Source organism: Quercus lobata, chromosome 9 (genome assembly GCF_001633185.2).
Source record: "Quercus lobata isolate SW786 chromosome 9, ValleyOak3.0 Primary Assembly, whole genome shotgun sequence".
In the NCBI taxonomy this organism is placed as follows: domain Eukaryota; kingdom Viridiplantae; phylum Streptophyta; class Magnoliopsida; order Fagales; family Fagaceae; genus Quercus; species Quercus lobata.
In genome coordinates, this window is record NC_044912.1 from 29,634,555 (window position 1) to 29,706,643 (window position 72,089).

Consider the following 72,089-nt stretch of genomic DNA (forward strand, 5'->3'; position numbering starts at 1 on the left):
AAAATATAAATTGAGTATCAAAAAAAAAAAAAGTTGAACTATCAAAGAAGGAGTTCTAAAATTGTACTAATCCTTTTTCTTTTTGTTGGCAATAATCTAACACCAAATTAATGTCAAGATTATATATATATATATATATATATATATATATATATAATGTGTATGTAAAAGAACTTTAATGATAATAATTAATAAATTATAACAAATATTTGCTTAATAATAATCCAAAAAAGAAGATTGTCTCTGAAATCAAAATTGAGAGGATGGAAACAACATATCATCATTGGAACCATTGTCATAAACGTGTAATCATATATGATATACAAAATAATAGATCTTCCAAAAAGAATAAGAGATTTGTAAAAATTAATATATCAATTCTCTTGGAAAATACACCACCATGAAAGCATGTCTAACAATATTTAATAATTGATTCTCAAACCATGAGCATAAAAGATATATCAAAATTAAGTTAATTAGCAAAAACAAAAGCAACAATATCTCAAACCTATTCAATTTGATTATGCTAATAAAAATTAGAGTAAACAAATATATACTTGTAAGGTTGTAGGTGCAGTAGATAGGAGAAGGAAAGACTAAATAAAAAAATAAAAAAAACAAAAAAAAACTGTACAATTGGTAGGAAAATGAAAAAATACACCAAATTAATTACTGTGTGTGAGTATATATATACTCCACCTAAAAAGAGTCCACTTCCAAATCAAATACCCTAAACTTCTTGGAGAAGATATGAAAAAAAAAAAAAATGGTCCATGAGATGTATATAAAGTAAAAAAGGAGACGTTCTCAAGAAGGTTTTTTTTTTTTTTTTCTAGAAGGACGTTTTCAGGAAGTTGATATAAATAAAAAATAAAAATAAAATAAAAAGAGATCCATGAGGTGTATGTAAAATAAAAAAGGAGACTTTCTCAATAAAGAGTTTTATTTTGTTTTGTTTTAAGACGTTTTGAAGAAGTTGTTATGTCAAAAAAAAAAAAAAAGTTACATGGTCGTCGGATTATATAGTATATGTTATTGATTATAGATTGATTGATTTGGGCTAAGGCTAATTATATTAGCATGGTCGTCGGATTATATTGTTGGGAAAAATTCTATATTATTGTGAATAAATTTTAGTAAGCATAGCGGAAGCACAACCACACAAAAAACACAAAGATTTACGTGGAAACCCTTTCTCCTTGAAGAGAAAAACCACGGGACAAACTCCAAATAATTTCACTATATAAAATAGAGATTACAACACTTAGAGATACAACTTGAGTAAAAAAAACTCTCTTTTTCTTTTCACTCACTGCTCTCTTCCTCACTGTGTATTTTCTCTTACTCTCTCTATTTTTCTCTTCTCTCTTGCTTGCTCTCACTCACGCAGTTCTTCAAGACTGCACTAGTCCTCACCACACTCTTGGGACTTCACTTCTTCAACCCCTCTTCACTGGCCAAATGGCCTCTCTATTTATTTCTTCATCTTTTCCTTCTTTTCTTCCTTTCACACTCTTCACATCAAGTCACAATAAATGGAAGCCAACTTATCTTGACTTTGCTTCAACCAGTTTCTTTTCTTCAGCTCTTCCTTAGCCGAATCAGCCTTGTCTTTTGCTTCTTTCTTTTCTTTCTTCCTTCCAACGTGTCTCACAAGTTTAATATCACATAATCATTTATGTGGCTTGACTTTTGTACATCCCTTCATAAATATTGATAGACTTTTGTACATAATTATAGAGGAAAAGATGAACCCAGTTTCTTCTCTTTCGGACAAGCTCCTCCAGCAAGTTCAATTTGCTTTGTTGACTTCTTGCCAATTTTTCTACAAGCTCATTTAATGAGATAAGACAAAGTGTGGGCTGGAACATGGTGCAGTGCACCCAACATATATAATTGAACAATCATGGATGCTACACAAAAATGAAAGTGAAAAAAAAAAATTATGAAAAAATTGTGATCGGAAAAGCCTGAGGTTATCATAATTGGTGATAGCAACCTATCACAGTATCACCCTGAAGGACTTACGATCTCTACTACATTCCAAAATTGAAATAGTAAGATTAAGTTGTCATAATTGGTGATAGCAACCTATCACCCTGAAGGACTTATGATCTCTACTGCATTCCAAAATCGAAATACTAAGATTTACACGAATATTAGGAAATATTAAACAAATGCTCTGCAAAAGTATACACATAACACAAATCTAAATACTAAGATTTACATGAATATTAAGAAATATTAAACAAACGCTCTGCAAAAGTATACACATAACACATGGCACCACCCCCATTTCGCACCGCCATGGATCTTGATAGACTTTTTAAATAATTCTCTAATATATGTGTAGCATTGTTTTATGTGAGCGGAGTTCCACCTTGAATAAATATGAGAAAAATTAATAGTTTATATAACATAATTGAATAAATATTCACTGAGTTTAGGTCTTTTGGGTTAAAATGTACACCTGCAAAAGGCCTAAGCCTTTTTTTGGGCTTAATTATCTAAAAGTTCCTTCTTCTTCCTTTTTTTTACACATTAAATTCTAATATCCTGATTGTATCTTTCTTGGCGCCGCTTTCTCATCTACTATGTTGTATTCTTTCCTTATCACATACACGGGGATGGGCCATGTTTCTCATGTAGATAGTTATTCATTTATTAATAATAATTAAAACCTTGTGGAGAACCTGGTTTTCTTTTTATCTATTTTAGCTGTTGTTTGGACATTTCATTACCCTAATACATATTTTTCATTGCAGTTGTAAGAAGGGCAACGAATTCGTGTAAATAAGGCGTAAAGTAGGCGGCAGCAACATGGGATTTTGGAGCATGTTCAACTTTGTATCCATTGTACTAAAAATTAGGGCAGTTTTTATTTATTTATTTTATATGAAATACATTTTAATGAATTAGTACTGGGTCACTTTCATGGTTCTGATCCTTTTTTTGATAAGGTTATGCAATTTGTCCTACGAGAGCTTCCTGGTGCATCTACTAGTATACGTATATAGTACGAGTATTATATGTCAAGCATGGCAAATTGGTGCCTCTAATTATGATTGTTTCTTCAAGCTGGTGATAAATGAGCACCTCATCATTTGTTGTGAGATTTCTTGTATTCAAGAATGATTTAGGGCCTACTATGAAATTTTAATCCTTTTGCATTAGCAACCATTCTATCCATATTTTCAGTTAAGTGTCTCATAAATTTGTCACGCATGGATAGTTTGTTCAATAAAATGATACCACATCATTTTTGTAGTATAAAAAAATAGAAATAATTAAAATGACATTGCATAATAAAAATGACATGCCATTATTTTATTGGATTAATTAAACACACACGGCAAGCTTATATGGCACTGAATGAAAAATATAAATGGAGGAGCTATTGATGCAAATGGAACTTTAGAGGATAAAATTTAAATTTTGAAATTTCAAGATTTAAAATTCAAAAAGCTTCAAACTTTAATTAGGAGAGTGTTGAGGTCCAAAAAGTCACAGCACTCAAGCCCAAAGAAATAAGAACAAGGGGCCACAAAAAAAAAAAAAAAAAAAAAAAAAAAAAAAAAAAAAAAGAGAGAAGAAATGGTAAGCCCAAAAGGCTTGAAGCCCAAAAAATATCAAGAAGAAAAAAGGAAAGCCTAGAAGTTTATGGGAAAAGAAGAAAGAAAAAGAAAAGAAGCCCAGGTCAGAAGATTGAAGAAGAAAGCTGAGCCGGGATCCTCAAAGACTGCCAAAAGGCTCGGGATCCTCGAGGCATGTAAATACAGTCAAGAAAGGATTAAGACAGCTCAAAAGAAAAAGTCAAAAAGGAACACAAGAAACAGAGGATGGGCATGTCCTTCTCAAGTATCCAGTGACCCAACAAGAATAGGAAGAAAAACTTGGAGCGACTTCTCATAGCGCAAGTGGGTGGCACCTCGGGGAATCAGAATGGAGAAGTATAAAAAAGGGGAGTAGCAGTAAAAGACTTTCAAACTGGTAGAGTGGGATTTCGCCCATTTGAGAAAAAAGATAAAGAAGAAGGATGGCCAAAAGCTGGACTGTGAAGAATGTGACTTCAGCATACTCCAAAATAGGTAGTCAGCCATGGATTTTCAAAGAAACAACACCAAAAGGAAGGAAAGAATGAAGAATAGGGAAATTGAACCTTCTGGGCGATGGGCACAACACAAGCTCTGGTACCCAGGGGTCAAAACAGGGGAATCAATAGTCCCCCTGGGACTCCAGAATAACACTATAAAAATGGGGGAAGGATTGCGAAAGATGCAGAGAAAAATTGGTAATAGAATCATTGAGAAAGTTCTGTTGAGAAGAAAACTCAGAGAAACTAGTAAAATTACTTCTCGGTATCCTAGAAAAAGCCACTATAGCACATAATCGGATTAAAAAAGAATCAAACTTTGCAAGTCTTAGAGGTTCGAATAAGCATCTAAGACTGTAATTTTTGAGCTTGCTTAAACCTTGTATCACGTCTTAGTGAGCACACTGTAATCATAATAAAGAAAATCCAATGAAATATTCTCTACTGATTTGAGGATCCCTAACCATTGCTTTGTGCTTTTACTGTTTGTTTTTTGCATTACTTTACTGTTTTGATTGTTGTTCAATACAAATATCCTTGTTTGTTAGTTTATGTGTATTGTAGGAAGTATGCCCTGTGCACCATTTGATTCTTAAACAGCCATTTAGCTGCGGTGAATAAAAGAACTACTTGGCCCAAGATCCTTGGGCCTGAGTGCTACAGAAAAAGCACTCTCACAGAGACTAATTTGCAGTTAAAAAATTGATAACTTGAATTAATACTCTATGAGCTGGAAGTGTGAGGTGATGCTTTGTTTAATTTGATTTTTGTTTTCATTTCAATCCCATTACCTCGCCAGCAAGCTCTATTTAAGTCCATTGTTACAGAACAAGAAAAATGCACACATACACACAATCAAACAATTAGAATAAGCAACCCATTATGGCAACATTGAGCATTGAAGTAATCTCTAAAGAGATAATTAAGCCTTCTTCTCCAACACTTGACCACCTTAACCATTACAAACTCTCCTTTAATGATCAACTATCTCCTCCAGTCTATAATCCTATGGTCCTCTTCTATGCTCCAGATCATTCTGACATTGAATTCAACATCGATGACATATCCAACCGCCTTTAGAGCTCTCTCTCGAAGGTCTTAACCAAATAGTACTACCCACTAGCTGGGCACTTGAAAGAGAACCGTTCATACATTGCAACGATGAAGGGATCCCTTACGTGAAAACACAAGTTAAGTGCAAACTTTCTGATGTTATCAACAATCCAATTCCTGGTGAATTCAACAAGTTAATCCCTTTTCAACTCGATGCTCTCACTGATGTAACTCAATGTGTTTGAGTGTGATGCAATTGGTATTGGAGCTTGCATGTCGCATAAGATTGCAGACACGTTATCATTCTTCTGTTCCTCAAGATTTGGAGATGATAACATTGAGTCTTTGCAGTTTGAAGCGGCTACACTCATCCCACCAAAGGACTTATCTAGATATGTTCCTAGTTTCGGTATCACAATGGAGAACATAATAACACTCATGTATATTCTTTGAACAATGAAATACAATACTATCATTCAGTATTTCTAACATGGTATCAAAGTCACTGCTCTAACATTTTCTTAGCAGTCTTGTCTTTATTGGTGTTACTCCATTCTCAATATTCCTTCCACCCTCATAGTAGTAGTTGCAATTTCTCGCCGTTGAACCTCCGACATCTCCTAGCCATCGTCCTTGGATTCCGGACCTACAGTCGTCGCTGTTGAGGAGTCCCACACCATAAAGACCACTACGCTTCTCATCACCGCCTCAAGCATTGCTTCGATCAATTTTCTGCAGGTACCATAGAGATCGTCTTCCGCCGATCTACTCATCCGTGGAAGTCCTACAGCCAACAGAGTCTGTATGCGCCCGCACACACCGTCAAAGTAATCTGCGTCGAAAGCCACACGCCTCACGCGCCTCCACGCGCCACCTCTGCAAGTCACGTGCTTTCATGCACGCACACGTGCCAGAACAGTCTGCTGACGTCATCCTGCCACGTCAGCCCTTATTGCTGACATCATTCGCTTATGTCATCCGACAGTTGACTTACTGACATCATCCTGCCACGTCCGCCCTTATTGCTGACATCATTCGCTTGCATCATCCGGCAGTTGACTTCTTCTCTCAGCTTTGACCGTTAACCTTTGAGAATGTTTGACCGTTGACTGTTTCCAAGGGTTGACTTTTTGCAATCCAGGTGCTCCTTACCTAGTTTTTTCGCTTAGATTTCATTTTTGCAGTCCATTTTTGCATATTTTACTTCTAAATGAAGAATAAGGACAAGTCTTCTTCCTTTTGCAACAATCGTCGCGACAATCCAGCAAACGTTTTTACAATTTTTGTAAACGTTTTGACCACAGTATTGAGACTTGCTATCGTCGCAACAAATTAGCTGTTCCAATTTCTGCTACTACTATTGCTAACACGGAGGGTGTCCAATCAATGGCTCCTGTCTCTGCACAGTCTCAGTCTTCTAGATCCACTTTCACCATTTCCAGGGATGACCTTATAAACATCATCGCTAATGTCATTCGTATGGTTGGTAATGCATCTTATTCCTCTTCTCTCTCAGTCTTATCTGGTATGTCTCCTTCCTCTTGGCTTATGGATTCCGTTTGTTGCAATCACATGACGCCTCACTCGTCCTTATTTTCTGAACTCAAACCTACACGACACCCTCTTAATATTCGCACAGCAAATGGTTCCACAATGTCTGGTCATAATATAGGTTCTGCTTCAACCTCCAACTTTTCGGTTCCTGGGGTCTTTAATGTTCCTGACCTTTCTTACAATTTATTTTCTGTGGGACAATTAGTTGAGTTGGGTTATCGCATTGTATTTGATTATTCTAGGTGTATTGTGCAGGATCCAAGGACGGGACAGGAGCTTGGGATCGTTCCCAGAGTCAGACGTATGTTTCTTGTGGACAACCTTCGTCTTCCACTTGTTGCTCCTGTTTCCGTTGCTGCAGTTGCTGCAATTTCTTCTTCTGTTCCTTCCTTTGCACTTTGGCATGCTCAACTTGGTCACGCATCTTCCTTTCGAGTGCAACAATTAGCTTCTAAAGGTTTGTTAGGTTCAATGTCTACAGAAAATTTTGATTGTGTCTCATGTTAGTTAGGAAAACAACCAGCTTTGCCCTTCAATACTAGTGAATCAATATCCACTAATATCTTTAACCTTATTCATTCTGATGTTTGGGGGCCTTCCTCTGTCTCTAGTATTGGTGGGTCTCGATATTTTGTTGTCTTTATTGATGATTACTCTCGCTATAACTAGATTTTTAATATGAAACATCGTTTTGAATTATTGCAAGTATATTCTAATTTTGCAAAAATGGTTGAAACTTAGTTTTCCAAACGCATCAAAATTTTTCGATCTGATAATGCTCTTGAATACACTCAATATGCTTTCCAAGCTGTTTTGCATTCCTATGGCATTGTTCATCAACTAACTTGTCCAGGTACCTCTCAGTAAAATGATAGAGCCGAACGAAAACTTCGTCATATTCTTGATACTGTTCGTGCTTTCCTTCTCTCTGCCAAAGTTCCTACTCCTTTTTGGGGCGAAGCTGCTCTTCATGTTGTTCATACTATTAATCGCATTCCAAGTCCTATTATCCAAAATCAAACTCCATATGAGCGCCTTTTTGGGTCACCTCCAGACTATCACCACCTTCACTCCTTCGATACTACTTTTTTCGTTCTTCTTCAGCCACATGAGCATAACAAACTTGAGCCTTAGGCAAGGCTTTGTTGTTTTCTTGGCTATGGCGAAACTCAAAAAGGGTATCGGTGTTATGATCCTATCTCTCATCATCTTTGTATTTCCCGCAATGTTGTCTTTTGGGAACATTGTCTCTTTGTTGAGCTCTCTCACTTCCATGCCTCCCTATCTTCCTCCTCTGTCTTAGATCTTTTTCCAGATGAGGCACATATTCCTTTTGAAGCTGCTCTTGATCCTCCTATAGTTGCTCCTGATTCTCCTGTTGACTTCTCTGTCCAACCACCAGATATCACTGGTTCCTTTCCTAGTTCACCTTTTAATGAACAGGTGGAAGATGAATAGGTTGAAGACGAGCTACCTAACCCCAACCCTAAGCTTGGGTCCCCTGCTTTCGCTTCACCTGAAGATCTTGCACAAGACATTCCACCTTGTCACTCAACTTGGATGAGATCCATTCCTGCACATTTACTTGACTATCATTATTACATTGCCCTTACTTGACTATCATTATTACATTGCCCTTACTACACTACATGAGCCTCACACCTATCGTAAGATTTCCACTGACCCTTTATGGCAGATTGCAATGAAAGAGGAACTTGATGCATTATCTAAAAACCATACTTGGGATTTGGTGACACTCCCCCCCGGGAAATCTGTAGTTGGTTGTAAGTGGATCTATAAGATTAAGACTTGCTCTAATGGGTCCATTGAGCGCTACAAAACTTGTCTTGTTGCAAAAGGGTTTACACGGGAGTATGGGATTGATTATGAAGAGATCTTTGCTCCGGTTACTCGTATCTCATCTGTTCATGCCCTCTTAGCTGTTGCTGCTGCCAGTAAATGAGACCTTTTTTAGATGGATGTCAAAAATGCATTCCTTAATAGGGATTTAAGTGAAGAAATTTATATGCAACCTCCTCCTGGTCTCTCTGTTGATTCAAACAAGGTGTGTCACCTTCGACGTGCACTTTATGGCCTTAAACAAGCTCCACGAGTTTGGTTTGTCAAATTCAGTTCTACCATCTCTCGCTTGGGTTACATGGCTAGTCATTATGATTCTGCCTTATTTCTTCATCGCACTGACAAAGACACTATTTTACTTCTCCTGTATGTGGATGATATGATCATAACTGGTGATGACCTCAGTGGCATTCAAGAACTCAAGGATTTTCTCAGTCAGCAGTTTGAGATGAAAGATCTTAAACATCTCAGCTACTTCTTAGGTCTTGAAATTACTCATTCTACAAATGGACTTTATATTACTTAAGCAAAGTATGCTTCTGAACTCTTGTCTCGAGCTGGACTCACTGATAGCAAGACTGTTGACACTCTAGTTGACCTTAATGCACATCTGACTCCCTCAGGAGGGAAACCGTTGGCTAATTCCTCTTTTTACAAACGCTTGGTTGGCAACCTAGTTTATCTCACTGTCACTTGTCCAGATATTTACTATGCTGTTCACCAGGTGAGCCAGTATCTATCTGCTCCATGATCGATTCACTATGCTGCTGTTCTGCGCATTCTTCGATACTTAAAGGGCACTCTATTCTATGGTCTTTTCTACTCTGCTCAGTCTCCTCTTAGTCTCCATGCATTTTTTGATGCTGATTGGGCAGGAGATCCCACTGATCGCAGGTCCACCACTGGTTATTACTTTCTTCTTGGTTTTTCTCTGATTTCTTGGTGAAGTAAGAAACAAACTCATGTAGCTCGTTCTAGTACTGAAGCAGAATATCATGCCCTTGCTGATACCACATCTGAGCTCCTTTGGCTACGATGGCTTCTCAAAGACTTAGGTGTATCTACATCCTCTGCTACTCCTCTTTATTGTGACAACCAGAGTGCTATTTATATTGCTCACAATGATGTCTTCCATGAACGGATTAAACACATCGAGATCGATTGTCATTTTATCCATTATCATCTTGTCCATGGTGCTCTCAAGCTGATCTTAGTCTCCTCTAAAGATCAACTTACAGATATCTTCACCAAGTCACATCTTAAGGGACGCCTTTGTACTTTGGTTGACAACCTCAAGTTGGTCTCACATCCACCTTGAGTTTGAGGGGGGCTGTTAACGTGTATTATGTTATGGGCTTTAGATCTAACTAGTTTACTTGTATAGCACACTTGTACTTGTACTACACTTTACTTGTACCACATATATATGTCTTCTATATAAAGGCACTCATGTATATTCTTTGAACAATGAAATACAATACTACCATTCAGTATTTCTAACAATTACAAAGAGGTATGTGTTTGATGCTTCTATGATAGAAACTCTTAGAGCAAAATATGCTGACAATGAAGGCCTTGAGAATCAGAAACAACTTTAAGCGTTGAAACCTTATCAACCTTCATATGGACACGTTTTGTTGCTGTAACTAAGGATGAATCGGGACTAGAGAAGCTATAAACAGTGAATCTACGTCCAAGAATCGACCCTCCACAACCACAATCATCTTTCGGAAATCTTTTTTCCATTGCCATAACAATACCGATTTTGAAAAATGTGGACCAGGGTCAAGGTTTTGTGCACTTGGTTCGAAAGGGAATAAGTAAAATCGACAAAGATTATGTGAAGAAACTCGGTGAAAGAAGCCAACACTTGAGTAACCCAACAGAGCAATACTACACTTGACTTCTTCACATATGAAAAAGAAGTCCCACATTAAATAATAATGAAAAAAATTAGTAGTTTATATAACATAATTGAACACATATTAATTGAGCTTGGACCTTTTAGGTATTGGGTCACCCAAAAGGTCTAGTCCTTTTTGGACTTAGGCTTTTAATTATTTAGAACCTTTTTTTTTTTTGCCTTCTTTATTTGAAATGCTTTGCTAGCATAGAGCTGATATATATATAATTTTTTTTTTTTTTTTTTTTGGAGAAAAGCATAGAGCTGAATTAACATATTTGGTTTAACTGTTAAATAACATAAATAGTTATTTATGTCCATTGTGAAGAAGTCAAGCCATTTAGAACCCACCTCTTAATTTAAGAGAATACTAAAACGTTTCAAGTTTAAAATTTTAATATTTCCTTTGTTCAAAAAACTTAATGCATATATAATAAGATTTCAAAATCTAGAAGTAAACTACTTCACAGATTAAAATGCAAACAAAATGAAATAGTAATAATAAATCCACCAACACTCATCCCAATTAGGGTTTCGTAATGCCAAAAATCATCCTAGTTGTAGTGAGTGCTTTAGGATAATCAAATTTAAAACTTTGATCATGCAGTTACTACTTGAAGCATTATTTGATAGAGTAAGTTAAACTTAGATGGATCAAATAATCCAATTATCTAACTTAATCATTACGTTAAAATTGCCTTCTCTACATGATATACAAGGCCTTTCAATACTCACATTCTAGGTATTATCATATCAAAAACTCTTCTTTTTTTTTCTTTTTTTTTTTTCCTTTTTTTATAAGTAATAAAAATATATTATTAAAAGAAGAAAAGAGTCACTGACGTTTACAGGAAGTATACATCAGGGAAAAAGTACAAATCAAGAGCATAAAAAGAAAAAGTCCAAAAACCCATGAGTAGAAAATAAATCATGAACAGAAGTGAAAGAATGACATCCTAACACTGCAGCCAAATCTAGAAGAGTCTTGAAGAAGAAAAGTTTGAAATCTGAAACTGTTTTCTCCAAGTCCTCAAAATGCCAGTTATTTCACTCCTACCAAATGCACCACATCAAACAATGAGGGACAAAAACTCTAATTTATGATACTAGATCATTTGTACAAAGAATATTTGTGAGATTGAATATCATATTATGTCATTTGCTAAAATTTAGAATATCAGATAATCTTATTGGTAATGCTGACAAAAACTTTTATGGCAAGACCCAAATGGGAGAGATTATGAAAAAATGAAAGCTTAAAAATCTGTAACAACAAATGACAAGTATAATACAGGAAAATTTGGCGATAGCTAATGAAGCACAAACCTATATTGTTTGTTCCATTTTTTTGGGGGTAAGACAATCTGCAACATGAAAGACAAAGCTACAAATTCCATAGACAACTTATCATGACCGGAGTTTAACAGATTTATAAGGAACCGAATCTTCACATCAATAGCAATTACTAGAATGGTTCATACCCACCAGACTAATAACAAAATCTGTGGTAAATTGGTTTTACATGTTTATTGTTTGAAGTAGAACACTTGATATTTTCCTTGAGAATACTCTTATCATGCATAGCATAAATGAATTAGGGGCTTCAGTAGAAAGTATCCATCAACCTGAAGCTGTCATCTGATAGAACAAGAAAATTAAATGGAAGATACCATATGCAGTAAATTCAAATGTAAGTACCTCATTTGTTGTGAGATTTCTTGTATTCAAGAATGATTTATGGCGTACTATGAAGGCCAGAATCAGCTGGATCCATACAAAAAGTATCAAATCATTTAAAGACAAGGAGCCCAGAACTTGGAACATTTTATGGATCTTCGGTTAATAATCCACAAGAAGGGATTTCAATGATGTTTAGAAGATTGACCTAGGCATCGGTCCGAAAATTTAGTGCCCCACCTTGAAGTGAATTGACTCTTTCAAGTTTGAACAATAAATCCATCCGTCTCTTCATTCCTTTTCTGACTACTGTTGTTACTATTCATTCAAGGCATAGACTCGCTCGCAACTTCTTTGTATCCTGAGAAAAATAAGAATTTAAGATAGGTCTAGACCAGAGTCATGCCTCCTTTAGAATTTTTTCATTTCAGGTGGGTACTTTCCAACTATAGCTTGATTTCAAGCATTTTAGAAATCAATTATCAGAAGTTCAAGGCATGATGCCAAAAATGACTAAAAAAAATTGTTTTTCTTATAAGATGTTAATGTATTAGGATATACAGAAACAGAAGCAATTTCAACTGCAAACTGAACCTTTGGTTAGTTTATTTTATGATGCCAGAAAAACAATTCCACAATGATAGCTGTACACATTAATCTTCTAAAACTTAGCATTCAACATTTACGGCAACATTAAGGTAAAATGAACTCAAACAGGATTATATCAATAACTATATCAGTTAATGTATGCATGAAGATCAGAATAATCTTTATCCTCCATCTGCCCAATCAATACTCTCAACACCAAATAGATGTCTTCACCTCCATGATGCACTACTTGGTCTGCCTTAAACATATATATGTGGTTTTTTATCCCAATCCAACTGCAGCCAGTGACCTTCTTGACAAGTTTATGTTCCATGGAATTTCTTACTCGAACTATACTCTCCCATCTGCCCCTCATCTCATATGCCAGAGACAATACCAAGTAAGGTAGAGATGACTGTGGTTCCAACTCCATCATCCTCTCTGCAACTCTTTCAGTGAGTTTCAAGTCTCCATGAATCACGCTAGTGTGAAGAATTGATCTCCATATGACAAAACTAGGTTCATAAGGCATTGCATCTATAACATCTATTGCTTCTTTAATTTTACCAGCTTGACTCAATAACTCCACTATGCAAGCATAATGCTCATCCCCAGGTACAACTCCATATTCCTTCTCCATTGAAGAAAAAATAATCATTCCTTCATCAACAAAACTCCCATAATTGCAAGCCATAAGCACTCCAGCCAGAGTTGTTCGATCTGGTTTAGGACCTCTCTGAACTAGTTCCTTGAAAATGTCTAGTGCCTTGTACACTCTACCATTGTTAGTCAAACCCAAAATCATAGTGTTCCAAGATATCAGGTCTCGTACGCCCATATTGGTAAAAATTTTCATAGCATAATCAATCAAGCCAACCTTAGAATAGTTTTCGACAAGTGAATTAGCAACAACTGCATCTGGCTCGAAACCCAATTTAACAACCAAAGCATGAATTTGACACCCCTGCTCTGTTGGGAACAAAGTGGAAACAGTACTTAGAACACTGCTTAGTGTGAACTCAGTTGGCCTGAGGTTCTCCCTCATTGTCAGCACAAAGAGTTGCATGGCATCCTCCACAAAACCATGTGCTGCATAACTTGAAATTATGGAATTGCTAAGGGCTGAATCCCATTGATCTAGTTCTTTAAAGGGCTGGATTAAATCCTGCAATCTGTTGCATTTAGAAAACAGATCAATAACAGCACTTAATACAATGCTATTAGAAATAAATCCCATCTTGACGCAGAGAGCGAAAATTTGCTTACCCTTTTCCAAATTTTGCAACTTCGAACAGACACTAATGACTGTCGACATAGTAAACTGATCAGGCAAATGCCCTGTGGTTCTCATCAAACAGAACTGGTCTAGTGCCAATTCTCTGTACCCAGACCTATGACAACTCAAAATCAAAGTGTTCCAAGAGATTAAATCCAACTCCTCCATGGTAAAAAACACACCAAAAGCATAATCAAGAAGTCCAAGCTTCCCATACATATCAATTAATGAATTCCCAAGCACCACATTCGATAAATTCAGACCACTACGAACTATGCAACCATGGATCTGCTTACCATGATGAGCACACGACACAAGCAACATTAAAATCGACAACGTGAACCCACTTGGCCTTACACCAGCATTTTGCATCTCCATAAAAATTCCCACCGCATTATCAACAAACCCACGCGAAACATAACCCGAAATCATGGTGTTCCAGCTAACAACGTCTCTCACAGGCATTTCATCAAACAAACAACCTGCCCTTTCAACGTGACCATATCTAAACAAACCCTTCAGACAAATATTCCAAGATATACAATTCTTTTCAGCAATACCATCAAACACTTTCAAAGCATCATTGACTGTGCCATACTGAGAGTATAAGTCAAGACAGCGATTACCCAGAAAAGTATGGCTATCAAACCCGACTTTTATCAACTGGGCATGAATGGTTTTGGCAAAAGTTAAAGACTTTAGTGACAAACAGTGGTCTATGAGGTTAGAGTAATAGGAGAGCGAAGTTCTGTGAGGACCTTGAACTTGCTTTAGAAATGGGTACATGCAAATGCTGTTTGTTGGTACTAAAAACCATTGAATGAAAAGAATAAACCATACCCATGAACTAAGCGTATAAACGTACACATAATATAAGATTTTGGCTTTGGTTCTTCTTCTTCTTCTTCTAGTTCCATATGGCACAGAAACAAATTATAACTGTCAATATATATAAACAGTGGTATTATGTGAACTCCTTCTTCAACGGTAATTCCCCCCACCGCAAGCAAATGGATTGTTACCTCCAGTTGCATATTATCAGTATGGTCAGGTGACCAATACATAGTCACCACGTCAGCACAAACATGGTTTTTCTTTTCTTTTCTTTTTGCCTTTTTGCTTTTAATTTTTCTTTTATATAATATATATATATATATATATATATAAAAGATTGGGTACAAGTTACATTTGGTGTAACTCTAAATAATATTACATAAATCGATATTTTTTAATTGGATGTGAATTTTGACAAATCAACCATTGGATGTTTCATACCAATAGAATGTTATTTACCATTCGATCTATAAACTTATTTTTTATGCATTTTTTGTATATTCTTCATGCTTGCAAAATTTCAAGGTGATCAAAGATCAAAAGTCATGTCATCTATCAATTGTATAAATTCATGTTTTTGTAGTTTAAAATAATGCATAAAAAATGAGTTTATGGATTGAATAGTAAATAACATCCAATTGACATGAAAATTAGCAAAATTGTTAGGAACATATAGAACATGTAATTTAATAGTAGGATTTTCAAAATATAAATTCTAGAACAAGTTATTGGGTAATGTAATATTACTTAGAGTTATACTAGGTATAATTTGAATTCAAACCCATATATATATATATATATATATATATATATCTTTTCTTTTTCTTTTTTCTTCCCCAAACCATCCATGTCAATCTCTTCTCTATATAATTGAAATAGAATATTTTTGTTTCAAATTTTCACTTTTTTGTCTTAAAATGCTTGTTTTAGATGTTTGATCGTTTTCTTGAAAATGTTATAGAATACAATTTGGAAATTTTGGTTAAGATGGAAAACTTTAATGACAATAGATTATTTGGTTTCCAATTTTCCTATGTATTGTAAGTTAGCTAATATATTATGGTCATTTTTGTTAAATAATACTGTAAAAAAACGTTTGGAAAAATAGTAATGTTCTGAAAATTATTTTGAGAAATCACCTTTTTTAAATCTCTTTTGTTGGTGAGACAAATTCCTGCATTTAACTCATCTTTTGAAGAGACGAGTTTCATGTCTCAAAAGATGAGTCTCATGCTAAATAAATATATATATATTTATATATATATATATATATATTTATTTATTTCCAAATACTTTTAAAAAATTCATCATAATTAAAATAAAAAAATTGAAATTGTATTATTTAATAGAAATAGCCGATATGTTATTATACCATTTTTGCATGACAAAAATTACGTCAGATTATCATTTTATTTGACAAATCTTTTTAGTGATTTATAAGATTCATTTATAAAATCTCATGCGATGAACTTCTCAAACAAAAGAATTAAGAGATCTTTAGGCTTGCGTTGAAGAAGTGAAAATGTCTCTTAAGGCTTGCCTTGTTGAAGTGAAGATGAAACTCCAATCCGCTCCAGTGCCTACCTAAAATGCTATTTGATTATACCCCTTGAAAGTGTTATTTACATTCTAAGGACAAGGTTGGACTACACTTCCAACATTTCAATTCATACCATTGTCCAATCTCCAATGTATGAGCATGAAACCTTTGGAAAGTGGCATGGTCTTTTTGTGCACATGTATGGATAAAGTAGTGTTTTCTATACATTATATTGCGGCCTCAATTGGAGTCTCTCTGATATCTGTTATCTCCCTAACACTCTTCTCTTAAAGCAGAACAAATGCTTATCTTTGTGATGAATTACCTTCCATGGTCAACAATAAAAATTATGCTTCTTGATTATGATCTAAAAATTTGATGTGGCCTATTAGCACCCCCTCTCTTTGTAAGGACAAAGCGGAGTTATTGGAGAATCATGTTTGACAAAAGCTTTTGGAGCGTAGGCATTCCCGTGAAATGGCTAATTGGTTTGAGAGTAAGGATGGAACCTGACTCTCCGCTTAATAATGCATCTAGCTGAGTAATGCATATAATGAAGTGCCTAAAATACATGGAAGAGCACTTTGTCGAAGTTTACATTAACAAATTTATTCAACCCGATAATTCCATTTTTGGGTATGTTCTTCTCAAGACATGATTTCTCATAAAGTTTGTGGGTCTGGTCAGAATGATTTCTATGAAAGTCAAGTTTCTAACAAAGTTTTTGTTCTTTTCTTGAATTTGGTTAGTCAGTGTCGCCATCTATTTTGTGTCTTAACAGTTTCCTCGCCTTTCTAATTGCCTCCACTTAATATATCTCTGCCTTCATAGGATAAGACAAATGAATTCTGTACCAAATCCTTGGATTCTAACCTGGACAACGCAAACATAAAATGCCTTCAGACATTCAAGTTCTACTATATCAGAATTATAGAAAAACTTCCTTCACAAAAGTATATTAAAAGGTGTAAAATCATCTAAACTGTACATGTTAGCAAAGGGAGGTATGAACAATAAAATGTACATAAACAGAAAATTATCAATTACACCTTTTAACCTTCAAACAGCAGTCACTTTCCTACTTTTCTTTAAGATGCGAGTTTATCACCATCTATAATTACAGTAAAGAAATATTAGAAGGGCACTTCCTAACCACATCCAAGAAACATCATGTTCTCTAATCCAATTGCTTACACTGCAGGGATATTCTCCATGGTTATACAATCATGGTCACTGGACATAGAGGAAAACTGCTTGGGTAATTTAAGAACTAAAATAAGCCATGCACACATCCACTTTGTAACAGGTTCAATGCATCCAGTGCATATACCAAACAAAAACCAGTGTAATAAGGATTTATATATTTCTACAATGGTTGCTGTGAACACCAGTAATGTACAGACAATGGCAATGACAATATTCATCTATTATGTGGCAGCTAAAATTAGTAAAACCACATGGTAGTTAATTATTTTATTGAGACTTTGAACAAACTTGTTATATATATATATATATAACAATAACAACTACAACAACAACAGAGTTTTAGTCTCAAATGTTTTGGGGTCGGCTGCATGTATTATTTCCTCCATTCTACTCTATTCTATTCTATCTGGAGCCATATTCTCTATTACTTTCCTAATTGACATGCCTTTTTTATAAAGGAAAAAAAAGGATAATTGGATGAAACTTACAACATTTTATCAAACTCCACCTCAAAAAGAATATTACCAATTTATCAAACGCAAGAGATATAGTTTGTAAAAGGCAATTGCTCAAACCATTGTACACACTAAAATACATAGCCAAGTATCTAGTGTTTTGATATAAGCTCAAATTCCCACTTCCAAAACAACTAAATATTAACCCAAACTAAATCAAGCTGAAGTCATCAAAGAGAGAGAGGACCTGTTATGGGAATTAAAACACCAAAACACATAAGCCAGAATGGATAAGTCAAAAACAACAAAATGCATCAGCCTAAAACAGAGTTCCAACTTGCAAGAAAGAATCAGAAATCCACCGTAGACATTGCAAAAAGAATTATTTTTGCCCCAACAATAATAACTAGTAACAACTTGCCACTTAGGATTTGTTGTAAAAATGTTGCAGACATATCATTTCTCCATAAGAGAGATGCTACGTCTACAACATTTTTACAATATTTTTACAACAAATCACAGGTGGTTAGTTGTTATTGGTTCAAATTTCAAACTAACGCTAAGATTATTTCAAACTAACGCTAAGATTAAATCCAAGAGCAAGAAGAAAATTTAAGAAATAGAAAGAGTAATCACCTTTTTGAACGGGAAGGAGAGGTGCAGAGGGAGTAATAGCCTTATGAAAAAGAAGATGGAAGAGGAGGGGTTAGAGCAAGAGTAATGGTAGGGTGAGCAATGATGAGGAAGGGGAAGAGTCAAAAAAGGGAGAGGAAAGGTTGCAATGGTAAGCTGGGGAATGGAATAACCACAAATTGAGGAAGGCAAAATTTTATTTGCTAGTGATTTGAGGCTTGGGATGAACTGTAGACCAAGACATCCTGAGTTTGACCCCCACTAGGAGTTCCCCTAGAGTGATACACAGTTCTAGTAGGTGGAGTTGTGTATCTATGGTTTACTCCCCAAGGATGGGTCCAAAGGGCCCTGCCTTGGTGAGGTTCCACGTCATCAAAAACAAATATTATTAGTAGTGACGTGGCACCACAAGAGCTTAGCAAATCAATTGCTAATCCTCCATAATATATTGTATAGATGTCACAATCAACTTATGCCTATATTAGAAAGAAATCACCTCTTCGAGCCTACTGGTGACCAAGTTGCTTAAAGCAAGATTAAAGCAAGACACACTCCAAGAGTAGCACATTTTCTCTCCTATGAAACCATGTGTCCCTTGATTCGAGGGTTATGCTGCCATTAAAGTTTCTTGTTCAACAATCAGCCCAACTGCAACCAGGATTCTTTTGTATTTGCTTGTCTCTCATCAAATTTCTAATTTGTGCTGATCTTTCCCAGTCTCCAGAGTTGGCAAATACGCTCGATAACTGAACATAAGCACCTGAGTTCTCAGGATCAAGCTTAATAATTCTCTCTGCCACCTTCTTCCCAAGAGTCTTATCCACATGAGCCACACAGCCTCTCAACACTGATGACCACATGCTTGCATCAGCCTCAAAAGGCATATGTTCTATAAGATTCATTGCTTCCTCAAGGCAACCAGCACGAGCAAAAAGATCAACCATGCAAGAGTAATGTTCAATCCCTGGATCAATATGATAGTATGATTTCATTGCATAAAACCATTTATGTCCCTCCTCAACTAGTCCACAATGATCACAAGCAGATAGAACTGCTGTAAATGTAATATCAGTAGGTCTAACACCAACTTGCCTCATTTCAGCGAACAGATTCAATGCTTCAATTCCATAACCATTTGTAGCATAACCCATCAACATTGCATTCCAAGAAATTTCATCAAATTTTATCATTCCATCAAAAAGTTTTCGCCCATCGTCAATAAAACCACACTTGCAGTAAAGATCAACAAGAGAGGTACAAATGATCTGATCAGACTCAAGCCCGATGACAGTAGCTCTAGCAAAAAGCTGTTCGCCAAGTTCAAGTGAAGAGATGCTGGCACACGCACTGATTGCACTGGCCAAGCTAAACTTGTCCATTCTCAATTTCAACCTACTCATCTCACACAGTAGATCTAATGCTTCAATTGCACACCCATTTTGACTAAGAGCTACTATCATTGAATTCCATGATATCAGGCTTTTGTTTGGCATCATTTTGAAAATGCATTTTGCATCTTCAATTTTTCCACAATTAGAATACACTGTTATCATAGAATTAAGCAAGATTGTGTCCCAGTATTTGAGCTCACTAAATAATTTGCATGCATCATAAGGGCTTCCACACTTGGAGTATGCATCAACTAGAGCACTAGCAACTATGACATCATCCATTAACCCAACTTTATAGCCATAAGTATGCATTTGTTTACCATGTCCAGGGGTACCTAAGTTACTGCTGGCACTCAAAACACTTGCAAGTGTGGAGGAGTCTTCCTGGACTCCATTTCTCCGCATCTGATTGAAGAAAATCAATGCTTCAATTTCCTCATTATTATAAACATATCCAGAAATTATTGAATTCCATAACACAACACACGGATCACTTTTGCTATCAAATATTCTTCTTGCATCATTCATTCTACCACAATTTGCATACCCTGAAATCAATGCTGATAGAGAGAAGTCATCCGGTTCCTTCAACATATTCAGAGCATGATTTGCACTATCTGGATCACCACACTTCCCATACATATGAATTAGAGAACTACTCAAGACCGAATCACATTCCACCTCATCAATCAAAATGCGAGCATGTATTTGCTTGCCGCAATCAAGAGCTTCCAAATCACTACAAGCGCCAATAACCGTTGCCAAAACAAACGTATCGCGATACAATACTTCAGAAGGGTCTGAACTCAAATCCTTAAAGAGCTTCATGGCTTCTCTTGCATACCCATTTTGAGCATAACAATGAATCATTGAATTCCATGCAACCGCATTCCTCTTTGGCATATCATTAAACAAACTCTGAGCAATCTGTAGCTCACCAGCTTTTGCAAACCCTGAAACCACGACATTCCATGAGTATTCATTCTTGTGGGGCATGGAATCAAACAACTGCAGTGACCTCTCCTTGTTCCCTGATTTCATGTACCCCTCTATTATAGTATTCCAAGAGAAACAATTTCTCTCAGGCATATCCTTGAACACTTTCCATGCGTCACTCAAGCTGCCGCAGCGCACGTACATCTGTATAAGGCGGTTTCCGAATGTGAGAGCAGAGTTTATGAGACCCTTTTTGAGAAAGAGGAGGTGGACCTGTCTACCCTGATGAATCCAATGGTGGGTGTTACAGGAATGGAGTAGGCTGGCCAGGGAATGCAAATCAAGATCCATTTTGTAATGAAGACTGGTTCACATACAATGGACAGTATCCGGAACAGGCTCACATCACATTCACCCTGGGATATCCATTTCCACATCTGCAACATAGGAAATTAAAAAATCAACAAGGCAACCAAGTAAGCTTTGCAAATCCAAACACTCCACTCAGGCCACCATCAAATCAAATAGAGCAATCAACGATTCTTTCAGAAAATCACCCCAATCCAAACATAGAACTTCTCCTTTGACCATCATTCCATGATCTTTTAATCCATCACTTATATATACCACCCAATTCCTTTTTTTCCCCCATATTTTAAGGGTTTCAAGAATTAAGAGAGTTTCTGACCCAACCTTCATATTTTCAAAATTCTCTTTTCCCAATGGTCACATATCTGAAGCAGTCATTTTCCAACGGACTTATATTGTACAATTTGTGCAAAGCACTTAAAGCTCCCAAATAACCATAATGCGATATAACAATTATTCATCAAATGCAGATGCTTAAAAAGTTCAGCAATAGGAAGAAGAAACATATTATGAGCTTATTATACATACTTTCATTTCTCTAATTAATTTTCAAATTAAGTACTGAAATATTAGTTCAAGAGGACTTGACCCACTCAAGCTATTCTTCATGTTCATAACACCCACTGTGAGAAAGAGTAGGCAAACTGTTATTCAAAATTCATTAGAACTTCAAGATACCACAATGCTCATTATCAAGGAGCACATATACAAACAAGTAATCCACATGACACAAGCTCGTTATAGTATATAAACCAATGGACAAGTTTTCTTTTTCTTTTTTTTGGCACTTGCGCATGTACTTATAACTCAAATTAGTTTGTATGAAAATTATAATGCTCTTACAAAACAAAGTAAGAACCTCATTAGATAAGATAATGCATAATATCAATCAGAGCATTTTACCAACTATAGTAGCAGAGCAGTATGATAGTTGCAACCTTTGAAATAGAAAGCACAGGGTTCTTATAAGCAACTGAATAAATAGAATTTATATGGTGAAAGTCAAACATAAGGAAAATTATGAGTCATATATATCACATATATGCATGCATACATCAACACAAACAAGCACACACTCAAGAGTAAGACATGGTTATATAAGCTTGGATCAATGATTGCCCTATAGTTACAATGAGGTTCCACCGCCTTTCTAACTTCAATATAAGAGTCCCAAAAGTTGACTATAAAATGATTATAGATTGCATTAGCACTTAAATCTTATAAAACCTGCCATTTCACGAAGGAGAGGAGGGCAAGTGGACATCTTATCACGAAAATAGCACTTCAGAATGGAAGCTACTAGCTTGCTATTGGACTTTCATGAACATTCATATATCAAAACTATGTCCAAAGAACAACAAATCAAAATCCAACTCATTTTCGTGTAATTTCACTATGTACGCATCGTCAATGCTATAGCACTTACCCTAGACCCAATTCAAGCAAAACTGATATCACCATGACAAACTGGCTCCAGATTCTTATTATATAATTCATCCAAGATATAAATTTTCATAACCCCCCAAGGCCCCAACTAACCCAATACCAAAATCAAGCAAAATTAGCATCACCAATCAAAAAATCCAATGCCAAAGTCCATCAGAATTAACATTTTCACAACAAAAGGCACAAAACATTAAGCCAAATTCTCAAAAATAAGCTTAGCATACATTATTACAGCAAAAAGCTCAAAATTCCAATTATTGCAAGCACCAAAAGGAGCAAAAATTAACATCACAAGAACAAAAAGGAAAAGTTGCTAATTCCCAAAACACCAATTAGACACATTAACCAGAGTCAAGCAGAATAAACATTAGTACAAAAAAACACTCAGAAATCTGGATAGTCCCAATCAACACTATACCAAAATACAAAAAGAATTAATTTAAACCAAAACTATAAGAATCTAATTTCAATGAATCAAACCAAAACCCAGTACAAAATTACATTTTTTAATAAGAAAATGGAACAAATTTATGGTAAACAGAAAGGCAAAAAAAAAAAAAAAAAAAGTTTCTACCTTCCAATCGGCAGCAAAGAACTTTGTGGAGAGCAGTTGTTGAACATAACTCAACACCGTTGCACCACGCAATACGTTGGGAGCTGAGAGTGGAAGAAGAGTGTAAAAACTGAGATGGAATTGTGGAGCAGAGAGGGACCAAAAAAGATTGCACCAGCCGGGAATCGAACCCGGGTCTGTACCGTGGCAGGGTACTATTCTACCACTAGACCACTGGTGCTTTACACTATGGTTTTGATGATTCTGCCAATATCTAAGAAATTATAACTTACTAGTCGCTATCCCATGCTATGCACGTAAAACTTTTAGTCAAATGTTAACACGTTTATGTTAAAAGTTTTCAACTGTTTAGAAGTTGAAAATTATAGTTTGAATATTTCTTCCTATATTATGAACCAATTTATTATGGTAATCATATCTCAAAAGTTTAGGCTACATGAATGCAATTCATATTTAGTTAAATCCATTACTATAAAACTGCTTTTACATTTATTTTGATAAGTACTAATAATTTTAGAAGACAGAAAAACTCCCATTCTTAATCTCCTCTTTCAAAGGCTTGTTCTAGCTACTTTATTCTTTTGGTAATGTAGCAAAATTGATGTGCTCTCCTAACGAAGGGAACAATGTGGATCTCTTGTAAAATTAATAATAATGATAATAAACTAATTTTTTGATAGGTAATAATGATAATAAATTAATGATAATTATTATTATAATAAGTAGATGGGGTGCCCCATGGATGTGTTAGATTACAGATTGTCCCAAAAGCTTAAGCTATTGGGATATGATAAATTTAATCATTTAATTAATACAATTCTAACCACATGTCATTGAGACCAACTACCTGTCTTCCAAACAATATGAATTTTTCCTAAGCCTATGATATCTACCAAACCAATTGTGACTCCAAAAGTTCTTACATGTTGGCACTTTACATGATTAGTGAAAAAGGTCAACCCATCATCATTATGTTCAAGAATACAGTGGTAATGATACAGAAGACATTAAGTCCTCATACTGCAATAAGCATACTAACTACTAAGAGTATGATAATTGGTGAATGGCAAATGAATGTGGTGGCACTCGGAAAACTAATTTATAGGTTGAAAGTTTCAGGTCTCAGATTTTCAAATAGAAGGCCATATTAAAGTTGAAAATTGCATAAGAAATTTTAAAGCAAACCTTATTTTAGGTACTTGCATCTATTGGAACCGGTTCTCAAAACTTTTATTTACTACACAACACTGTTATTTTGATTCCAGAGAAGAAGACCTGTACCCCATTTAAGATAGAAAATTGTTAGCTTAAAAAAGGTAAAAGGGAAAAAAAAAAAAAAAAAAGTGAATATAAATAATCTTCTTAGCTAATGGCACAACAATGAGGGAGATTATAGTATCATACTAATGAAAAACAAAAGAGAGACACACCCCATTAATTAATATTTCATTATTCTTTTAAGTTCAGAGAAAAAATAACAGCAAAGCTATTCATTGCTTTGTTAAATCTCTCTAAAAGCAATTATCTACCAAAACCTACAAAGTAATCCACAATTGCAAACTGAATTATACTAAGAAAGAAGCTGAAAACTTAAACTAAGTATTGTAATGTTTTCTAAATTTACACAATCTTGTTGTACTCTATAAAAATCAGTAATTTTGATCAAAGTTCTCCACAAAATGAACACACAATAAAAGTCCTAATTGCACATGTTAAAGTTCAAAATATGGATAAAAGTAACAGATGCCAAAACCCCATAACTAATGAAACACTCAAAGCTCCAGACTTTTCAATTTTCCCAATGCCACACTCTACACCCATGAACACCAACAACCTCAAAACCTTCCAAATCCACAATTTCGCATTAAGGAAATAAAAAATAAAAATAAAAAATAAAAAGCGAGGAAAAGATGGGAAAAACATGATCAGAGCACCTCACCTGTGTGAGCTGCGAATGAAGTTCGATGACTGGAGCGGAGCTGCAGAGCCGCTAATAGTGTGGCCTGGACATGGGTAGGAGAGAGAGAGAGGACGAAGTTCTATTTTCTGTGTTTTGGTTTTGGCCCTTTTGGCGAAGGGTTTAGCGTGTCACGTATGGCCTTAGGTTTAAATAAAACAATTAAATACAAATAAATAAATATGGCTAAAGTTTCGAATTTGAATTTTATTTTTTGAAGTCGTTTTATGTTTGCATCAATAATAATATTTCCTTCATTCATATTTTTTGTTAAGTGAATTTGTCAAGCGTATTTAATTCATTAAACAAAATAATAAATTTTTTTTTATTATGTCATGTTATTTTTAATTGTTTAATTATTTGATTTTTTTTAGATTACAAGAATGATGTGGTATTATTTTATTGGATAAACTAAATACATGTAACAAATTTATGTGACACTTAAAGGAAAATAAGGATGAAATGGGCTACTAATGCAAATGGAATAAAACTTCAAGGTAAAATCTAAATTATGAAATTTTAGGATGTAAAATTTAAATACCCCAAACTTCAAGGGTATAGTTTGCAATTTAGCAAATACGTAAAATTGTGGAAGTTTCAAAGTTTATGTGGCACAATATAAGAAAGTCAACTATTGGTCAATCGTCTTCAATTTTATATATAAGTTTGTGTGTGTGTGTGTGTGTGTGTGTGTGTTTATATACAAGAAGTGGAATAGTTATACAAAGTTCCAACCAAGTCTAGACTAATTAACAAAGCAACATTAGCAGGGGGTTCAAGAAAGACTACAAAATCTTGTGAAAGAAGAGCTCCCCTTCTAGCAAGTGCATCAGTATACCTGTTTGCCTTCCTGTAGCAATGCTGGATTTTAGCCAGCGGAATTTTCTTTAAACCTTCCCTACAATCAACTACAATAACATCATTCCCATTTGGATTTCCACCTTCCTTCTTTAGCAAGTCTACAACCAGTTTAGCATCCAACTCTATCTCCATAGCACAAAGATTCAAAGACAAATACAAATTTATACTATCTCTTAACGCCCACAATTCAACCACCACGCTAGTTGTGTTCCCTATCACTCTAGCATATCTGCTCACCTATCTGCATTTCTAATAATTCTGCCTCCCTAGCACGCCCAAGATTTCCTAAAGAGGATCCATCAAAGTTCAGTTTGTACTAGCTTGCTAAGGGCTGATTCCATTTCACTTGGATGATGTGCTTTGTAGCCCCCTGCTTTCCTTCAAAGCCAAGGAATGTAAATTCTGCAGCTTTAGACATAACTTTAGGCATTAGATTTCTCTTTGGATTTTCATCTCTAAACACCACTCTATTATGATGTAACCAGAGGCTCCACACCCCAAAGGAAAAAAAAATTAGTATTTATATATAAGTATAGTTTTAAGAGAGGTACTCTTGAATCATGGTGACGTAATGTTTCTTTTTCTTATATTCATAATGGGTCTTGTTAATTGAATTTATGGTAGGGGTCTACCATAGATTTGAGAGAATGGAACACCAAATCACCATACTTCGGAAGTATCTAATTATTTTCTATTTTAAGAGCATTCGCGTTTGATTATGCATGAAAATTCCATTTTAAACCACCAATAAGACATTTTATTTTTTTCTCCAAATAAAAAAGAAAAAAAAAATCATTTTACCTATTTTATATAACCACTTTAACCATACTTCCCATATCCCATTCTCTATATGGGTGGAATAAAAAAAAATATATATATATATATATATATATTTACATTTTTTTATAGTGATTATTAATGCATAATTGAATGTGGATGTGTTTTTTTTTTAATTTATTTATTATTTTTTTTATAAAGTATAAATGCATTTTGCATCCCTAAATGCAAATGCTCTAAAATTTTCATTTATATAAATATATATATATATATATATATTAAAATGAATATATTATATTGTCTTTATTTCAAGTGAAATGGAAAGTGACCATTTGAAAGCCATAATCTAAAGTGCAATAAATTTAGAGTCTAAATTGTGCCAAGAACATTATGTAATCTTAGTAAAAGGGGAAAGGGTTAAGAATTACTTGGTGTGAGATATCATATTGTTTGAGGAATCCTAAATGCTGTTAGAGTAGAAGATCGTCAACAATGTGTAATTTTTAGGTATTTTCAGAGCATAAAGAATGATGTTTATTCCTTTCACATTTATGGTAGTCTACTTATTAAATTCATGGTGAGTTCCATTAACAATGGCGTTTAGCGCGTTATAGATTCTTATCCATGGCTCATCATTTGATGATGCCCACTCTTTTAAAATAATTAAATAACTAACTAAACATTACAAAGAGCAAAGTAGAGCAAACCCTTAACGGTTCCCATTAACTGGATCATAGACCCAATATATAATGATTTAAATATTTGAATATTTGAATTTCCAGCCAATTCTTCTTTCTTCTTCTTCAACTATTACATGAGTGTGAGTGTCGCTTCTATTCTTAACCACATTCTCTACAGCTGAACCCTAAGCCCCAAACTCAAGCCATTAGTGCCAAAGCCTTAACCAACACCATCTTCACTCACCTCAAAGTTGGTTGTCTCCAAAAAGCTGTCTCAATTCTCTTTGCTGCCCCAATACTTTTCCGTTATTCCCTCTACGCCTATCTCTTCCAAAGTTGTTCTTCCAATCATGCCATTGTTGAAGCTCAGAAGGTTGAGTCCTATCTGCTTACCTTCTCCCCTTCATCACCCATCTTTCTCCTGAATTGAGCGATAGACTTATGGTAAATGTGGATGTTTAGTTGATGCAAGGGAGCTATTTGAGGAAATGCCTCAAAGAGATTGGGGGTCTTGGAATTCAATGATTACGGCTTATATGCAAGGTGGGTGTCTTGAGAAGGCCTTGTCATTGTTTTCAGACATGAATAGATCAAGAGTTTATGCGAGTGAGGTCACATTCACCAGTGTTCTTGGGTCTTGTGGTGCAGTGTTGGCGCTTTGTCTTTCGAGACTGGTTCATGGGCTTATTGTGAAATATGGGTTTGTTGCGAATGTAATTTTGGAGAGTTCAATTGTTGATGTATATGAGAAATGCCAAGTTATTAAAGATGGGCGAAGAATATTTGATGAGATTAAACATCCAATTACTGTTTCTTGGAATGTGATTGTGAGGCGGTATCTTGAGATGGATGATGGAAAAAAATGTGGTCTTTATGTTTTTCCAAATTTTCCAAACTATTGTTAGGCCCTTCAACTTTACATTCTATAATGCACTTAATGTTTGCTCAAGTATATTTGCACTAAAGGAGGGGAAGCAAATTCATGGAGTTGCAATTAAAATAGGTCTTGAAGATGATGAAGTTGTTTCAAGTCCTCTCATGGATATGTATATCAAGTGTGGGAAATTAGAGAATGCTCATAGGGTGTTTGAACAGCTAGGTTCAAAAGATTTAATATCTTGGACTTCAATTGTGTCAGGGTATGCAACTAGTGGGAAAACTAGGGAGGCAAAGGCTGTGTTTGGTTTGTGTAAAAGCATTTCCGGAAAATATTCCATTTTCCAGAAATGCTATTTTTCGGAAAGGAAAATGTTTTCATGTGTTTGGTTGCATTTCAAAAAATTTTCTGAAAAATATTTTCTGGTGTTTGGAAAAGAAGAAGGAAAAGACAAACCTAGAAAAACACAAGCCACAACCCAGAAAAAAAATCATCAACGATCGACGCTCGACTGGGTTCGACGGCGTGGTGCTTCGCGAGCTCCAGTACGACGACCGCGCCGTCAATCGCGATCTGAGATCGCGAGATCACGATCGACGGCGCAATCTCGCGAAGGCGAGATCATGATCGACGGCGCGATCTCACGAAGCGTCGATCGCGATCTCACAAGATCAGCGCAGACTGGAGCTCGGGGTTTGCCGACGATCGTCGGATTGGACTGGAGCTCGGTCTTCTTCCTCTCGCACGCTTGCTCTCTCTCTCTCTCTCTCTCTCTCTCTCTCCGGAAATACTTTGAAGTGAAAATGAAAGTGTAAAATGATTTCCGTAGTCAAAGCCATTTTTTTTCGGTCAACGGAAATCAATTTCCGGAAAATAGAATTTTCCGGACCAACCAAACACCCCCATTTTCGGAAAAGCATTTCTGGAAGTGATTTTCACCCAAAACAAACACACCCAAAGAAGCTTTTTGATCAGATGCCTAACGCAATGTGATCTCTTGGAATGCAATGTTGGCAGGGTATACCCATTCCCTCCAATGGGAAGAGGCTCTAGACTTCATATTTTTTATGCACAATACAACTAAGGACATTGACTATGTCACAATTGGTTTAATTCTAAATGTGTGTGCTAGTCTTTTAGATGTTAAAATGGGGAAATAGGTCCATGGTTTTATCTGCTGAAATGGTTTCCATTCCAATCTTGTTGTTGGCAATGACCCTCTTGACATGTATGGTAAATGTGGGAACTTAAGAAGTGCTAGGGTTTGGTTTTACCTAATAAAAAGTCAATGGATGGATAGTGTTTCTTGGAATGCTTTATTGACTAGCTATGCTTGTCATGGCCTTAGTGAGCAAGCAATGACAATTTTCTCAGAGATGCAATGGGAGACAAGACCAAGAAAGTTTACAATTGGAACCCTTTTGGCTGCTTGTGCAAATACTTTTTCACTTAAGCATGGCAAATAGATTCATGGATTTATGATTAGAAATAGTTATGAGAAGGATATTGTGATCAGAGGAGCTTTAGTAGATATGTGCTCAAAATGTCGTTGTCTTGAGTATGCTTTCACAGCTTTTAAAGAGGTAGTGTTATGATTACCAAAAAAAAAAAAAAGAGGTAGTGTTATGGGATGTGATTCTTTGGAACTCCATAATTTTTGGATGTTCTCACAATCGAAGAGGTAGGGTGATACTTGAATTGTTTGGGTTAATGGAGGAGGAAGGAGTAAAAGCAGATCATGTCACATTTCAAGGTATTTTGCTTGCTTGTATATATGAAGGACTAGTTGAGTTGGGAACACAGTATTTTAATTCAATGAGCAATGAGTACTATGTCATGCCTCGGTTGGAGCACTATGAGTGTGTGATTGAACTCTATAGTCGATATGGGCACATAAATGAGCTGGAGAAATTCATTAAGATGATGCCTTTTGAACCCACTATTCCAATGTTGACATAAGTCTTCGATACTTGTAGAAAATATGGATGCTTGAGGTTGGGAGAGTGGACTGCTGAACGACTTAATGAATTGAATCCTTCAATGGAACTAAAATTTCAAATCATGGTCAGGGAGAGGAAGTTATCACCATAAATGAAGATTGAAAGGAGTTATATTCCTGCATTTTGAGTCCTAAGGACACAGAGAGGTAGTAATCACCATAAATGCAGATTGAAAAGATCTATATTCCTGCGTTCTGGTTTCTAAGCCCTACTTGCAATTTTCAGATGGAGATAAAAGTCATTTGTATCTGATTTTTTCCAACGGATGTTGCAGTTCTATTATTGGTAATTTTTATCTCCTTGAAACATAAGGATAGTATTTAAATGATTAAGCTGCACCACACTTTTTACAACCAACCTCCTCCTTACATTTGTTTGCAAATGTTAAAACCCTTTTACAACCTCTCTTGTAATATATGTAATTGGAGTATCTTCCATTGATTTAAGGTTGTGCTTTACAGAATCCAATGTCTGGTTGAAATTGGGATAAATATTAACACTTGGAATTGGTTGGATATCAAACAAAACCTATTAAGTTCCATATGATTATCTTTGACCCAGACCTTGTTGCTGTGCTTTGATAACAGAGCATATGCATGGAATAAGAAAACGGTTAAATATATTTTTCCAGAACAGGAATATTTGCAAATTCTCTCCATGCCTCAATCAAGGTATCGAATTCCAGATCACTATGTAGCATTAAAACTGTTAAATCTTGGTACTTTCTACATTTGGATATGAAGTCAAAAAAAAAGGGAGAATTGAGATTTTGTCACTAGAATTCAAGAACATGCAAGTTACTTAGAGATGGCCCTTTCCACAGGAAGCTTAATTTTTTATATTGAAAATTGAATCCGTAATTTTCTTCTGGTTAGTAAGCAATTGGGTAGAATGCACCTCTTGCCAGTTTCACTCTCTGATTTTCTATTGACTTGATCAACACCGTCTAGTATTTTTTTAAACATGATTTTGATATATGCTTAACCGGTTAGTAGGATGCTGCTAGCTTCATGTCGATCGACTATTTGCTATTTTTCTTCTTTAGGCCATTTGGGTTACAAAGTTAGAATTTTCTTTTAGAATTAGCTCTCTCTTTCAAATTCGAGTTTCTGAAAGGGCAATAAATTATGCTGGTAGATTTTGAGTAGAAATTTTTTGCAAATCTATCAATGTTTGGTTGCTAGATGCTGCTATTACTGGAGAAAGCAGCACCTAATGCTCTGCCTATTAAAAATTCTTTGGTGTAACTATAGACTTACCTTGGCAAAGTTTTGCAAGTAACTACTTTCCTAAACTATTGGTAGCTTCAATTTGACTATGAAACTTTTGGCAGAGTTTCTACTTCAATTTAAACAATAAATACTTATGGCATTTTTAGATGGAATTTCCAACTAGTTGTCTTAATGCAGTTTAGCAATAACGAACTTAAAAATAGTGATTTCATGTAAGTCAAGATGAAAATTTGTGCTCAAAATTAATCAACTGCGTTCTTTTTGTTGCTTTTTGACTTTTTATGTTATAACTTTTATAGATATCTCTCATTGTTTAGATGGCTGATTACTTGGTACTTTACAGTTTTTGTTCTTACAAATCTCAGCACGTGTGAAGTTCCTAGGGATTTGGTACACTTGCTAATCCTATTTGGTTCTCTTTGGTGGATTTTTCTAGGTTTTTTTTTTTTTTTTTTTTTTTTGGAGGGTTGGGGGAATTTACTTTTAATTTTTTATGATGCTTGAATTGTATTTAGCTGTTAAAATAAGGCGAAAACACCATTTTGGTCCTTACATTTTGGGGTTGCAGTCAATTTGGTCCCTACATTTTGAGAGCAATCAATTTGGTCCCTGCTATTTTCAAGTTACAATTAATTTGGTCCCTACCGTTAAATGACTAACGGAATCTGCTTAGGTGGCAAACGGAATACACACATGGCATAATCTAAATTAAAATATAAATAGTGCTTCCATGTTAGCCTTCCACATCAGCTTTCTCTACTGTTAAAATTGCACGTGAGTCTCACATGACTCACTTATCAGCAACATCATCTTCACTGGGCAACAACACAGACACGATTGAATACTTAATCCCAAAATGAAATTTTGAACCCTAACCCCTTCTTCTTCATAGCCATTATCACAGTCTCACAGCCATGATGAACAAAACTCCTCAATGAACATGAACTCCTTCTTCTTCATAGCCACATCTCTTCTCACCTAATCCCCAAGATCAAAGCTCCTTTCATCTTGCCGATTCCACCGATTCCACTCTCATCTCGCCGATTCCATTCCCAATTCCCAATTGAGCTTTCGACCCTCAAAGAAACGAAGAAACAAAGAACCCAAACAGCAGGTGAGTTGTTATGTGTACTTTCTTTGTTAATTTTAAGAATAAGTATTTTAGAATATTATTCCACTTATAATGGGTTTGTGACATTTTGTTCATTAGAATGATGTATGGGTCACCATGTTTGTTCATATACTTTGTAGCTAACTAAGCTTTTATTTGGAGGCTTTCGTATAAGCATCAAAGTATAGGCATGGTCTTCAACATTCCCAAGAGTACGAGATTCTGACTTGCAATTTCGTTCAACTATTTTAATTTCCTTCTTTTTAATCTTTAAAGTTAATGGTGGATCTACCTTTCTCTTTTCTAAATAGATAAAAAGCCATGCCTATACTTTGATGCTTCTTTCTTGATCTAAGTGTTTTTTGGTTATTGCCTTGATTTTTAGCGTGTAAAAACAACTAGGTGTCTGTCAATTTTCAATTTTTTTTTTTCATGATATGGGGTTGTGGTTGTATTTACCTTCATGATGTTGAGAAAGTGATCCCTTTTTTTTTTCTCTCTTTGTTATTCGATTATGATTATTTTTTTGATCTAATCAAATTGTACGTTTTTTTTTCTCTCATTCTGTTGGGTTTATATGGTGCTTGAGGAGTTTTAATTGGATATGGATGTTTGATTGGTTGATTGAAAAATGTGGGGAGGAAATAAGAATTGTTGAATATTCATGCAATTAATCGATTTTGGCCTTGTTAGAGGTATTTTGAAGAGAAAAAATTAAAATCATTTGATGGTTCTTCTATTCATTTTGTGTTTGTGCATCTGTCTTTGTTTGTGCTTGTGGCTGAAACTTAATAAGTTGAGGTGGAAAATACGTAAGAGTACTATAGATTTACAACCAGGGTAGGGGTAGTGCTTTAATCAAAGTTATATTATTTTAATAGGCCAACTAACACTATAAACTCAATTGCAGGTTGTTTGCTAATGAAAAAATTTTCAATGACTTAATGAAGAGATATATGAGTGCGACAAGCAAGACAAGGTGCTTATATAGCAGAGGCAGAGAGATTATCACACTTCAAGTTGCAAATTGTTAAAGAGGAAAAAGGTTTTGACAATGTGTTTGGCAGTGTCATTGGTAATATATGGGATCGGCATTTGTGTGATTGTAGTTTTGGTGGGTTAAAGGGCTAGGTTTATTGTACTTAAACTAAGAGAGAAAAAAACTAAGAAAAGTTTTTGATGTAGTGGAGTGTTTTTTGTAAATGTGTTTCCAAGTATCAATGCATCTGCAGGTGTTGTCTGATAATTTTGCTGGTTCTGTCAGATATATTTAAGGTTTTGAGAGTTTATTTGTTGTACTTTTTCAATTTAATGAAATGGCAATCTTATTCCCAAATGGTTTTTTTTTTCTGTTGTGTAATCTGCAGTTTAGCTTTAAGGGGTTTGAAAAATCAAGTAATGTGCAGATTGTGCAATAGCTGAAATTGTGCAATGCACTTACTACCAAATGCAATTGCATTATCTAAACTAACTACCCTGTGATGGCTCAACAAAATTGACAATGATTCCATTAATTCCACTGTATAACATAATTGCATTTGGCATCTCCACTAACTGCCCTGTGATGGCTCAACAAAAATGACAGTGATGCCATTAATTCCACTGTATAACATAAATGAACCTGTTGGGTTTAACTACCATTAAAAAAAAAAAATCAATCCCATAACTAGCAACAATAGATAACCTGTTGTGTGTTTAACCACAAATCAGAATCACATTCACAAACATATAACAAAATAAATTCTTATTCCATTGACAATAAAAGCCACTGTCTAGCTAATAAAAGCCACTGTCTAGCTTGTAAATAGTTAAGGACATTCCAATGGTCAACACAATTATAAAAACAAATGTGAAGAAGGCCTTACAAAAATCAAGGAGGTCATTAACATCAATTAAAATCATCTTAATATAAGTTCCAGCTAGTAACAAAATATTAAGCTACCATTTAATATTAAGCTGCTCTCCTCTACAAAATATCTCTAGTACATCCTGCTTACAATCCTGGACCATGCATAAAGGATTGGCTCTCTCTAAACCTCAATGCATCCATATACCTTGATGCATTTGTAGTGGCTCTTAGAGTCTCATCAATGATTGTTCTTTTTTTTGACTTTGTTGAACCCTTACAGCTATTTCTACTCGGAGTGGAAGTGGTAGCATTGGAATTGGCTGGTGCACAAGAGAATTCTGCTTCACTGGTGGTAGGTGGTGCACTTGTCTGATTTGGTTCAATAGTGGGAGATCCACCACTTGGACCACCCTCATGCCCCTACAAACAGAAAATACAAGATAATCAAAACTACAACATTAAACAATAACAAAAATTGAGGAAAAAAAAAAAAAAACTAGATATATTAAAAATGGAGGAAAAAAAAAAAAAAACAATACAAGATAGTCATAAAGCCTTAGATCAAGTATTTACGTTCTTGGTGTTGGTTCTTTTCCTTTTTGGCCTTTTGGTAGCTCCTGGAAGTGAAGAATTTCCTCCAACCTCCCCTTTGCAACTTCTTTTGTTATGGCCTAACCTCCCACATGCCTTACACTTCTTAGAGACTCCTACTCTTCTAAGCTTGGTATGGCGGGTTGGTTCATCAGGTTCCTTTACTCTACTTTTTTTAGGCCTGCCAGGTGGTCTACGTTTAATGGGAGGTTGCACAAAAGGAAGTCCAGTTGATTGCCACATGTTCTGCCCATTGATTGGCTCTATCATTGGCTCATAGCATGCCTTATACGCATTGACTTTGTAGCAGTCATTTACATATTTTTCAGCATCTTCTCTATTGAAAAAAATACATGAAATGGCATGGCAGCAAGGTATACCAGTGATCTCCCATTTCCTACAACTGCACTTGTATTCAGCCAAGTCCACAATGAAGCTATTAACCCCATTTTTGACCTCAAACTTGGTATGACCAGCCCAACAAGCTAGCCACTTGCCACTTCCAAGCTTCTCCTTGTACAATCTCTTCATAACCTTAGTACACAACTCCGACTCAAATTTCAAGATTGTTTTCTTGTTTAGTTGAAATCGTCCCATTAAATACAATCTAATGTCCTCAAGCTGAATACACAAACAAATGGAGAAATGAATTATCACACTATTAAATTACAATTAAAGTTATTGATTTTGTTGAGCCTATCTATTTTGTTTTTTGATATATTACCCTCAAATCTGCAGCTCACTTTATATGTCTGTCCATCTCTTTTTGACAAATATGATTTTGGTTGTTTACAGTGAGTTTCAACTCATTCATGAGTTTTGCTTATATGTTCTATCCGCATCTCAAAGAACTGAGCTTATATGTGCTACATTGTCCACATTGCATGCTTTCCTTTCATGGATTCCCTCGGGTTAAATTTTTGAGTCACCATTGTTATCAGTGGTATGTACCATCTTCTTGCCTAGTTGACCTTTTCCCTATGTAAGAAATTATACTGGAACTTACCTCTCATGTTGTGTCTATGTGTCTTAGATTGAGACACTCCTAAAATCTCTTCATTGCTTAACCAAGGTATGTTGTTCTTTGATTCTACTCAAGTAATTATAATTTTTTTTCAAGAAGTGATGATCGGTCACTGTTTATTTTGGATTCTGCAGATTGTGGCCCTTAATTTTGGGGACTTCTACAATGTGCAGTAGGATAAGATGTATAATATCTTCATGATGCAGTTACAGGTGTGTTTGAGCATAATAACTTCTACAAATTTATCTACAAATGAATGTCTGACGAATAAGTTTTGTAGCTATATTGTTAAATTTATTTCTATTCATTATTTTATTATCTAGTTTTTAATTTTTAACTTCAATTCATCTTCTGTTTTCTATTTTTATTTGCTTGAATTCTTTGCTTCTTGATTACTAGATAGCCAGGAAATAAGTAGTCAAATACACAAGTTACAGATTGCAACATGCAACAATCTCTCACACATTACATCGAGTAGAACAAAAACACAAAGCACATTTCCAAATTCAGTGATGTTCATTGAAATACATTGTACCCATTAATAAGGGGAAAATAAATTCAATGGCCAAAACAAAATGCTCCTAAACACCATGGAGGATTTTTTTTTTTTTTTTCCTTTTTGGATTTCGTCATTCTAGTCAATAATTATGTCGAAAACATATCAGATTGTCTAAAGTCGATTAATTTGGATGAATTACCAATTGTCCCAAAATCTTAAACTATTATGAAATGGTGAATTTAATCATTAATCATGACTCTAACACTCCTCACGTGTGGGTTTAAACTCCCCCTTAATAAGTGGGGCCTAATACATGAGATTTTTAACATTTTAATGGGAGGTAGAGTAGAAATAGGGATCATACTCGGGATCGCTTACTTTGATACCATGATGAATTACTGAATGTTTCAAAAGTTTAAGCTATTAAAAAATGATGAATTTAATCATAATTCTAACAAATTTCATGAATATACATAGTGAAACAAAGATAGAAAACACCAATAAACAAAAAGAATTGTAGCTAGGAGTCAGGTCAATAAAGATCTGGAGCTAAACTGTCATAAACCAAGATGGTTTTGTATATATATGCTAAATCACTCGCAAATGGTGAAATTTGGAAAAGGGAGAAGAAGAAGAAGACTACCCACATAGATATACTCAATCACACACAAGTTCATTTCTAGGGCTCTCTTTTCTCTCTATGTGGAGTGCACAGAATGAGAGAAAAGAAAAAGTAATACTAGAATGAAGAAAAACAAAGTGATAGTCGTTTGTAGAGAATGAGAAAAAATAGTGTGCTTTGTCTTACATGGGGTTTGAACCAAAGTGCAGGTTCATTTAAGCATTGTTTTCAAATTTGTTTTCTACGTGTTTCCATTTACTTCTAAAAACTAGAAACCAAAAACAACATTTTCATTGTTTTTACTTTTCAGTTTCCTTTATAAATTGAGAATTAGAAACAATTTTTGTTTTTTGTTTTCGGTTGCCAAACAAGTTTTTCAGAAAACCAAAAAAATAGAGAAAAAAAAAAAAAAAAAACCAAGCATACTTGTTTATAACATACTTTTTTTTTTTTTGGAGAATCAAATTTATACCAGACTTGATGTAGCTATTTGTTGGGTATACTAGTGATTGCCAAAAATCATAGATTTAGGACAATACTATTGTAAAAGATGAAAAAGTTTGAGCACCTATATTAGTAAGTCGATCAAGACGTCTACGTGCTTGTTGATATATACGTTTGACATTAACCTACCATTTCCTAGTGAGAAAGCTCTTGCAATTTTTTTTTTTTTTGATAATTGACAGTATAACCCCACCCCTCCCCACCCCGAGACCACTTGAACTTGGGTCCATGAACCCCTCAAGCCTTTAAGGCTTGGGGAAGTACCAACTCACCTAACGTGGGTGGTGGTACAATTAAAAACCAAAATATTATAGTTAGGTGAAATTGGAGAGTGAGTATTGAGAAATTTATAAACCATGAGAGAATCAATTCCAAGTAGTGTGTAAATCTCATATGTTGAGTTAAATATAAGCCTTCCCAACTTCCCAAAATTCAGCCATAACACTTAGTGTTGTTTGGGAATTTGCTTATTTTTGATAACTTATTTGTATAGTGTTTATTTATAAGATATAATTTTTGGTAACTTTAATGTAAATGTGTTACAAAAAGCTAAAAGCTAGTTTATTTCAAAAAAAACTAAAAACTAAATTATTTGCAAAAAAGCTAAGACAATAAGCAAAAAGCAAAAAAAAAAAAAAAATTCAACAATTTCTACACACAAACTAAGAGAGTAACCGATGATCTAAGAGAGTAACCAATTATTCATTTTTTAATAAGAGTAAAGTCTCTAAAGAGACATCCCAGGCCAAGAACCTTTTTAACTCAATTTATTTGCATCTCTTGGTGTTTCTGACAAAAATATTTAGAGTTTAAATTTTCACCTCCAACTATTGAAAAGGAAAAACAAGATTTAAAAAAGAAAAAGAAAAAAAAGACTTCCCACATCAAAAATACCAAGATTACCCCTCCAACTACCATCGCTATTTAGTTTCATAAAGCCAAATGGAGGTGGGGACCAAAATAGTGAAAAATAGCAGTTTGGTTTCGATTTTGTTGTGATTTAGTAGTGTGACATGCACAATAAATAGAATTCAATAGCTTGGTGTATGCCAGTGTGAACTACTTTTGAGTTTAATTTGATGTCGATGGGTAGTAATATGTTGGAAAAGTAAGCCGATTGCATGCTAATTAACCATAGATTCCAAGTTGTGAAAACGAAAAAAGTGAAAGCCATGGAAGAACTTTAGAAGACTCAATAAATGTCACATTGTGTTGACAGTGTCAACTTGACACCAATGAAAAATGGATCGCACTTGGAAAAAATTGTGCGGGACCAGGTGGTTGTATACGATGCCATACTTGACCTGCCCAATGACAATCTCTTGTCACTTGAATAGGTTTTTCTTTCCAATGTACAATGCATGCAGGATTTATTTGAGAATAAATGATTTTTTTTTTGGAGTTTGGATTTTCTAGATCCAAGTCCAGGAGATGTGGCTTATAGGTGAAAGAGCATGAGATGAGCTTTTTATTTAAAAATAAATAACAATTAAGGCATATATTTCCGATTAATTTTTCCATGAGAAAGAGAATATAATAGAAGTGAAGATATTATAAAAAAATTCGTAAAGGTGAAAAATACAAATATAGATGAAAAAGAAAATTAAGGGTGCGTACTAGAATGATGATTAAGCATATTGGCCTAAATAAACTAGAATTTGAATGGTGAAACAAGGAATTAAGTATATTTATTTAATGTTTACAATAAAATATGTGGGTTGAATGGAACGTAACATAATTTATAAATATGAATTTTCTACTTTAACAATGAAAGATGATGTTGACTAGAAAGAGATCTTCTAGATTATTTCTCAAAACCAAAATCCTAATTTTTATAATGGTAATTTTCTTTTAGGATGTTATTTTATTAAATAAAACTATAGGTTCTAACTCCCGTGTGCCATCGATATTGACACTTCTGTACTAATACTAAATTTTCTTACACCTAAAACATACGTTATTTATCTTGACTTTCTTAGCCTCATTGTTCTTGCTGAAGCTGACACATAATAGACTAATAAAAAATGATTTTTTTTGAAAATATTTTTTATTTTTTTGAGAAACAAGACAACACATTTTATTAAGGCAGGCTATTGAGGTTAACCTAAAAAATTGATACAAGGTTTGGTGGTACATCTTCCATCCAGATGGTCATATAAGACAGAAATTTTGTCTTTCTAGTTAAAGAATGGGTCAACTTATTACATTGTGTTAAGGTACAAATTTTAGGGCCTTAATTTCATTAGCCCACTCACAAAAATACCCACACAAGCCCATAAATTATTTTGAACCTACATAAATATCTCCCACATATTACTCAAATATTCTCCATATTATTGGGCTCCCACAAATATTTCCTATATAAAACCCCACAAATTACCTTGGGCACTCTCACAAATATTACCCATTATATCCCACATATTATCCAACTTAGGTTTTCCACAAAAAATACTCACCATGTTACTATCAAAATTGGGCCGCAAAATTATACCATCTCTATAAAAAGCCCGAACCCATTTGACTTGTGGGCAAAGCCATAAAGCCCAACAAAACCTTCTTACAAAGTCCGCTACGATGTGGCATCTCTTAAGCCCGCTACGATGCAGTATCTCTAAAACCTGCTACGACGCGGTATCTCTAAAACCTGTTACGATACGGCAATGTTTTACAAAATTTCACAAAGTCCAAATGCTAATTTGGCATCTATTTTCACAAAACCCAAATGCTAATTTGGCACTATTTTCATAAAGCCCAAATGTTAATTTGGCACTTATTTTACAAAGTCCAAGCATTAATATTTGGCACCTATTTTACAATGCCCAAATATTAATTTGGCACTATTCTACAAAGCCCAAGTATTAATTTGGCAACTATTTCATAAAACCCAAATGCTATTTTGGCACATATTACAAAATCAAGTATTATTTCAACACTTGCTTTACATATACTAAGTCTCTAACTCATGGGAAATATAAATTACTCATTTCTTAAAAAATATTTCTTTCACAAAATTTATGGGAACTATGCCTATTTTTCCATAATCAACTAACTACAAAAGCTCATGAATATCACCCATGGCAAAACTCTTCATTTTGTAGTGATAACCAAGCCCAAAGGAGCTCAACTACAAAGCCCAACTGAGCCAGCCCAGCCCACACATAAATCCCAGCAGCTGGAGGTCACGAGAGCTAACCAACCAAATTTCAGTAACAATTGAACAGCTGGAGCCCATTCCCATCAAGTCCCAACTTGTCCAATTAGACCAGAAGAGGACACGTGTCCATCAAGGGTTGAACCCTTCCTTCACAAGCTGAAATCTCATCATTTCTCATGTGACATAAAGCTGAGAGGGATGTGACAGAAAGCTGGGAAGCTTCAGCTAGTTGTCCCTTCTTTCTTCTCTAACCCAACCGATCAAAAACCAAAAGCAGCCATGACCAGGCCATTAAAGCTCTTGAAACAACATGAAATCAGCTCATTTTCATACTAAAAATGTGTATTCTCTGGTTCATGGACTAAGCACATAAACCTCAAATAGGGAAACTTAGGGAAATGTGGTTTGGAGGGCACCAAGGGGATCCGAGCAGAGTTCCCAGTAAGAGCTTCAAGGTTGACACCTGGCTTGGAGTGATCCAATCTGCCTTAAGGAGCTTTGATTCTAGTTGCAACATGACCAAGATCATAGCCTAAAGCATGTTCTAATCCCATCAGCCTAAAGTATGTTCTAATCCCATCAGCCAAGGTCAATCAGCATTCAATGCTAAGTTAGAATCCCAGCTGTTATTACCCAAAACAACAAGAACCTTCTAAAAGTTGAGCTTACCACTATTAACTAAAATCCTAGAAACGATTCTCTAAGGATTTTCTGAGGATTGGGAAAGATTTAGCAGAGATTATTTGCTAATCACCCCCTAAAAACCCAGATATAAATGGAATTCTCCATTAATGCTTAACCGACACACAAAAAAGACATAAAGATACACTAAGACATACACCAGGAAAGACTTTTCCTTAACCTCTCTGTTTAAGCTCTGAAAAAGTTACTGAGTTCTTAGTTTCAAGCCTAGAAACTAAGTCCCCTAGCTCCTAGTTCACAAGCACTCCTCATAACTCTACTCATAAACACTTATCTACCCCTAGCAGAAAGCCCCAGCAATTTTACTGTACATGTTCTCTCTCACTACTCATACTACCTGAAATATCCCTCACTACTCACTATATTCATGAGCATGCCATGGCACCATAATGATCTTGCGGCGCTAGCTGAGATCTCTTTCTCTCTTTCTCTGTAACGACCCAAGGAAAAGCACTAGTTACATCTGCACTATACCTCAAAAGGATTAGTCACAATTGAGGCTCCTTGTAGTTGCTAATAAAGCCCAGTTCAACCCAGTAAATACCCGATGTGGGACTCATCACACACCCACACACATCACACAATCAATCAAATTGGGGCATCACAATCTCCCCCACTTAAATCCCTAACGTCCTTGTTAGGGCCCACTTTGTGAGGTAGTGTCTCTGAGCCCACACGGGGTTATCGGGCTTGCTCTAATACTATATGTAACGACTCAAGAAAAAGCGCTAACAACATCTTCGCTATACCTCAAAAGGACTAGTCACAATTGAGGTTCCTTGTAGTTGTTAATAAAACACAGTTCAACCCAGTAAATACCCGATGTGGGACTTATCACACACCCACACACATCACACAATCAATCAAATTGGGGCATCACACTCTCTCCCTTCATCTCACACTAAGTCTTCCTCATCTATATATATATATATATATATATATATAACCGAAGCCTTTGAAACTCCCACAATTTTCCACATCATCATTTTAATTTAAAAAAATTTTAATTTTTAAAACTAAATAGTGAGAGAGTCCTAATAGGAGTCTCTTATATATATATAAGACAAAATCTTTGAAAACCCTAAAGCAATCTTCTCTGTTCGTCTTTACTAAGAGAGAAAACCCTAAACTTCAATTTCTTTGGTACGCTTGCTATTGCTTTTTCTCTTTTTTGTGAATTATTTTTTTTTGCTTTTGTTTTGTATGGAGTAGTACTTTACAATATATAGTATAACTACAAGTATTGTAGTAAGTTTGCTAACTTTTTGTGTGGTTCAAAGATGCTATATTCTATATTATTTTAGATTATATAACCTTAAGCTTTACCTTATGGAGATGTATGTACAAGTTTTCAATTCCTTTTGTGTGGATATTTTCTCACAGTTGTGGAGTAAGGTATATGCACTATATGTTATCTTATGTTTTCTCTTATGGTGTCATGCTTCTTTGTTTATTAATTAAAGATTATGTTGGAAGCCTATATTATTTTCACCTTCAAAGTGTTCGACAATGTTTGAACCAAATTTTTCATCAATTAGGAAGAATTGGATAAAAAAAACTTAGAAAAACTTTCCATCTTTACTGAAATTGTCTCGCAATAATGACTTTTTTTTTTTTTTTAATAATTTGTAGGTTCTGAATGTTTTGATTTTTAATTTTATTGATTTTTAATTTTATTGTCTTTTAAAAGTTTGACCATCTAAATTTTTGGGTTCAATTTTTTGCAATATTTGAAACAGTTTAGCAAATTTCAACTGTTATAACTATGGATTATTCTATTGAAGGTAACCTATCTTTCTCTTATATTTCTCTATTTGGTAGTCATATATATTTTGTTTTGTTTCAATAATTTCTAGGCAGTGCCAGTAAATTTTCTGATTTTTTTTTCCCCTTTCGAACGTTTTAACATCAGAACTTTTTAGTTATTTTTTTTTCAATATCTAAATTTGGCTTATTCATCAAATTGTAACTTAAAAAGATAGGAGCAATTCACGCAATAGTATAGTTTCATAATCAATTTAAAATTTTATAAAATTATTTTAGTCTATTATAAATAGGTAAGTTCCCTGCATTGCACGGGTTTCCGACTAGTTGTTTGTTATAATGGAACCCATAATATTTACTTATTCTTTTACTATTAATGGTTATGATGTGGCTGTTATTATAAAATTTTTCCCTCATATTGTTGTTTTAGAAGACTTTTCTCCAGAGCTAACGGATGATGAGTCTGAAATGTAGATATTTCCCTTAGTCTGTGAAATAACTAATAGCTGGAGATTTATCCTGTTTTATCTTACTTTACCGCTAGGTTATTTTCTGCAGAAACACTTTACCGCTGGGCTATTTTTTGTAGAAACACCTTACCGCTGGGCTAATTTCTGCAGAAACACTTTACTACTGGGTTATTTCTTATAGTATGTTTTTTAACTATGCTAACATGTCCGCTGTAGGGATTGTTCATGGGCCACTCTTGTCAGACTCAATCTAAGCCCAAGGCATAAAATATAGTGGATTTCTTGGATTTTCACCGATAGCCTTTGGGTTGTGCATCAAGCCCATCGTCGAGTTTCGGTTTAAACCTCCAACCCAATATAAATCTTATTTGTCGGAAGGAAGACTTTTTCACCCCCGACACATCGTCGGCGTACAAAGACAACATTAAAAGCAGAAAAGTGTGAGCTGAGAAATAGAATGTCCTTTGTAAGGTGTTAGTATTGTGCCAAGCTTCTATCTCTTCAAAGCTTTGAAAAGAGATTCGTTGTCGCCTTCGAGTACGATATTGTCAAGACCAATTTCCAGTGCAAACTCCATCACTCTTTATGCTGCCAGTGCCTCAATCTCGATCACAGTGGCTAGCAGGGGGATTTGTTGTGTCAGCGAGGCCATTATGAGACCTTCACTGTTTCAGATTACAACCCCTAGGCCAGCATTATTGTCTTCAACAAAAGTTGCCACGTCGTAGTTGATCTTGTATTGCGGGGCTTCCGGAGGAGACTAGGCCACCTGGTGTTGGCTTCGGTGCAATGAGGGGGTCGCTGAAGGGGCAAGAGCTTCAAGCTAACGTTCCCGAGAGTGCTCTATTATTTTGTTGAGTGGTAGAGCCGCTTTTCCTAGTCAAAGATTGTTTCAACGGTTCCATAAGTTCTAGATGACAAGAGAGAATAGCTCCGGGTCCTTATTACTTACAAAAATAGATTTAATAATGTTAGTGAACATCTTGTTGCCCTTAAGTGCATCATAATTCCACATTGGAGTTTGGCTCCATAAGGAGTTCCAGCACAGGGCAGTAGTACGGGGAATGATTTGTGTATTCCTGATGCATTCTGCAGATATCGCACAAGCCATCAGAGATGATTTTATGGCGGACCAGGTTTACTTTTGTAGGTATGGAATTTGTGCAAGCTCACTAAACCAGGTTCTTAACCTTGTTAGGCACTTCCAAGCCCCATATTTTTTTCCCACAATGGTTTCATGGGCTCGGAGTTTAAAGGTCCTGGCTATTGGAGTATGTTTGCTTCTTGTAAGAATCGGTAACCTGACTTGACTGAGTATTCTCCATTAGGATTAAAAGGCCAAATCAGAATGTCCTCTTGTATAGAGCAACAAAGAGGTATATTCTTTATAATAGCTGCCTCAAATCATAGAAAACCTGGTCAATGATGTCTTCTCTCCATGTTCTATACACTGGGTCAATCAAATCACTCACCCAAAACGTACCACCCTCATCCAACTTTGGTGATAACACTCTAGGATTGTTCTACACAGGGAGCCAATTATCTCCCCACACCTAAATTGAATTTCCCAGGCCAATTCTCCACATCGCTCCACACTTTATGACTTCCCTTCCTTTAGGCTCGACTTGGGAGTTCATAAGGGAATGAAATGGAATGGAATGAGATAATCATAAGGGAATGGAAAGGAATGGAATGTATTTAAGTAAGGGAAAGGAATGAAAAAGAATGGAATGGAATTAAGTAACCTTGATTGGATGTTTTAAAATAAAGGAATGGAAAGGAATGAAAATGAATGAAATGTAAGTAATCCTGTTTGGGAGCAATATGGAGGGAATGGAATGGAATCATTTTATGACAATATTACTATTAGACCTCTATTTTAAAATAAAAGGTTGAATATATAGGGGTATTTTAGGAGTTTTAGTAAAAAAATCATTAAATCTAATTTCATTTCCTCCCATTCCTCCCAATTTCGGGGGGAATGAAAATTTGAGGTTTTAAGGGAATAGAGAGGAATGAGTGTTCCTTTCTACCCATTCCATTCCCTCCCACTTAAACTCCCAAACAAGGGAATGGGCTTTCCATTCCCTCCATTAAAATTCTCAAACAAGAGAAGGGAAGAATATTCCAAAATTATTCTTTTATTCCTTTCCATTCCATTCCATTCTCTCCTCCCAAGCGAAGCCTTAATTATGCTCTTCCAAGTGTAAGAAGCATTACTCAGAGTTCTTGCTCCCATCACAATAGTAGTTGGAAAGAACTTGGCTTTGAAAACCTTGTAGAATAGTGATTGAGTATCATGTAGAAGTTTCCAAGTTTGCTTAGCCAAGAGTGCATCATTGAACATGGCCAAGTCTTTAAATCCCATACCTCCTTGCGATTTGGGCTTATATAAATCCGACCATTTCACCCAATGAATCTTTCGATTATCACCTTGTTGTCCCCAAAAAAATTTACGAATTAAAGACTCGATCTCATTACACAAAGTAAGTGGAAGCTTAAAACAAGTCATAGTGTAAGTGGGGAGGTGTTTGGCAACAGCTTTAATAAGAATTTCCCTACCTGCTTGGGACAAAAGTTTGGATTCCCAACCTTGTAGTTTCTTCCAAACCTACTGCTTGATGTGAGTAAAGCTCTCTTTCTTGTTTCTACCAACTAAGGAGGGGAGACCCAAGTATTTTTCATATTGATGTACCACCGTTACTCCAAGCATATCTTTGATCCTATTTTGCATATCGGCATTGGTAGATTTGCTAAAAAAGAGTGTGGTTTTAGCTCTATTGATTTGTTGACTGGAGGCACGCTCATATTTAGCAAGGATATTCAACAAGGTTTGGCATTCACTTTCCTTTGCCTTGCAAAAGATTAAACTATCATCTGTAAAAAGTAAATGAGTTAGTTTAGGTCCATTGTGAAAAATTGACACGCCTCAGATTTCTCCATTGTTTGCTGCTTTATTTATTAGTCCGTGCAGCACCTCAGTGCACATGAGGAAAAGGTATGGGAAGAATGGGTCTCCTTGTCGAAGTCCACTAGATAGGGTGATGTGACCATGAGGTTCTTCATTTATCAATACTAAATATGAAGCTGTGGTAATGCATACCATCATCAGTTTCACCCATCTATCTTGAAAACCCATCTTCACCAAGACTTTCTCCATAAAAGACCATTCCACCCTATCATTCTTCATTTATCAATACTGAATATGAAGCCGTGGTAATGCATACCATCATCAGTTTCACCCATCTATCTTGAAAACCCATCTTCACCAAGACTTTCTCCATAAAAGACCATTCCACCCTGTCGTATGCCTTACTCATATCTAATTTCAAAGCCATAAAACCTATCTTACCCTTATTGTGAATTCTCATGTAGTGCAAGGTTTCGAAAGCCACCAAAATATTATCTGAAATCAAACGGTCAGACATAAAAACACTTTGGTGTTCCGAAATGAGTTGTGGCATAATAGTTTTCAATCTATTGGCCAGAACTTTTGAGAAAATTCTGTAAAGCACATTACTCAAACTTATTGACTTAAATTTAGTCACATATTCTGGGTTCTTAACCTTGGGTATTAGGGTGATAAAAGAGTGGCAAAAAGACTGTGATAGCACTCCACTGTTAAGATAATGTAATATGGAGAGAGTAACATCAAACCCAATCAAAGACCAATAATTTTGGTAAAACAAAGGGGGCATACCGTTAGGACCTGGGGATTTTAAGGGAGCCATCTGCTTTAGTGCCACTTCCACCTCTTCAATTGTAAACTCCATAGCAAGCCTCTCATTCATATAAGATGTGATCACATGTGGGATAACATCAATTACTTCGGCCAGGCCACTCAAATCTCCTGATGTGAATAAAGTTTGATAGAAGTTGATTATGGTGTCATTCACTTGATCTTGCCCAACACACCAGTTACCTGTGGCATCATGGAGCTTGGTGATATAGTTTCGTCGATGCTGTTGAGAGGCTTTACTGTGAAAAAAAAGTTGTATTATGGTTGTAGCCTCTAAGCCACAAGATTCTTAAGTGTTGACCCCACATCTTGGACTCCTTATCAAGCAACTAGTTTACCTCTCTTTCCAAAAACTTCATACGAGTAGAGTTTCTAGTCTGTGCTGCCTCCTTCTCTGTATGTTGTAGTTGCTTTTGTTTTGTTTTGTTTTTTTTTTTTTTTTTTTTTTTTTTTTTTTTTTTTCTAGTTCACATTTGACACTACCAAAATATTTTTTACTCCACCATGACAACTCCCTCCCACACTTGTCTATTTTATTTATCTCTAGTGTCCTACGAGTCCATAACTCTCTCTTTCCAAACAGCTTCGACTATGTCATTGCACATTTTATCTGTTAACCACATCTGCTCAAATCTAAACTGTTTGTGAAAACTGGAGTCCATACCTTCTGGGGTTATCCACAAGGGTTTATGGTCAGAGGTTGTTACGTCTAAGTGGTGGAATTTGGTTCCTGGAAACATTATGAACCAATCATTCGTGGCTACCACTTTTTCCAGCCTCTCAAAGATTGTATAATTAGTAAAATGCTTATGCCAAGTGTAGGGAAAGCCAACGTACCCCAAATCCATGAAACTACAATCATCCAAGGCATCCTGAAAAAGTTGCATCTGTGAATGTGGCCTGGTTCTCCCCCCTATTTTTTCAAATTGGCAAGTGATCTCATTAAAGTCTTCGGCACATAACCATGGTGAAGTTCCCCTACTTTTTAGATTCCTCAACTTGGCCCAAGATTCGTGTCTTTTTTGCATGTCTAGTTCACTGTAAAAACTGGTGAATCTTCATTCATCAGGTCTGTTTTTGTTAATTGTGGTGTGTCTATATGATTTGGGGAGAAAGTTTCAATGTCTAAGTTAAAGTCTTCCTTCCAAAAAAGTGCCAATCCACCCGCTTTATTTCTTCTCAGAACCTCAAACATATTTTTGAATTGTATTCTTCTTTTTACCTATTCTAGCCTAGCTTTGTCTGTCCATGTTTCGGCTATAAACAAAATAGAGAGATCTTTTGCCCACACTAAATCTGCAAGCTGATCTTCTGTCAATAGGTTCACCAATATCTGAACATTTTCCTTACCAATCTAAGTAACCACAATTTTCTTATTTGGTAACAGAGCATGGTTTGTAGGGTTGCTAGTTGGCCTTTTCTTTTCCAGAATTTCAGTCGTATCTAGAGTTGCATCCCCTCCAGTTCTGGGAATAAGTTTCCAAGTTGTGGGGTTGACTTTGTTTTGTGGGGACACCTTCAAATTTGAGATATCAAAGAGAAGAGTGGGGGGTGTTGGTGGCGTGGTAGGAGGCTTAGAGGGAATATTAGGGTGCTGTGGTTTTGGGATATTATGGGGCAATGTGGATGGAGACTTATTTTTGGATAGGATTTCATGAGATTTGTTCTCAGCCAAGGGTAGGTCAAATCTACTTAAATCTCGGTCAATATTGTCAATATCTCTCTGAAACGTATCCACGTGAGTAAATTGATGTACAAAATCCGAGTGTGAATGAGACAGGTTAGGAAGCTGTTCGTATTTAAAGGAGACCCACTAGTCCTTATCATCATCGAGAGCAATCACACGCCCCCTACAAAGAGGTTGGGAAATATCTACGAGAACACGAACTCTCATAAAACAGCCCCCATCTGCCGTTGGAGCGTTTGGTAGGTGGCATACTTGACCCATTGTCTCACATAGGCCTTTAGCCACCTTCTTGTTCATGAACCTCACCGGTATACCATGCACTTGAACAAAAATGAGTGAGGTTAAAAGACATATCTTCCACTTCAGAATCTGTTTCATACCATTGCAGCACCATAAGATTTTTATCAAAACTCCAAGGTTCGCTTGAAAGGATATTTTCTACATCCGCCTTACTATCAAAAATAAATAGAATTATGTGGTTTCCGAGATTTTTCAACCTGAAACCATTTTTGGAGTGCCATAATGGTTTGAAGGTCGTTGCGATGGCGTCCATGTTCAAAGCTCGTTTTGTCAGGAATTTGGTTGTGATGATATACTCCATCGTAGCCAATTTTGGAACCATACTGAATTTGGGTCCTTCCCTTTGTGACAGAGAGAGCCCTTTCCATTGTTTTGTGAGTTCGTCCATGGAGGTAGAGTAACATGTTTCCCTAAACCCCAAGAAGAAAAACCCAACAAACCTTAGTGTAAACTTGTTACCCTAAAGGACAAAGACACCTCCTAAGAGGGACGACAATTCTATAGCCTAGGAGAAGTTAGAGTCTCTAACTTTCACTAGCGACAGAGTAACAAATTTGTTCATTTAATCATTGTTTTCAAATTTTTTTTCTACGTGTTTCCATTTACTTCTAAAAACTAGAAACCAAAAACAAGCTTTTCATTGTTTTCACTTTTCAATTTCCTTTATAAATTGATATTTAAAAACAGTTTTTGTTTTTTATTTTCAGTTGCCAAACAAGTTTTTCAAAAAACTATTTTTGAAACCAAAAAATTAGAGAGAAAAAAACAATTACCAAACATATTTGTTTATAACTGACTTTTTTTTTTGGATAGTCAAATTTATACTAGACTTAATGTAGCTATCTGTTGGGTATACTAGTGATTGCCAAAAATCATAGATTCAGGACAATACTATTGTAAAAGATGAAAAAATTTGAGCACCTATATTAGCAAGTTGATCAAGACGTCTATATGCTTCTTGATATATACGTTTTACGATAACCTACCATTTCCTAGTGGAAAAGTTCTTCAAATTTTTTTTTTTTTTTTTTTGACAATTGACAGTATAACCCCACCCCTCCTCACTCTAGGACCACTCGAACTTGGGTCCATAAACCCCTCAAGCCTTTAAGGCTTGGGGAAGTACCAACTCAAATAACATGGGCTATGGTACAATTAAAAACCAAAATATTATAGTTAGGTGAAATTGGAGATGAGTATTGAGAAATTTATAAACCATGAGAGAATCAATTCCAAGTAGTGTGTAAATCCCATATGTTGAGTTAAATATAAGCCTTCCCAACTTGCCAAAAATTTGGCCATAACACTTAGCGTCGTTTGGGAATTTGCTTATTTCTGATAGCTTATTTGTATAGTGTTTATTTATAAGATATAATTTATGGTATCTTTTATGTTAAATGTGTTATAAAAAGCTAAAAGCTTGTTTATTTATTTATTTATTTTTTTTTTTTAAAAAAAGCTAAAAACTAGATTGTTTGCAAAAAAGCTAAGACAATAAGCAAAAAGCAAAACTTTTTTCAACAATTTCAAAACACAAACTAAGAGAGTAGCCAACAATCTAAGAGAGTAACCAACTATTCATTTTTTAGTAAGAGTAAAGTCTTTAAAAGACTTCTTGGACTAAGAACCTTGTAACTCAATTGATTAGCACCTCTTAATGTTTCTAACAAAGACATTTAGAATTTAAATCCCCACTCCCCAACTATCGAAAAGGGAAAACAAAATTATTAAAAAAAAAAAACTTCCTCCCCTAAAAGACCAAGATTACCCCTCCAACTACCATCGGTGTTTCATAAAGCCAAATGGAGGTGGGGACCAAAATAGTGAAAAATAGCAGTTTGGTTTCGATTTTGTTGTGATTTAGTAGTGTGACATGCACAATAAATAGAATTCAATAGCTTGGTGTATGCTAGTGTGAACTACTTTTGAGTTTAATTTGATGTCGATGGGTAGTGATATGTTGGAAAATAAGCTGATTGCATACTAATTAACCATATATTCCAAGTTGTGAAAACGAAAAAAGTGAAAGCTATGGAAGAACTTCAGAAGACTCAATAAATGTCACATTGTGTTGACACCAATGAAAAATGGATCACACTTGGAAAAAATTGTGCGGGACCAGGTGGTTGTATACGATGCCATACTTGACCTGCCCAATGACAATCTCTTGTCACATGAATAGGTGTTTCTTTCCAATGTACAATGCATGCAAGATTTATTTGAGAAAGCCGTTAGTACACTACCTAAATCCCTGTGTTCTAACTTAACAACTAATTCTTCTCAAAGAAAAAGGAACTTGAGTCCCACATCGCCAAAGTAGGAACTAACTTAGGAGCTTATAACCATCGCTAGTCTAACAAGACTTAGGCCGTTTTGTTAGATTACCTTTGGTCAGAGTTTAGTCTCAATAAGCCGTTAGTACACTACCCAAATCCCTGTGTTCTAACTTAACAACTAATTCTTCTCCAAAAAAAAAAAAAGATTTATTTGAGAATAAATGATTTTTTTTTTTTTTTTTGGAGTTTGGATTTTCTAGATCCAAGTCCAGGAGATGTGGCTTATAGGTGAAAGAGCATGAGATGAGCTTTTTATTTAAAAATAAATAAAAATTAAAGCATATATTTCCGATTAATTTTTCCATGAGAAAGAGAATATAATAGAAGTGAAGATATTATAAAAAAATTCGTAAAAGTAAAAAATACAAATATAGATGAAAAAGAAAATTGAGGGTGCGTACTAGAATGATGATTAAGCATATTGGTCAAAATAAACTAGAATTTGAATGGTGGTACAAGGAATTAAGTATATTTATTTAATGTTTACAATAAAATATGTGGGCTGAATGGAGCGTAACATAATTTATAAATATGATTTTTCTACTTTAATAATGAAAGATGATGTTGACAAGAAAGAGATCTTCTAGATTATTTTTTTAAATAAAACTATAGGTTCTAACTCCCGTGTGCCAACGATATTGACACTTCTGTACTAATACTAAATTTTCTTGCCCCTAAAACATACGTTATTTATCTTGACTTTCTTAGCCTCATTGTTCTTGCTGAAGCTGACACATAATAGACTAATAATTTTTATTTTTTTATTTTTATTTTTATTTTTTCTGGATAACAACAAAAGTAGGAGGTCGTAGACTTTAGGACAGTGTTGCAACGCATGTTGTTTGTTGTGAAGTAGGAAATAGATAATTAATTATTATGAACTGGCATGATTTAGAAGTTAAGAGTATCGGCCTTAGAATAAGCCTAATAAGGTAAGAGGGAACTCTCTGATAATTATTATTTTTAGAAGTTAGGAGTATTCATTTAAAATAAGCGTAATGGATCTTAGTTCCATAGACTACTTGGCTTCTTACAAAGCCTTATTAAACAATTCTATAATCTTTTATTTGATAACAAAATACTTTACTAGTTGAATAAATTGAAACTCACCTTTTTAATAATTATTATTTTTATATGATATGTGTAAATTATGTGTGGAGAGACTAATGTTTCGTGGGGTTTGAAAGATACCCGAGTGGTTTTAATACTTCTTATAATTTTTTTTTTTTTCCGAATAGTCACAGCAATGAGAAAGAGAGAATTTAATATTGAGGAAATCATAGAATCTATAAAAGGAGAATGATAAATGAGGGGAAAAAAAATCCAAGAGAACAAGATTGATCAATTTTTGTGCTTGTTGCCTTAGTATGGTTTAACCTTAACATTAGGAGTAGTGTAGTATTTAGATCGACTATTGTATTGAAAGATCGAGCGACCGTCGACTTTGTATATTGTTGGAGTGAATTGATATAGGTAATTTTTATGTGTGGATTTCCTTGCTACTTTATTGGATTCATGTGTCTTATTTTGCTCTGGAAATTGGGCTAAGTGAAGTGACTTTTGAGGGGATATTGAAACTATAATTCAGCCGCTGCAGCGGAATCAAGTTGCATTTAATCCCTAAGGTCATGTTCTTGAGGATGCTCTTGAGTTGGCGCCTGGTTTATGTTATTTTTCTTTTTCTCATGTAAAACGCAACAATAATGTGTTGCTCATGCTCTAGCTGGGAAAGCTAAGGATGTCCCAGACTTATAGGTCTGGATGGAAGATTTTCTTGAGGACTTAGTTCTTCTTGTCTTGTAAGATGTTTATTCATATGTTTGAATGTATAAAAATTTAGTAAACATGTTGCCAGAGATAGTAGCTCATATTCTGAATTTTAAGTGACACTTGTGTCTAGTCTGATGGTCTCACAGTTGGAGCGTCACAGAGCAAGCGAATTGGAGATAAATTGGAAAATTCAATGTACCAGTTGAGGGTTTCTTTGGAGGTATTACATATATTGGGTTTATATGTCTATGTAATAGCCCAAGAGACCCAAATATATCGTAGGCTCAGTTATGGTTAACGTAGTCTCTACATATATCCACTTAGCGTAGTATAGACGTAGTCACTAAGGAACGTAGATTATTAAGTCAAACCGCGTAATTTCTTGTATTCTCTCTCTCTTGCTTCTACACAATTTTAACATAGTATCAGAGTCATTTAATCCATGCCTCTTAACCTTTGCCTACAAATTTTTTACAGCCATGGTAAAACTTCAAGTCCCAACCTTAAGGGTTCTTCAATCTCAACTCTGGGACAACAATGTGGGCATGACCATAGTCCATCTCCAAATCTTTACAGGCCATCACAGACCCACACAAGCTACACCTTCTGTGCCAACTTCAACCCATTGTGACAGCCATTTCACTTTAAAGACACCACTACCAAGCTGCCGTCCTTGCAAATCTCCATCAGATTTAAAACTAGTGAGATTGGCCTTCATAGAACCAACATATATATATATATATATATATATGTTTTCCTTGGTCCTCATATGATGTCACAAACTCCCACTTTCACAAAGCCTAAGAACAAATCTACGTAGCATTTCAAAAATCAATCAGAACCAAGGATCCATGCACTGTCACGCACAGCACGTGCCATCTGTGCGTCTCCTGTACTACGGACATGTGTTTACAAATCTTCTTTCATGTGCCTCTACTCATCCCACGTGCTTCATGCGCCAAGCGGCCTCTACTGTGCCATGCGTCAAGTTTGAGGTTAGCCATGTCAGCCCTACCAATGTTAGTAGTGATGTCAACATCTTGCCACGCTAGCAACCACATTAGAAGATTATGCCACATCATCGACACGACAACAGTCTCTTCCACGTCATTAGCTTTGAGTTAGTTTGACATTAGTACTCCTCAATTGACATACCTAACTCGACCGTGACTCCACCTGATCTAAATCTCAAGTTAGATCTCTATTGAACCACAAATTTGAATCGGATCCAAACCAAACCATTGAGTTTGCATTAATTTTGGTCTTTGACCTTGTTAACTTTGAGCGTGAGGGGAAGTGTCAAAGATATTGGATTTATATGTTTATATATAATAGCTTAGGCAGAAGCAAATATATTGTAGGCCTAATTAGGATTAACCCTAGCTCATAGATATACTACGGTCATTATAAAAATATTTGAGCATAGTAAAGATATAGCCGTCGAGGGATTTATAAATTATATGTGAAAGTAAGTCGTCAAGCCAAACCATAGAATCTCTTGTGTTTTCTCTTTCTCCCTCTCTTTCATATCTGCTTCTCTATGATTTTAATTGGAGGCCCTATACATTCATTGTAAACGCTTTAGTTTTTGATAATGAACATTTCGTCACTTGAACAGTTGAACCTACGGATGTAGGTACACTAGACATTACCAAATCAAGTAAATCTTTTTGTTGATTTTCTCTTTTTTCTCTCTCTATTTTTTCGTTAATATTGCTAAGATGCGTGATTTACAACTCATTTACTTGGCAATGGAAGTCCTGTAACATGTATTTTTGGGTGATTTTCTTTAAGCTTCATAAATTTTTTTCCGTTGACCAATATCAAATACCAAAAGAATGTTTTATGCCAAAATAACTGGAGAGTAAATCGGATTGTTTAGAACCTCTCTTCTAATAGAGAAACTGAATATATATATATATATATATATATATATCAAAACAACTTGAAGCTTTTGGAATCCACTCACCTATATTCTCATCTCCATATGAAACAATCATGGCTACCACGTTGTTAGGTTCCAAATTACATATCAATTACAATTCATTCTGGTGCTATATATGCTTCGACCATTCAATGTTAGCTATATTCGGCGATCATGTCAAAGGTATAACAATATCTTCAAAGTAGTTGACTCACATACTTGTTAAGTTTTATTTGTTCAGAAGATGGCTGTGTCATTGTCATCATTTTTGCTGCTGAAGTTGTGAACTTTGAATGATAGTTGGAAATTAAGGTAACTCAAGTTTATGAATATAATTTTTGTCACAATCCTGACATGTGTGATTATGAATTGTGAAGAAAAAAAAATATTTATCTATGTGAAAATAATGATTCACCAATTACAATTATATAGAATTAAGTTATGGCATAGTCTACTATCATAATAGAACTATAGTTTATATCATTTCCTAATTGTTATTTATCCTGCTATAAACTATAGTTCTATTATGATAGTAGACTTTGTCATAACTTAATTCTATATAATTGTAATTGGTGAATCATTATTTTCATATGGACAAATAATTTTTGATCCTTCAAAATTCATGTGGAAATTAGAAAATGATATTTTTACACCATAATTGATGTGTGGAAATAGAACCACCCGAGATAAATTTATTTTTTTATTTTTTATTTTTAGAATCCACCCTACTTAATATTGGTACTCTTAGCACTGGTTATTTGTTTAGTGAAATAATGGTAGATTATTTGGGTAAGGTGAAAGCAAGTCATCAAGATTAATTGAATGTGGATTTAATAGGAAATGACCAGGCAGGTGTTGGGGACAATTAAACATTGGCTTCATGCTTTTAAAAAGCTTAGCCCGTGTATCAAAAAAAAAAAGCTTAGCCCGAGTCAATCTGATGGGAAAGATAAAAGAAATATTGTTTGGTAGAACAAACTTTACCTGTTCATATAAAAAATAAAAAATAATAAGAACAAACTTTACCCCACAACCCAACTTATTGTTTGAAAAAAGATTCCACTTTACAAAGGCCAGTAATTGATCAATTATTGAATCACAGTTTCTAAATGAATTATAAGGATTGGAAACCCTGCCTATGATTTAGGCTTGGTATTGAATAATGCAAATTTTGTTAGTTTTAGTGTCATCCGTGAGAATCAAACTTGAATTAAAAGGTTTGTAAACAACTAAACATGAGTAGAACTACTAGCCAAAACCAATTGCTGGAGCTACACTTCAAGGCCCTGGAATCCAAGGGCATGAGGAGTTTTCAGGTCACATTTGTGGGGGTTACATACATAAATATATATATATATATATATATTTTTTTTCTCTTATTATTTTTTTGCTAAATTGCAAATTACATTCTTAAATTTTGGGAGTATTTGGATTTTGCACCCTAAAATTTCAAAATTTGAATTTTACCTTATGAAAGTTAAGAGTATTTAGATTTTATACTCTGACATTTTAGAATTTGAATTTTACCCCTAAATTTTAAGGGGTTTATATTTTACTCCCTCAAAAGTTTTAATATGTTTGAATTTTACACCACGAAATTTCAAAATTTGGAAGTGTAAAATTCAAATACCCCGTAATTTAGCGGTAAAATCTAAATTTTAAAACGTAAGGGTATAAAATTTAAATACTTTCAAATTTTAGAGGATAAAATCTAAATTTCAAAATTTCTATGTATAAAATTCAAACACTTCAAATTTTAGGATGTAATTTACAATTAACCTAAAAAAAAAAAAAAAAAACTAAAACTACAGTTTGCAAGGGACATTGGGTCAGTAATTCTGTAAACTCAATCAAAAAAATCAATCAACTCGATCCGCTTCATAAGCCATGTGGACCTCTCAGCTGCCTTCACTTTCACTTCAACAATGGACTTCACTTTTACTTCAACCAAGTACAAATCAATTACCACACATTATTAGGCTTTTAGCTTTATAGGACAATTTGCTTTTCCAAAATTGGCTTTTAAAAGTATTTGTCATTATCCTCTCAAACAATATTGACACGCAACCATGATACGTAAGCCAAAGCCAACGTGTCAGTCACGGTGAATTATATTTTGTGACTTTTACGGTATAATAATTGCATTCTAATGGTTATCCAAAAAAAAAAAAAAAAACAAAATTAGCATTTTAATAAATTATTTGTGAGTTTTTTTTTTGAGAATTAATTATTTGTGAGTTGTGACAGCCATTAACATTTATATCTGATTATGCTTTTTAGCTAAGTCATATTATGATTATTTTGTTTTTTCTTTTTTGATAAGTCATATTATTATGATTAATTTTTTTTTTTTGGTAAGAATATTATTATGATTATGCTTATAAACCCAACTTCATTTAATCATTTTGTTTGAGATACACACCTAAATCTATGAAGTAATAAAGTTATTTATCTTCTACCCCTTTTGCAATAAATCTATTCTTATTCACGAAAAAAGTACTTTATTTAAAATTAACAAAAAAAAAATCTCTGATTCAGAAAAAATAAAAGATAAAAATAAAGACTTTGACTAAAGAAATACTACTTGACTATAAAAGGTCTAGAAGACAAATAAAAGTATATTTATAAAAGGAGAAAAACAAAGTGCCCCGCCTAGAAAGAAAGTTGAAAATGGTACTCAAGGCTCAATCAGACAATATAATTACTAATCAACGATCATATATTCCACGATCACATAAACTAGTTTTGTATTGTGTACGTGTGTTTGGATTGGACGTTTTTTTTTATTCTTTAAAAAAAATGAGCAGATACTTAAGAAATCAATTAGTTAATTAAATCCTCATCCTCGACCGACCTTGGGGACACGTTATCAGATATTAAGCCAAAAAGTCAGCAACGTGGAGGGGTCATAGGATATGCATATCAGCGTTTGCTAGCCTTTTCCATCCGCGTTAAAAAAAGAAGAAGAAGAAAAGAAAGACAAAACCCAAAGCTCCTCAAAAGACCCACAACTCTAAAAACAAAGAAAGAAAAATTGATATGGCCCTCCATCTAGAACAGCTTGACTTTACAAATCCATCCCTCCCATCCCACCCTAATCAGCAATGACCTACAATAAATCTAGATGCACTAAAAACTGTGAAAATAATTTGAGGACCGATAAGGTAACAAGTTTTTACCTTGGTAAGTAAAAAAAATTACTATTAGTGTCGATTGAGATAGGAACTATTAAAAGTTTTTATTAATAAGTAATAACTCTTTGCGTTCTTAGGATTGCTCATTGCTAATAAGTAATAACCCCTCAATTAAAACTTAGTTTCCAAGAAATTGACAGGAAGACTAAAAGGGTCTGTGATGTTGATAATGTAATGCCCCTACACCACCAACCATTTTCTCTCTTTCAAACTAACCAAACTCAAACACCCTTGTAATCTCTCTCTCTCTCTCTCTCTCTCTCTCTCTCTCAGTTTTCCCGGGAGAAAAACATGCTTGAACCTGGCACAAAACTACTCCAAAACCGTACACAATCCACGGATCATATTGGAAAGTTATGTACTGATAGTTATGACAATTCTGAACCCCGGAATTATGGTCCCAGGGCTAGAAAAACTGCTCAAAACTACACAAAATATAATAGCTGGAATGGCATGGAAGTGAAATTTGAACCAGAAATGAAGGCGGTCGATGAGTCTGGCATTTGTTCACCGCCTTTGTGGAAAACAAGCCCACCCAGAAGTCCCCAACACAGAGCAAATCACTACAGAAGCTTATCTCCAACATCAAGAACCCAAGCCATTGCCAGAGGCCAAAGGGAGCTCATGGAAATGGTCAAGAACATGCCTGAGGCTTGCTATGAGCTTTCCTTGAAAGATATTGTGGAGCAACCAAAAGTACTTGAAGCTAGAGGACGAGAAAGTAGTGTGTCAGAAGAGAGAGATTCGAACACAGAGGTTTTGTATAAGAGGGAGAATAGTAAGAAGAGGAATGATAAGAGGGCACAATCACAAGTAGTGAAAAGAAGTGCAAGCATAAATAATGGAGGGTTTTATCTTAAGATGGTGTTTCCTGTATCTTTAGGGTCTAAGAAGAACAATAATAAAAAGAAGAAGAATGATCAGTCTTCTGTGACAAATACAAGTGCAAAAGTTTCTCCTAAGCCTATAGTACAAGATGGATCTTCAAAGGGTGTAGATAAGGAGTGGTGGAAGAAGAGAGTTTCAGTATCTGGTGAGAGTGAAAGTGGCAGGTCGAGTAGTAATAGCATGAAAAGCACTGGAAGCAGCAGCAGCAGCAGTAGCAGCAGCAGCAGAAGCAGAAGCAGCAACAACAGGTATGTATGTTAGAAGTTAGTACTTATATTTCGATTACTGGTTTATGTTTCATTAATATCTATTAGTCATAAATATAGAATTCATCTGGGTTTTGAATGGATAATTGGGAAATTTGTTATGAATGAAGGTTATGAATGAAGGAGACAAGTGAAAAGCAGTATGGTTTTACATGTTTGGACTTCAATGGTTTGTTTTTTGCATACAATTTTCTATTCAAAATTCATTTTTTGGGAATTAAAGAATCTATTTTCTTGTCTATTAGGAAAGTAAATCTGGGCTTAAAAAAAAAAAAAATTATTTTATAAATTAACCCAATTATTTTCTTGACATTTTAGAAGCTGCTCTGGTCTGAAACAGAGGAACCCTGTTTTTGATGGATCCATTGTTTTAAAAAATATATATTTTTGCGTCTGTAATAAGTTAATAATTATAAATCAATTGGTTATTCTTGCTCAAAAATCAGGTTTTTGTGAAAATTCAATCTAGACTCTAGAGTATTCTGATGAATGTTGAAAGGAAAATATGCCTTTAATATCTATCCTATAACAATATTGAAGTCCAAACTTTCTGCTCGTACAACTTAGCTGTCCAGGTAGATAGATGCTTCTGCTTTGGCCAAACCTCTAATTTAGGCCAAGTACAAATGAATGATGTGGAAAATTTGGCAGTTGGGAATAGTTCATAGCATAGATTTGTTTTCATTCAATGCTCAATAATTTTGCAGGGTTGGGTGTTCTGCTTCTGCCAAACATATTTAATTACTATCAAAACTCAAAAGCCATTAAAGGGATAAACAGATATTTAAGAATAACTCCAGACCCTTCTTATTACAAATATTGGCCTGCAAAATTAAGTAGTTGGTGTTAAATTAATTGGAAAATTTTATTACTAAATTTGAGCAACCTTTTCGGCAATTCTTGTCAATTTATTTATTATTAATTAGTATTTGGTAGAGATATTTAAATGTTGGAGGAATTAATGTAATGCAGGAAAAAGAGTGGTGGTTGCTGGTCCTTCATCCGCAACAAGAAAAGGCAAATGCTGCGGATTGAATGAGGTCTCTAGCTCTAATAAAAATAGGAGAGCACAATATAAACCATGTAATTATTCTCCCAATAATGATTAGGTACGGAGGAGTATAGATTATCTGAGTTTGCAAATTAGTGTGTTTATTATTATATTCTTTACAGATTTTGTAAGTTTGTTTCCTTTTTCTCCCTTTTCAATTTCCCTAAAAATCCTGCTGCCTTGTTTGCCAAATAGATGAGTGTTTGTTTTGGTTTTACAGATCCTTTGTTCTTGTAATTTTCCTTAATAGTGAGTAGTTTTTTTTTTTTTTTTTTTTTTTTTTTTTTTGGGTTAAAAAGAAATGAATAAAACAAACAAGAGTTATCCCACACTAGCGGTGAGACCAGCGCTAACAGTTCTATTAAATACATGCCAACCAAGTCCGAATTAACTAAACACAAAACACCAGTATTTGGCGGATGATTAAATACAACAAAAGCATTATCCATTAAACATCCCCATCTTGCAAGCGCATCAGCACAACAATAGTGAGTAGTTTTAAATGGTTAAAAAGGGTCTATCAGAAAGAGACAATTATGAGGCAGAAGACTTTAATTTAATCCAACGCAATGTTCACATTTCTTTCGCTGGTCCTGTCACTAGTCAATGGAATGAGCCAAAAGTATTTGAATCAACTTTCTTCAGATTCTTTCGCGTGCCCTTCTTTTTCTCCATTTCTTTTAAGTTAAAAAAATTAAGGTTAGGAGAGAGTTTGGATTCGGATTATTTCAAGTTGCGTTTCTAATGTTGCGTTTTCTCTTTTCTTTTTCTTTTTTTTTGGTTCAGCCTACGATGGTTGACCGGTCTTCTGTGAACAATGCTCTTGTACACTGTTCACGGATCCCATAAACTCCACTTTTTATCAACTTTTTCATTAAAAATGGGTCCCACAATACTATTCACACATTTAAAAATTATTTTGCTACAGTGTTTTCAGTTTTCAGTTTTCAGTTTCAGCAAAATAAGTTCAATCCAAACAGACCCTAGATCTTCATAATGCCGGTGCAAAAGATTGATCAAACGAATGACGTATTATCTTTAGTTTCAAGGTCCATTTGGGTAGTGCGGCTGCGTCCGCGTTTTGTAAGTTCCGGACCTTTTTTTTTTTTTTAAAGTCCAGTGCATAATGCACTGTTCAATCTAGAGGTAGACTTTTTTCCGTTTGACTTATCTAAAATCATTCCCATAGTTGATAATGATCACCCTTTTAAATTCTCCATAATAACCTTCGATTCTTGATTTTGCTTTCCATCTCAAACAAATGAAAATAGATCCAGTCCATGTTATGATCAAATAACATGAAATTAAAACTTTATGGAAGGTTGAAGATACGTGGAACATGAATGATGAGGTTTGGAGTGGGATATCAAATGAATAGGTATTGTTAGGGTCAAATTTGGAATGACAAGTTTAGGTGAACTTGGGTCTTATCATTATCATGATCACAATATAGCATAATGAGGAAAAAGAGGAAAACCGCTGGAGAGTTAGGTGAAGACTAATAATGCATGACTTGAGTTTTGTTCTTATTTGGAGATTCAGATATTATGGTCTTATACCAATTTTGTGTAATATGTTGACAAAACCAACTTTGTTATGCCCTTTTAGGAAAAACGTCCTATACAGAATTTGCTAAATTTAACCAAATTTCAGGCAAAAATTGGTCATGAAGTGCTTTTTCTTGTGTTTGTGGCTAGGACATGGGCTTGCTCATGTGCCTAGAGATTTCGCAAGTGTTCTAAGCTCACTTAGCTAAATCTATCTTTTAAGTTCATAGATAAGCTCAATATAGGCCTACTCTTTACTTTCCACACCACACTCCAAATTTGGGCCATATCCAAAAATTAAAAGAAAAATCAGAAAAATAGTGGGCCCCAAAAGATTAGACTTGCTTTGTATGGACCTTTAGAAAAGATAAGCATCAACAGGAATTTAATAAACCACTATTTTTACCCTCACCTTAATAATGCAAGTCATCTACTCTTATTCTTCTTCAATTTATATTTAGTTAAAAAAATACTATAAATAAAGACTATAAATAAAGACCTTATCATATACGTTTAAATGTCACTATTATACCATTATTGTTGGTAGGATCGATATTACTAATGCTGTGGTGATATGCTACTGTGAATGAATGTTGCTCCTGTAAATGAGGCTGCTATTGATGTTGCAATATGCTTGGCGCAGCTATGCTGTGGTGTTTTAGTGTGTCAGTACTGGTGGTGTGCTAATGCTAAGTATGTTGAGCTACTATAAGCTGCTATTTACATAGAATGCTAAACTAGAAGCTGTGCAGAGTTGCAATGTATTAGTTAAATGAAGTGTATTAGGTAATTCAAAATGTGCGCATATAGTTTTGGTGAAATGGCAAGTACTATAAGCATTGAACCTGCATTAACAGGCTATAACTACTTGGCTAATTGCCATGTGCAAATTCAGTTCCAGCATGTGATAAAAATTAGGAGTTTGCTAGAAGGATGTTATTGTTTTAGTAGTTAATTGTTTGTTAGTTCGCCAACTGTTAGGATGTTTTGGCTAGGAACTCGAGTAGCTTAGAGATACATAATAGGTTGTAGTGTGTAATATACTAATATGGATGGCAATTAATGAAATAAAGAATTCTAGTTCTTACTTTCTTTGTAATAATTCTCACCTTCTCTGATTCTCATTCCATCTTCTCAAGAAGGCCTAGTTCCCTAACCATTACACAAACTTTAGCAGGTTTTTATCAAAGGGAAAATATTGTTATACACACACTATGTTGTTGTAGCCTTTTTTTTTTTTTTTTTTTTTTTTTTTTTTTTTTTTTTTGAGGGGACTATGTTGTTGTAACTTGAAATTGAAAACATGATTTTAAGTTACGTTTTCAATTATGAAACATTGAATATGACAAACATAGCTCTTTTAAAACAAAGAGCAGGACATGTCATAATTGATAAGAATGTCAAGCTCTTATATAACTTATTTTTGAAAGTTATTTTAATTTTTTCTATAAAAAAAAAATCTTTTTCTTTTTTTGGGTGAGAATCTTCATTGTGGAATTAAATGTAACTCTAATACCTATTGCGGAGGCCAGTTAATTAGGAAGTGTTATTAAAGCAGTATTAATTGGGCCTATGGCCCTATCCGAGGACGTTAGACCATCCGAGAAAGTCCAAATAAGATTATGAGGAGAACAGAATGAACAGAGGAGTAGAGACAATATAAGATAGGTCCAATAAGCGTCTGAGGACAAAAGCCTTCTCGGCAACATGTGTTCGAGGTAAATTTGAGTGTCATATCATCACGAACTTACTTCGGAGTTACATCACAACTAAGGGTGAGACATTGGACCAGGGGGAAGAAAAGAAAGGTAAACAAATATCTTCAAAAGCTGCTACCTCCGCATTAAATGCCTCCCAACCAACTCTCTGGCCGCATTAATGTGGAAGTGATGTCTGAACAGTGATCAAGCAGCCTTACAGCTACTGGTTGATAGTTATAGGAGGTGTTAGATGAGACAGGAAGGAGTCTCCTGAATCTAACCTACACATGTGTGTAAAGGATGACAACAAGATTGTAGTATATAACATGGAAAGATGTACTGAGAAAAAAAAAGAAAAAAAAGAAAAGAAAAGATAAGGATTGGAACTTTTGTACAATTTTATTATTCAACAAAATCATATGATACGAACTACTTAATCTATTCCGAGGATAGATTTTCTAATCTTACTTGTGTCAAACCGTCTTGAACCGTTAAATCTAATTGTTTTTCTTCTGAGATAGATCTAGTTCTTATACCCACGCTCTACAAATTTGTTGTTTAGGCCGTTGGGGTTTGAGCCCAATCCCATTTTGGGACCAATCCAATTTCAGGAAACAAAAAGTATCTGCTAGTCGGCACGGAGTATTTGCTGGTCGGCACGGAACTCCCCACACCCTTATCTCTAATAATGGCCTTCAATTTGATAGTAAAGCATTTAGGCAATACTATTCTGACTTAGGGATAAAGAATAGATATTCCACTCCGGCCTATCTGCATGGGAATGGGCGAGCTGAGGTTGTCAACAAGGTTATAGTCAATGGACTTAAAAAGAGACTAGATGATGCAAAAGGAAAATGGGTGGAAGAATTGCCACATGTTCTTTGGACGTATCAAACAACACCTCGACGGTCAACAGGAGAGACTCCTTTCTCAATGACATATGGAGCCGATGTCGTCATCCATCTGGAAATTGGTTTCCCAACATTAAGGACTAGTGCATTTACCTTGGGCGGTATCGATCGGCTGTTAGAAAAAAGTTTGGACTTGATCGAAGAGCGAAGGGAGAATGCAATGGTCCAAATGGCTTACTACTAGCATAAACTCAAGCAAGGCTATGATACCAATGTAAAGCTGAGGCCGTTAGCTGTAGGAGATCTGGTGCTGAGGAAAGTTCTGGGAACCACCAAGAATCCAGCTTGGGGAAAATTGGGGCCTAATTGGGAAGGACCGTATTGGATTACTTTAGTAGCCGGAATAGGAGCCTATTATCTGGAAGACTTAGATGAAAAAGCTGTACTCCATCCTTGGAATGTAAACAATCTGAAGAGATATTATTATTAATAAAAGTAATCTTGTTTGGTTTTGTTTTAATTTTTGCCAATCATACATCATGTGTTTCCACATTTATTGAAATATTAAACAGAAACTAAGTTATGTTAGGTTTCTCGGACCACAAACTTAGTGGAAATTAATATCCTATGACATCTATTGAAGTATTAAACAGAAACTAAGTTATGTCAGGTTCCTCGAACACTAAGTTCGTGGTCTGAGGAACCTGACATAACTTAGTTTCTGTTTAATACTTCAATAGATGTCATAGGGTATTAATTTTCACTAAGTTTATGGTCCGAGGAACCTGACATAACTTAATTTCTGTTTAATACTTTAATAGATGTCATAGGGTATTAATTTCCACTAAGTTCGTGGTCCGAGGAATAACTTAGTTAAACAGAAACTAAGTTATGTCAGGTTCTTCGGACCACAAACTTAGTAGAAATTAATACCCTTTGACATCTATTGAAGTATTAAACAGAAATATAGTTATATCAAGTTCCTTGGACCACATACTTAGTGGAAATTAATACTTTATGACCTCTGTTGGAGCATTAAACGGGTTCAATAGAAACTAATACAGCCTCTTGTTATTAAAATGCTAGTGCCACATAAACGTGGGCATTTCAAAGGAGTAAACCCTTAAGTTCCATTCTCGGATCACAGGGTTTCTAATTACCTAGTAAAGATATAAATCTCAATAAGCTTGTGAGCATCATTTAATGCACATTGAGGTGCTCTAGACTTAACTTTATCTAGCTTTTGAACGCTTTCTTAAGGTTCAACTTGTTAAAATGGATATATATGTATCCAAAATATATCTATGTGATGTTATAGACTCAATGGTTATCATCCATTTTAGCTGCCAATTATAAATGTGTGTAAATTATGTTTTCTCTTGCATAAACAAAGGGCAATCAAGATGAAACTACTCAAAACCAAAATGACAAAATGAATAACACAAAAATGAGATAAACAGCAACTCAAATGAATTCCAAAAAGTAAAAGTGCATACTTCATTAAAATATGTCTAAAAAAAAAAAAAAAACAGAAACAAAATCCCTTGCAAAAGTCCTAAATGTATTACAAAAGAAAGCTTATCTTTTTAGCTTAATTTGAAGCTTGGAAGTTTTGTTGGCCGGGATATCTACTTCCAAGTTAGTTATTCTCTCTTTGTCTTTAGAAGCTCCCTCAGCGGGCATGACTGAAAGCCTTAGGAAGCTGCCCCTACCTCCGGAACGGCTACAACCTTATCCGAGTATACTTCTTAGGAAGCACGGGTCTTGGTTGTTGTTCCTTACTGGCTGGGAGGAGAAGGATCTTGAGGCAATACTTCTGGATTTGGATCAACAGTTATAGAAGCCACATCATCTTGAGTGGAAGGAGGGTCCGAGGCTCAAATTGCAGAAGGGTAAAACACATTCTCTACTTTCCTCAACTCAGATGAAGCCTCTACCCCAGCTCGGTTAAGGGTTTCATCCCAAGTTTGGGCGCAGTAAATGCGGCACATCGCTGGGACCTCTGCCCTAAGGGTTTCCTTAATCTCAGCCACTTCAAGGTCATAACCCTTCTGCTCGGCCTCGTCCCTTTCCTTCTCAGCCTCAACCTTTGCTTTCTCAGCTTCAGCTTTGGACCTCTCAGCTTGATCCTTTAGCCTCTGGGTTTCCTCCAGTTGTTTTTTAAGGGCTGCCATTTGCTCCCTGGTAGCATTCAATTCGTCATTTGCCTCGCGCAGATGCCTCCTCTGGTCCTCGGCTTGCCTCTCTACGCCTTCCAAGGCCGAGTCAGCGCTACAGCGAGCCTGCTCCTAAGCAGTCAACTTTTTCTTCAGCTCGGCAAGATTATGCTCAGATATGGTCAAAGTTTGTATGGCTACCGTCCGTTTTTTCCTTTCATCTTCCAATTGCTGGTAGTAGTTATTGGTAATCTCTTCCAGTCTAAAAGTGTTTTGGATAGCCTAAAAGGGAAGGATCAACACCATAGACAATAAAAAGTACATATCAATAAATCATAATTATAAGTAAAAAAAAAAAAAAAAAAAGGGAAAAGAGTTAACACTATACCATTCCTAAATATATTTTGCAGTTAAGGAAGACTTCGACTTCATTCTTCCTCATATTCTTCAGCTCGGCCATATCTCTTGGAAGCAACAAAGTCTCCTCCAAGGCCGAGGCTACGTGGCACCCAATGCCATTGTTGAAGTCCCTAAGTAATGCATCATCCCTCAAGGGCTCCCCACCGTGCATGGGTGTTGGTAGCCAGACTTGTAGCTCAGGAGGCTGAGTATCCGACCTTTCCAGGCCTCGTTGTGATGTGTGGCTGACCTTCTGCTGCTTCGCAGCTCGTTGGGCCTCTTCTTCCCAGGTCAGACGAGATCTTCCAATATCAACCATATCTTTCCCTTTCTGCTCTCTTTGCCTTTTTAGATCAGCAATTTCAGGTCTGATTGGCTGAGGTTGGTGAGGAGGTTGGTGAAGAGTAGGAGGAGGAGATTTGGTGGGAGGAGAGGGAATTTGAGACTGTGTAGATCTCCCCAGTGCACCTTTCCCAGGCTGATTCTTTATCAGCTGCATTAGACTCATTTGGGGTTTCCTTTGGACACCCATTTCGTCGAAAGCGTCCTCAGAGTGTATAGTCTGATTAAAAACCTCGAATTCATCTGAGGAGTCTGTCAAATTTACAACTTCCTCCGGATTTTCTTCTTCTTCTTCTTCTTCTTCTCTTCTGTCCTCCTCTTCTCTGAGGACAAGTTGGGATGAGGATGCTCCTACTAAAGGAGTGGCAACAAAAAGTGGCTGGGTGCGGGGAGTGTCTTTGGGGAGTGGTACACCTTCTGGAATGATGAACCCCTAGTAGACAACGTTGATACGGCGGAGCCGAGGGTCGCAAATTCTAATTACGTATTTAGGAGCTTGGAAGGCGAACGAGAGAGGTGTGTATCTGAGGACTAAATGGGCTGCTCGGAGTTGACCATCAGCTTCATTCACATATATTTCGGCTTGCAATACCCTATCCAAGCTCGTTTTGTTTACTAAGTTGAGTTTGGATTTGGTAGAACGCCTATCTGCAAAATCTTTGAATTAAAATGAGATTTCATTAGAAACAAGAATATTGAGACACAAGACAAAAAAAAAAAAAAAAAAATGTAAACTAAAATTCATGAATCTATGGCTATACCCCCCCCCCCCCGGTTCTTCCTTCGCCGTTGGGCAGGGCAGGCCATCATGCCATTCCCCAGAAAAGATAAGGAAATCCTCCTTTAAGTTCTTATTTGAAGTGGGAAGGCACTAGATTAGCCTTACTACGGGATACCTCGATTTGAGGTAATATCCCTGCCCCTTTAAATGGTGCAAGTTGTACACCCAATTCACATCATGGTGGGTCAGGTTTAGGTTCATTCTCTCGTTTAAAGCTTCTATACTTCCGAAAACCCTAAACATGTTCGGGACACACTGTGTGGGAGATAACCTAAAAAATCTAAGGTAATTCCTAGTAATAGTACCCATGGGAATGGTCATCCCACCCTCTATGAAGGCAATCATAGGAATGACCACCTCCTCAGTTTTCCTAGCGTCGACCCACTCCCCCTGGGCCGCATACCTCACACCCACTATTGGTGGGATCCTATACTTAGCCCTGAAACTTCTCATTCCCTCCTCAGATTCAACCAGACATTTGAACTTACCCATTTTCTTAAAGGGTTTCGAAGAAAAATTAACAAGTTTAATATGAAAGCTAAAAAGGTTTTAAGAAGACTTATAGGTTTGAAAGAGAGATTCTAGTATTTGTAGATGCACAGGGAAACGAAAGAAAGAGACAGATTCAGTGTATGAGTTCTAGAATTGTGTGATTGCTGAAAGTAAGAGAGATAATTGATTTGAAAAGCTATTTATAGTAGCGCAGAAGTTACAAGTGGGAAAGTTCCCACTCGTAAAACAAGAAAAACCCTCCACTGTTCGATTTACATCTTACCGTTGAACGTGGGGGACAGAGGCCTCGCCAAAATTTAATGCTGTCACGCTCTGGACGCCGAAGCGTCAGGAGTGTGTCCAGAGCATACAAAAAGACATATAGGAGGTCAGGAATACAGAGTAAAACCAAAAACAAGAAGGGATGAGGACATCAAAATCATCATTTTCTTCCGAGGAGTCAAAAAGCAAGATTTTGAGGGGCTATTGTGGGGGCCAGTTAATTAGGAAGTATTGTTAAAACAGTATTAACTGGGCCTATGACCCTATCCGAGGACGTTAGACCATCTGAGAAAGTCCAAATAAGATTATGAAGAGAACAGAATGAAGAGAGGAGTAGAGACAATATGAGATAGGTCCAATAAGCGTCCGAGGACAAAAGCCTTCTCGGCAACATGTGTCCGAGGTAGATCTGAATGCCATATCATCACGGACTTACCTCAGAGTTACATCACAACTAAGGGTGGGACATTGGACCAGGGGTAAGAAAAGAAAGGTAAACAAATATCTTCAAAAGCTGCTACCTCCACATTAAATACCTCCCAACCAACTTTCTGACCACATTAATGTGGAAGTGATGCCTGAACAGTGATCAAGCAGCCTTGCAGCTACTGGTTGATGGTTTTGGGAGGTGCTGGATGGGACAGGAAGGAGTCCCCCGAATCTAACCTACACGTGTGTGGAAAGGATGACACCAAGATTGTAATATATAACATGGAAAGATATACTGAGAAAAAAAAAAGAAAAAAAAATAAAGGATAAGGACTAGAACTCTTGTACAATTTTATTATTCAACAAAACCATATGATACGAACTACTTAATCTATTCCAAGGATAGATTTTATAATCTTACTTGTGTCAAACCATCTTGAACCATTAAATCTAATCGTTTTTCTTCTGAGACGCTCTACAAATTTATTGTTTGGGTTGTTGGGGTTTGAGCTCAATCTGGTTTTGGGACCAATCCAATTTCAGTCTTTACACCTATATTATGAAATGAATAACGAAATGGAGGTTTATGAATTGAAATTTGTGAAATTGCAACACTAAACTTTTTTTTTTTTTTAATGATTTCTAACCTAATATATAATTTATAAATGTGGATTGTATCATAAAATATTTTATAAAAAATTTATATGAAAGTGATATAATAGCTTATAAATGTATTCGGGCCCATTTGGTGTTACGTAACCAGACTCCTTAAAGAGTTTTAATACCTTTAAATCCCTTTCACGTGAGAAACATAGGTGTTTGGAAAATTTTTAAAAGATCCTTAAGACAACCCCAAATACCTCAAAAAGTGCATTGAGTTAAAGCTCAAATATGGGGCTTTTCCCTTAAAATTCCTTTTAGCACTGTAGAGCTTTTAAGAAATAATTAGTTAAAAATAACTATTAAAAAAAAAAAACCTTTGTTGTAACACCCAATGCCCAATTATTTGTTCCCTTCACTCTCCTCTCATTCTAAAATGAATTAGCTTGTCCATCAGTTATGTGTGTTAAAGTTTCAGTCCTTATAACTCCATACTACTACTACAAAAGTTAGATCCTTTTGTAGTGATACTCTAGTTATGTAATTTCTTATAAACTTGTTTAAAAAACTCTACCTATTACTTTCATGTTTGTGTGTTCAAAAAACTCTATTTATTACTTTCATGTTTGTGTGTTCTAATAAGTATTACTGTTTCCAAAAAAAAAAAAATTGGGATGTTTATCCCAATCGGATGTGTGTGTTAAAGTTTCAATTCTTATAACCCTAAGCTACTACCAAAAAAAAAAAGGGCAAAATCTTTTGATGTTTTATGCTTTGTTTGTTTTGGCGATAATATTTTCTAAAAAAATGAGTTATTTTTCAAAAAGTAATTTCTACAAAATTATCTTATTTTCCTATATTTAGTAGTAAATTTAAATGAGTTGAAAAACAATTTCTTAATTTCTTATATTTAGCTTTAGATTGTTGCGAGATAGAGTTGTTTTCCAAAAATATTTAATGGGAAATAATATTTAAAAAAAAGTCATATTTTTTTTGTTGACCAAAGATAATTTTCCTTTAACTTTTTTTTTAAATTTTTTAATTTTAATGTTTTCAAATCTTGGAAAATATGGAAAACTATCTTTACACAAGGATTTTCATTGAAACAAATGGAGTATGGTTTGTTTTTTTTTTTTTTGGCGGGGCAGAACCTTGAAATGAAATGGTGATAATGGGATTAACCTTAATTGGGCTAGAGAAAAAAATAGACCACAGAATTACCACAGTATCATGTTTGAGTTGTTTCTACATTTGTGGAGTGCTTTTGTGAGGAGAGATTGTTCTCCTCCCTTT

The 72,089-nt window shown here is 35.2% G+C and overlaps 3 protein-coding genes, 1 non-coding gene and 1 pseudogene across 8 annotated transcripts; 2 read left to right on the plus strand and 3 right to left on the minus strand.

Moving 5' to 3' along the window:
* Positions 1 to 12,770: 12,770 nt before the first annotated feature.
* Positions 12,771 to 14,849, minus strand: LOC115959037 (pentatricopeptide repeat-containing protein At1g43980, mitochondrial). The gene has a single exon (XM_031077329.1). It carries the CDS (start codon positions 14,788 to 14,790, stop codon positions 12,877 to 12,879), a length of 1,914 nt encoding a protein of 637 aa, XP_030933189.1. The 5' UTR covers positions 14,791 to 14,849; the 3' UTR covers positions 12,771 to 12,876.
* A 2,067-nt stretch (positions 14,850 to 16,916) lies between these two features.
* On the minus strand, positions 16,917 to 25,465 carry LOC115960642 (putative pentatricopeptide repeat-containing protein At1g77010, mitochondrial). 5 transcript variants are annotated; one of them, XM_031079581.1, is made up of 5 exons: positions 25,328 to 25,465; positions 24,574 to 24,663; positions 23,389 to 23,471; positions 18,676 to 21,436; positions 16,917 to 17,251 (listed from the first exon to the last, which is right to left on the minus strand). In XM_031079581.1, exon 4 carries the CDS (start codon positions 21,348 to 21,350, stop codon positions 19,305 to 19,307), a length of 2,046 nt encoding a protein of 681 aa, XP_030935441.1. In that variant the 5' UTR covers positions 21,351 to 21,436; positions 23,389 to 23,471; positions 24,574 to 24,663; positions 25,328 to 25,465; the 3' UTR covers positions 16,917 to 17,251; positions 18,676 to 19,304. The 5 variants fall into 5 exon arrangements, with proteins under 5 accessions (XP_030935441.1, XP_030935442.1, XP_030935445.1 ...); XM_031079583.1 differs by lacking the exon at positions 16,917 to 17,251 and adding an exon at positions 18,045 to 18,286; XM_031079582.1 differs by lacking the exon at positions 24,574 to 24,663.
* On the minus strand, positions 23,538 to 23,608 carry TRNAG-GCC. The gene has a single exon. It is a non-coding gene; the product is annotated as a tRNA-Gly (tRNA).
* Positions 25,466 to 27,797: 2,332 nt separating the features above from the next.
* Positions 27,798 to 30,631, plus strand: LOC115961543 (annotated as a pseudogene).
* A 28,461-nt stretch (positions 30,632 to 59,092) lies between these two features.
* LOC115962106 lies at positions 59,093 to 61,434 on the plus strand. The gene is made up of 2 exons (XM_031080980.1): positions 59,093 to 60,148; positions 61,139 to 61,434. The coding sequence occupies exons 1-2, from the start codon at positions 59,304 to 59,306 to the stop codon at positions 61,203 to 61,205; spliced, it is 912 nt and encodes a 303-aa protein (XP_030936840.1). The 5' UTR covers positions 59,093 to 59,303; the 3' UTR covers positions 61,206 to 61,434.
* The last annotated feature ends 10,655 nt before the right edge of the window (positions 61,435 to 72,089 follow it).

Bases quoted from the DNA above. Each gene is read 5' to 3' on its own strand.
- LOC115959037 (XM_031077329.1), bottom strand. From the start codon at position 14,790: ATGTACCCATTTCTAAAGCAAGTTCAAGGTCCTCACAGAACTTCGCTC.
- LOC115960642 (XM_031079584.1), bottom strand. From the start codon at position 21,350: ATGGATCTTGATTTGCATTCCCTGGCCAGCCTACTCCATTCCTGTAAC.
- LOC115962106 (XM_031080980.1), top strand. From the start codon at position 59,304: ATGCTTGAACCTGGCACAAAACTACTCCAAAACCGTACACAATCCACG. The intron at 60,149-61,138 runs GTATGTATGTTA...AATGTAATGCAG, and splicing joins AGCAGAAGCAGCAACAACAG to GAAAAAGAGTGGTGGTTGCT.